This window comes from Centroberyx affinis, unplaced genomic scaffold (assembly GCF_046629955.1).
Source record: "Centroberyx affinis isolate AG114_WGS23_722 - 3 ecotype Tasmania unplaced genomic scaffold, CSIRO-AGI_Caff_v1 ptg000596l_1, whole genome shotgun sequence".
NCBI classification, from domain to species: Eukaryota; Metazoa; Chordata; class Actinopteri; order Beryciformes; family Berycidae; genus Centroberyx; species Centroberyx affinis.
Genome location: NW_027279234.1, coordinates 4,704 through 76,792, shown reverse-complemented (window position 1 = coordinate 76,792; position 72,089 = coordinate 4,704). Strand labels below are relative to the sequence as shown.

Here is a 72,089-nt window from a genome sequence, read left to right as displayed (position 1 = left end):
GCTTTGGGTTTTATACTCTCTGTATCATTTTAACATCAATAAATCACCACATTAATTTTGAGATATGACTGGCAGCCTCACTGCATTTTATACTTGCTTCCTTTATATGCAACAGAGTTGAGTTGTTAAGCAGCAAAGCAGGAACCAGATTTGGGTGAACACAAAACAAACTCATACTCTGATAAGGAGAAACCTGGTCACGATGTCTGGCTTCCATATTAAACTGGTTACTGTGGTATGGAAACGTCTGACTGCTTTCACTGTCTGGCAAACTGCATTATGGGTATTTGCAAGCATTACTTACTATTACTATTATCATCACGTCTTTCGCCTGTATTAGAAGTAATGCACTGCCCAGTCAAAGAGGGAGGAGGAATATTGTGTTCACTGGTTTATCCATGGCAACAGGGTATTAAAGCTTCATGTGAACAGGTTACCCTGAAAAAGACATTAACCGTATGAGTATGACCTGTTGCCAGATTACTGCCAAGAGAATGCCATCGGGTCGGATTTGCTGGGAAATTTGCTGGATTGCTGAATTTGCCCTAACACAAACCAGGAACTATTTGTACTTTACAAAATCCACAATTTTATTTCAGTTCCACTATTTTAACTATATTTTTTAAACTTGAATGCATATTGACTGTTATCAAGACTGTTATCGCCTCTTATCCTTCTTCTGGCTCTTCAAGACAAGCAGAGCGACACCAGAGGGGGACAAGCAGCAACATCCTGTTTCCAACAGGAAGTAACAGGGTTTATGGGAAAGATTTGCCTGGTGTCCCCAACACCAGGGACAAGGCCAAACCTCCTTATGACGAGCGCTACAGAGTGACAACAACTACCAAAATGGCAGTCGGCAAAAGAATTGGATGATAGCAAGCTAGATTTAGCGATGTTGTCCTTAAAAACCTTAGTAAAGTATTACGCAATTTTAATCAGGAAGACTACCTAAATCATTCATTCATGCTTCTCTTTACCCAATCAGAGTTGGTGAACACTCTCCCTCTTTTTTCCAGAGAACCAATCAGAGTTCACCACCCAGCATCCACCTATAGGCTCTGATTCAGGTCTCCCCCAGGGGGGAAGTTCCCTATTGTCACTCCCTGCTCTCTTAGGCTAGATAAACATCGAACAAAAAGTTCGGAACTTTGTGTTTGGTAGATTATTTCTCTGTTGTAACAGTGCTTTTTGGCAATACATTTTATACCGTTGGAAAGCCTGTTTATTTCCCTTTTAAATGGAGCCTCATTTGTAAGGAACATGCATTTGTGGGATGAGCAGCACAGCTGAGTATGTGGGTTGCGCTCATGAAAAAATTGCCAAATCTTCTCTGCCAATGCCAAACAGCTTATTCTGCTGTTGCTATTGACTCTTGTTTGGTGTTGTTTGGTGGATTGGATGATTGAAGTCTATCAGTAACAAGGAAGAAACAAGACATATTGGCAATTTTACAATTTATTCATTTAACAAACAGTCAGGAGCCTCAGTAGCGTGTGGAAGAACCATACACAGCCACAACAGCCTGGCACCTCCTCCTCATGCTGGTCACCAGCCTGGTCACACACTGCTGTGGGATGGCATTCCACTCCTCAACCAGGATTTGTCGCAAGTCAGCCGACGTGGTTGTGTCGGTCACTCTAGCACGAACGGCACGCCCAAGCTGATCCCATAAGTGTTCAATTGGGTTGAGGTCAGGACTGTTGGCAGGCCGTTCCATTCTCTCTACACCCAAATTCTGGAGGTAGTCTCTGATAAACCCCGCTCTGTGGGGGCGAGCGTTGTCATCTTGGAGGATGGAGTTCGGTCCCAGACTGTGGAGATATGGGATCGCCACCGGTTGCGGAATCTCATCTCGATATCTCTCTGCATTGAGATCGCCTCCGATGATGACGAGCCTCGTTTTTCCAGTGATGGAGATGCCGCCCCACACCATCACACCGCCTCCACCAAAAGGTGTTACTCTATCGGTGCAGCGATCAGCATAGCGTTCTCCCCGTCTTCTCCACACTTTGACCCTACGATCCAACTTCCGTGGGCAGAATCTGGACTCATCGCTGAACATAACATTCCTCCACATGTTCAGGTTCCGGTGCAGGTGTTGCCGACACCGGCGCAAACGGGCCTGACGGTGAAGGGCGGTCATGGCAGGCCTCCCGGCAGCCCCATGAGCCCGGAGATCGGCTGCGTGCGGTCTGTTCCGGATCGTCTGGGCCGAGTGCCGTGTGCCATATCGTCCTGCAAACCTTGACTGCAAATCTGTAGAAGACAGCCTACGGTTCCTAAGTGCTGAAAGGGTGAGGAACCGGTCTTCTTGGGGTGGGGTGGGGTACTATGGCTCACTCCAAATAATGCCGCAACTCGCTTTTGTGGAACACCGGCTTGAAGTCGCCCCATCGCACAGGCCTTATCGAGATCAGACAAACGTGGCATGCCGATTCTTGGAGCAGACACCGATTGACCACTGTAGCAGGGCCCATGCTCACAGGTGCTGCCAATCAGGTGCCAATCAGGTACCTGATTGTCAGCACCTGGGGTACCGGAAGCTCAAAACAAGAGTCTATAGCAACAGCAGAATAAGCTGTTTGGCATTGGCAGAGAAGATTTGGCAAATTTTTCATGAGCGCAACCCACATACTCAGCTGTGCTGCTCATCCCACAAATGCATGTTCCTTACAAATGAGGCACCATTTAAAAGGGAAATAAACAGGCTTTCCAACGGTATAAAATGTATTGTCAAGAAGCATTGTTACAACAGAGAAATAATCTACCAAACACAAATTTCCGAACTTTTTGTTCGATGTTTAGATAGGTGTACGCTCGTAGGGAGTGACAGGATCAGAGCCTATACGCCATACTAAACAAATACACTGTATTTGTATTTGTGTTCATTCTCAATAATTTGTTAATGTGAGTTGGCAGACTGAAACTGTTTTTCAGCTAATGACTCAGTTCAATCAACATTGAATTAATACTGTTGTCTTCTTGAATGTTTGTCTACGGCTTTTTATCAGCTATGATCCAGTTCATTCAGCATCGTATTAATACGGTTTGTCTTCAGCATTTTATCAGCTAATGTCTGTCCATTCGGCATTGAATTAACACTGTTTGTCGTCTGCCTTTCATCAACTAATGACGCAATGGCATTAATGCCATTGCGTCACCAGCCTTTCATCACCTAAAGGCCCAGTTCATCTGGCATTAAATCATACTCTGTTGTTACATGTCATCTTGAGATTCTGATTTAACTAATTTTAGTCCTATATTAATACTGTTATTTGCCCCACATCAGTAATGACTCAGTTAGTTTCGGTCTCGTTGTAATGCTATTTGTCAGTAACCCGACATCGGCTAATATCTCAGTTGATGACATTCCTGTGTTCCTCTTTCCATTTTCAAAAGTTTTATTCTCCTTTGATGAATAAAGTTTCATTTGAGCATTTAACATAGTCTCCTGATTGAAGTGAAGTATTACGCAATTTCAATCAGGAAGACTACCTAAATCATTCATTCATACATGCTTGTCTTTACCCAATCAGAGTTGACGAACACTCTCCCTCTTTTTTCCAGACAACCAATCAGAGTTAGCCGTCACTTCCCTCTCTTTCTCAGAGAGCCAATCGTCTAAGTGACAGGAGTATAAACACGTTACCTACTCTGCTATTGTGCTTCTCACAGATCTACACTGTATGCTGCTGTCACTGTGCTTACCTTCACCCCTCCTCCACCCCATCACCACCAATGTCCAGGCTCCAGAGGAACTCCCCAGGGGGGCTTCCTAATTCCTATGCCCATCCCAGATGTACTCCTAACTCCTAAGTTCCTCCATGGAGCTTATGCCAAAGTTTCCATCATGTTTCATGTCATGAATAAAGTTTCATTTGAGCATTCAACCTAGTCTCTCCTGATTGACATTGCATTGATGAATTAAAGCAGGAACAATCAGCAGTTTAAAAGCTCAGAAGTGAACGCCACAATGAATGTTGTTTCCAGATTACATCAATCTGCTTTGCTACTGTGATTGGTCAAACATTTTGATAACTGACAACTAACACCAACCAATCGGTTCGGGCGAGAAATTCCATCAGTGAATCAGTAGTGGATAGGTTTGACCACACCGTTATGAATCACCATGCAAATTCAAAAAGTGATAAAGACAGATTCATGGAGACAAGGGAAAGGTTATATTAAAGTGACGTCCTCAACACAAGACCTTTGTGTTTTTGGGCCAAAAACATTTCTGTTGTGTTAGAGTTCAGAATTTTTCGAGATTTAATGACATCCATTTTTCGAGTGCAGATGAGCACACTTGTAGTTTTGCAAATTGTGAGTGGTTGTTAGGCTTAAAGGAATAGCTGTGTATTTTGAACCCTGGGCCCAAATAACATGTTTTCCGTCATGATCCCTATTAGTAGAAACCATAACCGCCCGTCCGGTAACACCGGTCAGCCCCCTCCTACTACTACTTACTAAAAAATGTTTTAAAAACCGAGCTGTCAGCAGTTATTTTTGGATTCTTCTGGCTCTCTCGACGCTTACACCGGCTGAGAAGGTAGTGCGTCTTTGAGAAAAAATAGTTCCTATCCAAATAGAACACATCTTTTGACAGACAGCTCGGTTTTTAAAAAAGTTTTCGAGATAACATCCTGACACCGGTATGATTATACTGTGAGTGTTTTGCAAAACAACGTTTATCACAGTTTTCAAAGACTGTGATGAATGCCCCTAGGTTTCTATTGCAGTAGAGTGGGAGGGGGCCGCCCGGTGTTACCGTACGGGCGGAGCAGGCGGCTAGCCAAGTTACGGTTTCTACTAATAGGGATCATGACGAAAACATGTTATTTGGGCCCAGGGTTCAAAATACACAACTATTCCTTTAATAAGCATGTGGGTGTAGTGTAGCAGTGAAAATTGACACCATACTTATAGATAATTTTGGATAACTTTTGGAGTACTGATCTTAGCTACTGGAACTATTATAAAGTGTTTCTAGATCTTAGGAACACTTTGTAGCTTAAGACACTGTATGAAAATAAAATGAAATATACTACACAGCTACTCTGCACACACTTTTAACACCTGGCCACCAATGTTATCAGAGCCTGGGCTCTTCCTGACATTAAGGGTTATGATAACAGAGTCCTAGAGGACTGTTTGCAAAGAGTAAGAAATATTGATTGAAAGAACCTTTTAACTCATAAACCCTCTTCCTCAGGGGACTTCAACATTGTATGTGCTACCACCTTTTTCCTGGTTTCTCATGAAATTAAAAAGTGCGTCAAGAAGCACTGGCACATCCTATCCAGTGATCCCCATATAGGCCATGTTTTTAAGAATGCCCCTATTTTTGCCCACAAACGAGTTATGAACTTAAGGCATAGGTGTCATTTACACTGGGGACGCTGGGGACATGTCCCCACCACTTTTTGAAATGGCCAATTTTGTCCCCATCACTTTTTAAAAGCATAATTTGTTAAAAATGTTCTGAAAAATAGCTTGCACCAAGAAATGTTAACTAACAAATGAGAACGCTTTGTGGAGGAGATTGACAGAGGTGGTATTTGAGTTTAATTGTGTGAAATGTATGAATTAATTGTGTGGAATTTTAAAAGAATTAATAAAAAATCAAATCAATGATTTTGTCATGGTTGTGACTTTTGCCTTGTCTAGGTTTTGTATTTCTTTGTATGTTTCCCTGTCTAGTTCTTTTAGTTCTTCGTGTACCATGTTTCCTGTCTGCCCCAGCTGTGTCTAATTTGTAATCACCCCCATGTAGTCTTGTTCCCATGGGTGGATTACTGAACGGGCCTACCGGGCACAGGCCCAGGGGCCCAAGAGCTCAGGGGGCCCTTGAGCCAGAGCCTGATACATGATGATGCTGTCACTAACTTTACATTTACTGCCCTGCAGTCGAAGGGCTTAGTCATTTATTTATTTACCAAAGCCCCAAAATTCCCCCTATAACAACCTAAACATTAGTTTTGAAGGTGTCAACATGGTTCTGTCACAGTGAGAGGGGTGGGGTTTTTTTACAGCGAGGCAGGTTGTGACCAAAACCCCAAGACTGGGTGTTTTATGAACAGATAGCAGGTGACACAGGAAACCAAAAAACAAGAGCTCTACACAAAGTGACACAAGTTACTGTCTGTAACTTACAGCTAGACAGACAGTCTAGCTATAAGTTACAGACACAACAGTGAACTCTGTTTCTCTATGCAGCATCGAACCAAGGCAGTTTAACTTAATATCTAAAGATAACCCACTGAGCAAAAGACATGATTTCAACGTCGCCTAGACGGCTATGGGCCATTTAGACGTGTTTTAAACGTCTAATCAACGTAAGATTGTTCAGTGGGAAGGTTGATTAATATCTTTGACTAACGTTGTTAACGTTATTCCTTCAGTTGTTTCTACTTTGTCATATTTTAGGACAGTGATATTGGATAATGTTATCGCTGGGCTGACTGACATGCACTGGTGCTTTCTACAGTAGAAGTGATATTAGCATTGTTCGATTGACATGGAGTTGCAGCTGTGGATGTGATGCATATGGATGACTGTACTTGTGCGGTCGTCGTGCGTTTTATGCTGAGTATTTTCATATTGTCGACTCTGTAGTAGCCTGGGTTATGCCCTTTTGCTGCACCGTTATGCAATTTTTTTCTCGCCGTAATTATCTACTCTGACCTCATACCGATCCCCCCATTACATTGCCTAAAATCGTATATGTTGAAGACCGTTTAAAAAATGTTTTTTTCATCTGAGCCCTTATGTCCCCACCACTTTTCAACACAAAGTGACGCCCTTGACTTAAGGGATACACTAGTCAGAGCTGACTGTTACACACGTCCTCAACATTTCTTATCCAATTTGCCCAATGGTAATTTCCCATGTCATAATTGTGTTCAGTGTAACGCCATGATTAGAGGAGAGTCTTTTTTGCATCCACACTCTGGCAAAAAGTTCTTTATTAAGAGCAGGATTTCTTGCAGGACGAAGTATGTGGTGTACCTTTTGAAATGCCCTTGCGGGATGTGCTATGTCGGTAAAACTAAAAGAGAACTAAAAACCCGATATCTGAACATAAAAGTTGCATTAGGAATAGGGAATAGAAGTCCTCAGTAGCGAGACACTTTAATTCAGCAGGCCATGATGTGTGTTCCTTGAGGTTCCAAGGTATTGAAGAAGTCAGACCTTTAAAAAGAGGGGGGGGTAGAGAGAAGACACTTTTGCAGAGAGAGGCGTTTTGGATACACACATTACAAACTGAACACCCAAAAGGGCTGAATGAAGAACTATTATTAGGGTGTTTTCTCTGAAATTGTCTGAACTTGTATTTGTGAAATTAATATACATTTTTGGAATACATATTGTAAGTTTTTTCTTGTTGGTATAGTGTCATGTGCTGCACTCATGTCAGTCCTTCTACTTTGTTGTCGGACTCATATGTATGTGAAAATGTGGAGGGTGGCTAGGAAGTAGTGGCTCTACTCCCAACTTTTAGGTGAGCCGGGGCTGCTTGGGCAGATTGGCCTGCGGCAGCTGACTGCATGTTTTAGGACGTGCAGTGGTTTAGTTCCATATGGCGATTATTCTCTGCCTGTATAAGGGAATATTTAGCCTCCCTTCATTTCTATTTTCTATGTAGAGGATCTGTATTCTGAAATGAAAAATGTTGTGTGATATATGTGCAGAGACATTTAATTGTATTTTCTATTTTCTATTTTCTATTCTTATATTATATTTTTCTTGATACTTTATTTTCTGAAGTGTTTATACTATGGATTGCATTCCTGGTACCAATCCGTACTGAGTGGGGGAAGCGGGTACAGTGATTTCTTTTTGACAGTGATTTTTTCATATTGATTGAACAATTGATTGGACTGTATGCATTTCTATTTAAGTGTCACTTCCGCTTGGAGCAACACAATGCTGATGATAGCTTAGTGCTGAAACGCGTCTGTCGTTGGTGCTCTGTAGCTGCCCAGTGAATTAAAAAGATAAAGGACATTATGAGTGCTGGCTTTTCCTTCCTCATCTCTTCCTGACATTAACCTGCTGGAAGACAGACAAGTCCTGGTCCTTTCCTTTATATTATTAACTTCTGAAGTTAAATCATTAGTATCAAATCTTAGGTAAAAAGAATGTAACTCATCAGCAAGGTGTGCATCTGATTTAAAACCGTTAAGACTGACACCCCTGGGGTTCCTATCATGAGACCCTGTCACTGTTTTCATCCCCTGCACTTAGATGATTACCACCAAGTTCTGCCTCGGTCTTTCCCTTGTACCTTAACTTATCCTTTTTAATTCCAGACCTCACTTCTTTCTTAATTTCCCTCAATGCAACTTCCCTGAAGGCCATTTTCTTATTGTGCACAGGGTCCTTTAATCCTTTGGAGATCCATGGTTTGTTATTTGAAAAATCTCAATTTCCTTGGTGGGAATTACAGTCAGTGCAAAAAGAAACAGTCACAAACCACCTCAGTGAGTTCATCAAAACAATCAGTGACCTCTTGAAAAATGGACCAGTCTATACAATCAAAGCACGCCTGTAAGGCAAGAGAGCTGTCTTCGGTCCAAACCCTGAACTTTTCTTTTTTGCACCTTTAGCACAGATTCATACATGGGAAGAAGGTGCAGTGTGTTATGATCCGAGGATCCTAGCGATGGTGACATACTGATAGAAGCTGTTCAACAACTTCTTTAAAATACAGTTATTATAATCTCACAGAATCATAAATCTGCTCCTGACTAACAGATCAATAGGATTGTGACGGTCCCGTGGCTTGTTTTCACATTCTATGTCTCTTGTTTCTATAATGCAGCAGGTACCTGGAGGGCGGAGTGCTGATCATTCTAGTTAGAAGCACCTGGGCCCGGTGCTCTCATACTATAAGACCCCGCCTTTCTGGCCGAGAGGTCCTTCCCTTTCTTCCTCGATCACGCATTGTTGTTTTGTTTGCAGCCATCCAACATCTTTTCCTCACACAAGACATTGCATATTGAGATTCCCGGCATCAGAGGAGAGGAGAAGGTCATTGGTAACTCTGAGGAGGGCTGTTTTGGTGCTGTGTTTAGTTCGGAATCCGGATTGGAATGATTCATACAGGTTATTGGAAGATAGGTGGGCTTTGAGTTGTGAAGCAACTGCACGTTCCAGAATTTTAGACAGAAAGGGGAGGTTGGAGATTGGTCTGTAATTATTAGGGATGTCAGGATTGAGCCCAGGTCTTTTGAGGATGGGGGTGACAGCAGCAAGTTTGAGGGTGAGAGGGATGGAGCCAGTAGTCAGGGAGGAGTTTATCGTTGTGGTGATGAGTGGACATAAAGTGGGAAGACAGGCCTTGACAAGACTAGAGGGGATGGGGTCCACGGTGCAGGTGGCAGTTTTCATTCCCACCATAAGGTCAGAAAGGTCTGTAGGGGAGACTGGGGTGAACTGAGACAGGGACTGGCAAGTTAAAGGGGGACAAGTGAGAGAAGGGGGGACAGAGTGGGAGTGGCCAAGTTGTTATAGATGGTCTCTATTTTTGTTTGAAAGAATGACAGGAAGGAGTTGCATTTGTTGACTGTGAAAGATTGGGAAATGTTGTCCATAGGATTGAGGAGTTTGTTTATTGTTGAAAATAGGACTTTGGGGTTACCAGAGCCAGACTGTATGAGTTGAGAGTAGTAGGTGGAGCAGGCGTTGGAGAGGGCATCTTTATATTGTTGCAGGTGTTCTTTGTGAGCTGGGTTATGTACTGTGAGACCTGTTTTCCTACAAAGTCTTTCCAGTTGACGCCCACGGGTTTTCATCTGGCGAAGTTCGGGAGTGTACCAAGGAGCAGAGTGAGTGAAGGAGACTGTTTTGGTTATGATGGGTGCCAGCTGGTCGAGGCATGAGGAGAGTGTGCGGTTGTAGTAGTTGGTGAGGTCAGTGGGGGTATGGAGCTCAGGGGGAGGGGAGGTGGACATTTTTTCGATGAGGATGAGAAAGAGGAGGGACAAACGGAGTTGAACTTACGGAGGTTTATTGTGCGTTTTTGTTTTGGCATGGGGGTGGGGATGGGGATGTCGATGTCCATGGTGATGGCTAAGTGGTCGGAGATGGTGAGGTCAGAGCCAGAGAGTTGATGTATGCTGAGACCAGTGGAGCAAACCAGATCCAGGATGTGTCCGCGGTTGTGGGTGGGGAAATTGACATGTTGTGTGAAATTAAAACAGTTCAGTATTTCCATGAATTCAGTGGTTGTTGTGGAGTCCGTAGAGTCAATGTGTATGTTAAAGTCACCTTGAAGGAGGATGGAAGGTGAGAGAGAGCAAATTGAGTAAGGAAGTCGGAGAGAAAAGATGGGTTTGGTTTGGGGGAACGATAAACAACAGCCGGGACCAGAGGTGTGGGGCCGGAGAGTTTGAAAGCCAGATATTCAAACGAGGGTGGAGGTGGGATGGAGATGAGACTTGTCTTAATGTCCTACCGGTGTACCACAGCAATGCCACCACCTCGACCCTCGTGGTTTGTTGATGTATGTATATCCAGTAGGTGTAGTCAGGTTGAGCGAGAAGTTGTCCAGGGATTTTTGCCAGGTTTCGGTGAGGCAGAGAAAATCAAGTTTGGATGATGATGATCAGTATGAATTCGTTGAGAATATCACTTTTATTGTTGAGGGACCGGGTGTTGAACAAGACGAGTTTCATACAGTTTTGCATTCTGATTGGTTGAGAGTATCTGGCTAGGGGTGGCAGATTGGCTGTATTCACGTGCCTTGTGTTGTGATGACGTAGGGAGGAAGTGGGTGTGCGGCAACAGGACCACAGAGACGGGATGGAGGTGGCAGAAGCATAGTTGTAAATAAACTTACGACTGGAGCCTCTGTGGACAGGACAGAGTTGGCGCAATATCCCAGCTTCTTTTAGAATATCCATACAGTCCAGATATGAGTGGCTGTTGAGTTTGAAGAGATCTGCTGCGGAGTAAAACGGTGCCATGAAATCCAAAGGAAAATCCACAGGAAAAACGACCGCATAACAGCTTGTAGACTGTGGCAGGCCGGTGAAATTCTGGAGAACTCAGACTGACATTGAGGTACGCTCCAGAAACGACAGCATTAGACCAGGCAAGCTAACCTGGAGAGGAGTTCTTGTTGGGGTGTGCCTTGCAGCAGCGTCGTGGCAGGTGAGCAACAAAAAGGTAATAAATCCAATGAATGAATCTGATCGATCGGGACAGCGGTGCGGTTGGTAGCACGCAACCAAACTCAGATGACCAGGTTAAAAGTAAAGAGAGATCGGTTTAGAAGAAAATGACTGAAAATAACGAAAATTCAGGTAGTGAAGCGGCAGCCAAGTGCGCCAGCGTCCGCCATTACACAATCCCCGGGGGGACTTTTGTACACTGTGCCAATAGCCGCTTTTACAACGCCAACTGGTCTCTACTCCTACAATGTGATGCCCTTTGGGCTTCGGAATGCGCCAGCTACCTCCCAGCGTCTTATGAACCGCGTTATTGGTGATTTGCAAGGGTGTGCGGTTTATTTAGATGACGTAGTTGTTTATTCAGACACCTGGGAAACTCACCTGGAACATATCCGGGAAATATTCACCCGTTTGGCGGAGGCGAGGCTCACGGTTAACCTTGCCAAGTGAGTTTGCGAGGGCGGTTGGGCAAGGCCAAGTGCGTCCTGTCGGTGCAAAAGTTCAGGCTGTAGAGCAGTATCCAGTCCCAACAACAAAAAAAGAGCTGATGCATTTTCTCGGCCTCGTTGGTTATTATAGGAGTTTTTGAAGAAACTTTTCAACGGTTGTGGCCCCGCTCACTGATTTACTTAAGGGAAAGGCAAAATTTATCTGGTCCCTGGTCTGTCAAAAAGCTTTTGAACAGGTAAAAACGCTCCTTTGCTCCGCTCCTGTTCTGGTTGCCCCGTGCTTTGACAGGCCATTCAAACTTTATGTGGATGCCAGCTATGTAGGCGCGGGGTCCGTCCTCATGCAAGTTGATGACCTGGGGATAGACAAGCCTGTTAGCTTCCTCTCAAATAAATTTAACTCGTGTCAGTTAAATTATTCGGTTATTGAAAAAGAAGCGTTAGCGTTAATCTTGGCCTTAAAACATTTTGACGTGTATGTTGGTGGCAGTAGTACACCTCTAGTTGTCTATACTGACCATAACCCATTGACCTTTCTTAACTCCTTGCAGTGTCCCAATCAGAGACTAATTAGGTGGTCGCTGTTTTTGCAGTCATACTGTCTGGATGTTCCTTATGTGAAGGGGACTGAGAACGTGGTGGCGGACACGTTTTCTAGGGCTCCCCAGGAGTGATAACGGTAAATTGTGTTCTTTTCTTTGGTTCTCTTGTTGCCTCTTCCTAGCCTCTTAAATTGAGTCCTAGGTGCACCAGTTGCTGGGGTGGGAGCTTGCTGCAAGGGATGTTGGACCGCTGGAGCAGGCCACTGTTTCACCTCAGATAGTTGTGCCTTTCAGATAAAATATAGTTGTTTGTTTGTTTCTTTATTCTCACATATAAAAATTTAAAAGAAAAGGATACAATATATAATTTGCAAGTGAATGTGAAGGAGAATTGCCTAAAAACCCTCCAGGGGCTTGAAAAGTGGCATTCTCCAGACAGCATATTACAAAAAATAATTACAGCAATGTAAGATACACAATTTGAATGTATCTCTGAATAAGTTTAGACATAGTAAAAAACTGAGACATAGTTCAGCATAGTACTTGACAACAATGCATCCCATAACACCCATTTACTACACAAGTATAAAAAATCAGTCATAATCATAAGACACACACACACACACACACACACCAAGAATACTCATTCCTAATACAGGCAAGTATACACAACCACTATCATTAACAGACTAAGAGTAGACACTCATATGATATGGCTTAGAGTTTTCATAAGACAAGAAAGATAAAGAAAATATACACACAAATAATGTTATGACAAGGAAAATATTGGTTGGACTCAGCTTATATTGGCAGCCCATATGGAAAATATTGGTTAGTTAGGAGAAGTGATTTCAGGGCTCTTTTGAACTGCTGTGAAGACAAATTAAAAAAAATGTGATGGCAGAGAATTCCATATTTTGGACCCTCGGTAGAGTATACTAAACTGAGATTGGGAAGTACAGGAAAGGGGGGGTCTAAGGAGACAAGAACTACGTGTAGAATAATTATGGAATTGATAATTGTATGCAAATATGTCATGAAAAAACGAAGGAAGAGTTCTTTTTAAGGAACTCTGAACAAATAAACCAATCTGGAGATGGTTCACTTGATAAACGCTGAGGACACCTAAATGAAGGAATAGAGGCTGAGAGGAATGCCTTGAGTACTAGCCCAAGCTATATTACAGTAATTAATATACGGATAAACCATAGAATAATATAACATAGTGGCTACCTCACTGCTGATCAAGTGACGGGTTTTGACTAGTATACCAATACTCTTGGCCATTTTCGTAGTTATGGCCATGATATGAGGTTTCCAGGATAAGGATTCATCAAGCAGAACGCCAAGGAATCGTGTAGAACGCACATTAGTTATGGGGATGTTATCGATTACAATTTTAGACCAGGAGTTAAAAATCCCTGATGTAAGACCAAAAAAGATTAAGCTTGTTTACCAAATAGACAGCTTACTAAGTTCTTCATTTAACACCTTAATGATGGTGTCAGGATCTTTATGCGAATAGTAGACACTTGTGTCATCTGCAAATAAAATTTTAGACAATTTGTCTGATACATTTGGGAGGTCATTGATATATATCAAAAATAACAAGGGCCCAAGAATTGAGCCTTGTGGTACGCCACAGAGTATGGGAAGAAAAGGAGAATTGGTTCCATTATAGGATACAAACTGCTGTCTATCTTTAAGATAGCTCGTGAACCAGAGCAGTGCATTATTTTTTACTCCAAGATGTGAGAGCTTCTGAAGAAGAATATGGTGATTGACTGTGTCAAATGCCTTTGATAAGTCTAAAAAAATACCTATAGTGTTTCCCTTTCTATCTCTAGCTTTATATATTTCATTAATTAGATGTGTAAGTGCCATATATGTTGAATGTCTTTTTCTGAACCCATACTGATGTGTATATATAATATTGTACTTATTAAGATGTTCGATTAATCTTTGATAGACAAGCTTTTCAAGTATTTTTGATATAGCAGGCAGGATGGAGATGGGTCTACAATGACTGAAAACGGCTGGGTCATCATCTTTATAAATAGGAATAATCTTGGCTATTTTAAGTTCAAGCCAGAGTTGGACCAACTTCTGAGAAAAAGCTATTAAAATTATTAGCAATTAATTGTGGATCAGTGATAAGACCCCCATCAACCTTAAATTCATTAGGTAACTGCTTGTATTTGTTTTTTTTGTTGAGGATACAATTAATTGTTCTCCAAAGAAGGGTCATGTCATTTTTGTGTTTAAATAATTCTACATTATAGTAGTGTTTTTTAGCTCCTCTGATAATGTGGTTTAATTTATTTCTATAATTTTTAAATTGAGCAAGATTAAATGGAGTGGGACTGAGAAGATATTTTTTGTACAGTCTGTTTATTATTCAAGGATTTCATGATGGATGAAGTTATCCACAGTTTGGTCAGTTTATGATGAGGTTTGGGAGACACCAGTCCAAGAGGAAAGCACAGATCATAGGCCTGGGAGATACATTCTGAAAACAAAGTAAAAGCCTTTTTTGGATCTACAGACTGAAGGATATCTGTCCAAGGATACTCGCTGACCATTAATCTGAACTTTGCTATATTTGCTTCATTAATGGTTCTCTTATATTTGGGATGCAGTGTAAATATAGGCTTATCATGTTCTTTGAATGTTATTAGAAAGATTGGACAGTGATCAGCAATATTCATACACAGAACTCCTGATTTCATGTTCTTAACCAACACATTTGTAAAGATATTGTCTATCAGGGTGGCAGAAGTCTCTGTCACTCTGGTTGGTACTGAAATCATAGGATGAAAGTAATGAGAGTACATTGTGTCAATAAAGTCCTTAATTAAATTATAATTCTTGTAGTTTACAATATTGATATTTAGGTCACCCATAAAGTAGCAGTTTTCCCTTCTTTAGAAATAATATCAAGAACATTTGCTAAGTCAGTATTGAATGCAGACAAGCTAGAGCTAGGTGGTCTATAGATACATGCCATAATGGTCTGGCGGGTTTCAACAACCACAGCCTAAGCAGAAAGGGTGAAAACCTTTTCAAAGTCATGTCTTTCTTTATAGACCAGGTTAGGGTTGAGATATAAGGAGACACCCCCACCCATTTGGTCTTCTCTGCATCTATATATATGCTTATAGTTGTTGAATTCATACAGATCAGCATTGTCTTTAGTCAACCAAGTTTCAGTTAGCCCTATTACATTAAAAGAGAGGTCAAGGTTAGTCAGACAAAGGCATAAAGTATCATAGTTTTTTGGCAGGCTGCGAACATTGATATGAATAATGGAAAAGTCACTCTTCATTTTTTGGAAAACAGTTTGTGTCAGGGTCATTATTATATAAAATGTTTGATGTTGTGGAATCCCGAGATTCACTTTCTGATTGTTGAAAAGTATTGGGAAAGTAGTCTATCAAAGGTCCATTTGCTTGATCATATAGGTTAGTGTTAGCATGTAATAAGCCAGAGACTGATGTAGGGAAGTTTTGGTAAATGGTGTCAGATTGCTTGGGTGGAGAAGATGCCATGGTAGTTTGGTAGGGAGAAAAAACATGTTAAAAAGTAGTCACCATAGTATTGGGTCCTGTTGGCACAGATTCACTCATGCTGTGTGGTTTCTGTCATCTGTTGAGGCTTTCGTGGTTTAACTACCAGTCTGTCGTAGCTAATGGCAGCTAAATTTCCTCATTCCCTGGCCTGTTTCATTCAGTTGGTAATGTATATGAGTGTTCGGGTGATGTTTTAGCCAATTGTTGTTTTGGGGTTTATGATAAAAGGTGTTTTTTTGGGGGGGGTTATAGTCATGGTATCTTGGTGCCGGGATTCCTTTTAGGACCCCATTCTTGTGGGGGGGGGGGGGGGATGTGACAGTCCCCTGGCTTGTTTTCACATTCTATGTCTCTTGTTTCTATAATGCAGCAGGTACCTGGAGGGCGGAGTGCTGATCATTCTAGTTAGAAGCACCTGGGCCCGGTGCTCTCATACTATAAGACCCCGTCTTTCTGGCCGAGAGGTCCTTCCCTTTCTTCCTTGATCACACGTTGTTTTGTTTGCAGCTATCCAACATCTTTTCCTCACACGACACATTGCATACATGCACACACGCACCCTCACCACTGACTTTACTGACAATCACACCTCATCGTATCCTTAGTTTAGCTTGTGTTTACTGTTATACACTTTATTTAAATAAATTACTCATTATTTGGCTTTCAGCCTGCATCCCCCTCTCTTTTGTCATGGCTCCAGAGCCAAGTCGTGACAAGGATAAACAATCCACTGAATTATCCACTGGGATATCCAACGACTGGGTGATAACACTGCAATCCAAGAAGAAACACCAGGACAGCAGTGCCCGAATTTTCTCAAACTTTCTTGTCTGTATTTGATAAATAAACAATTTCCTCTGGAGGAAGTGAACAGGACCATCAGACCCCTGAAGTATGGGAAAACTTTAGCCGACTGTAAACAAGGCAACTTTATGGGCAATGTGATGGGCAACACTCACAGCAACAGGCAACACAGTGAACCACAGGGTCAAAAATCTCTTCAGCTATCAATAGCAACACTAAGGCAACTTTTTGGAACTGTTGCCCATCAGCGTTGCCCTATAAGTTGCTCTGTGTATCACAACTGCCGTTTATTGTGACCAGACAGTATCCACTAAAAAGCACTTTGGTCTCTGTGGGTGAAGATGTTTGATTGAAAATGGAAAGAAAACAGCGCCCCAGTGGCTCAGCGAGTGGAGCGTGTGCCACGTGAGGCTCGGTGCTTCCTGCAGCGACCCGGGTTCGAGTCCGGCCCGCGGTCATTTGCTGCATGTCCTCCCCTCTCTCTCTCTGTGCCTTCCTGTCTCTCTCTCACACTATCTCTCTGTCAATAAAGCATAAAATGCCTAAAAAATAAATCTTAAAAAGAAAATGGAAAGAAAACAGACAATGAAGATCTGATTTAATTTAGTATATTAATTAGTTTAATATTTTTCATTATTCAGTAGTAATCCTCTAAGAACATATTCACATCGAGGACAGATCTGAATCTCCAGTCTGAAACCCAGTGGGCTAAAGCCTGGACCGGTCAGACTTAACCAGGATCAGATTAAACCTGATCCTAGATCAGCACTGCTACACTCTTAATAAATACCAGCTTCACTGGCTGTTATTCAGCGGCTGACACTTTGAGCATCAAAAAGCAGAAATCATCACGCTGACTTGCCATGTTCTGTCCTGTTGTTTCCTGTCCTGTCCTGTCCTGTTGTTCCTGTCCTGTCCTGTTGTTTGTCCTGTTGTCCCTGTCCTGTCCTATTGTTTTTGTCCTGTCCTTATGTTTCTTGCCTTGTCCTGTTGTTTCTGTCCTGTTGTTTCCTGTCATGTCCTGTTGTTTCTGTCCTGTCCTGTTGTTTCTGTCCTGTTGTTTCCTGTCATGTCCTGTTGTTTCTGTCCTGTCCTGTTGTTTCCTGTCTTTTCCTGTTGTTTCTGTCCTGTCGTCTCCTGTCCTGTCCTGTTGTTTCCTGTCCTGTTGTTCCTGTCCTGTTGTCTCCCGTCCTGTCCTGTCATCTCCTGTCCTGTCCTGTCCTGTTGTCTCCTGTCCTGTTGTTCCTGTCCTGTTGTCTCCCGTCCTGTCCTGTCGTCTCCTGTCCTGTCCTGTTGTCTCCCGTCCTGTCCTGTTGTTTCTGTCCTGTTGTTCTTGTCCTGTCCTGCCGTCTCCTGTCCTGTTGTCTCCCATCCTGTCCTGTTGTTTCTGTCCTGTCCTGTTGTCTCCTGACCTGTCTTGTATTGTGTCAGTGGTCGGCTGGTCTTCTGCCTTCAAACTGTTGTCCATTGTCTCTTTAGCCAGACTAGCTAGCTTGGAGGAAGGCAGCTGACTCCACCCCCAGTCCCGCGCCTGGGAGAATCCAGGATGTCTGGTTGGCTTAAGAATGGCCTGGGACACATTGCCCCGCCCCCCGCCATCACCAACCCGCCTCCCCCACCCCCCCCCACCCCACTGTCCTCTTCTGTCCCAGCATGCATCATGCCTGATGCCGACAGTAGCTGGATGTCGGAGTGGGCATTGGCCACCGTGTGGCGCCGAACCCCCCCGGCCTTCTCCAGGTAGGCCTCGCCCTCCTGCTCCACCAGTGGCGCCAGAGAGGAGGAGTCAGAGGAGTGGTGATGCTGGGTGACGGTGATCTCCGGCTGGGACTGCTCGCCTAGCAACGCCCCCGACGACCGAAGATGACGGGACTCTGGATGGAAACACAGGACACTGTTATGAGTCTTTTCCCAGCCATTTAGGAGGAGTTCATGAGTAAAGTTTTGAAAAACTTCTAAGCATTTTTTGGGTTATTTTATGCCTGATGTGCTGGTTGGCATCCGGTGGCCAACACTCAGTGAACAGCAGAGACTCCAAATTCATCAACATGTATCTGTCTATGAACATGCATTCACATCAACTGCCTTCTAACATTCATTTCTAAACAAAGCAGTACTGGTGAATTCCTAGGCGGCCTCCTGCAGAGAGAGCATTACCGCCGGACTGTTTCAAGTCACTGGGATTAGGAATATAATCAAATAAGGCTTTGCCAGACTTGGCGATTTTAAACCTCTAGTCCTCCTGAGGCTCAGCAAAGGTTTGCTGTTTGTTTGCAGCTTCTTAGAGAGAAGGTCCCTATTGTTTACTAACTGAGGACAGTTTAGTTTTTCGACCGTTTTCAGGACACCAGCAGCCTCCTGTCAGTATCTGTTAGACATGCTAGTGCAAGTAAATGACAGTTTTTACTCTCAAAATGACATAAATGTCCTTTAAACTGCTACTACTACTTCTACTACTGCCATTAAAGGGGTCCTATTATAATAATTAATTTTTTTCTCAGTTTATAAACATATATAATAATATGTTTAATGAAGGCACTGTCAAAATTTGATTTTGTTTGATGGTTAAATTTAAAGTTATTACATTTTCAGTCCTCCATCCTTTTTCCCAGTTTCAGTCCAACTCCAGGAAACACATCACAGCTGGACTCGCTCCTGATTGGCTCCCTCACAAAAGAATGACTGAATTCCGTCTAACCAGGCAAAGCCGGGTTAGGGTTAGAAAGCCTCCACTCAGCAGGTTTACTTCATTTGAGTTAGAGGAGCCGCTGCTGTCGGCCAATTAGGAGCCAGTATTGTGACGACTCAGTCTTCACTTTCATTATATGCTTAACTAAACTACATTTATTTGCAAACTATCATGAAGAACATCTTTTTTATCCTGAGCCATAGTAGTGAAGAGCGTGGGACCTGTCAATCAAACTACAGAGTGACATCAGCCATGTCTTTCAAAGCGCTGACCTCAGACCAGCAGTTTCCCTCCTGACTGAGCAGCAGCAGAAGTTTCTACATCTTCTGATGGTCAACAGACTGTGAGCCAGTTAATTCCCTAACGACCAACTAGCTGACCTGCTGGAATAAAACCACAACAGCAGCTTAACAAGAGCTCACCTTCCTGCTAAGAGGATTTAAACAGCATGTTACTACAGGCCACACCCACTGACCTCTGACCTCTGACCTCAGGAGCACGCTCCCTGTCTGCTGTCGACCTCAGGCTTTTTCATAATGAATTCATGCAGCTGCTTTTAGACAAATTATTGGTCTGCCTTTTCTTTCCAATTTGAGTTTGCCTATTACGGCTTTATTCATCCCTAATAATTTATTACTGTTATAACTGTCATCACATCTTAATTTTTATTAGCATTTTTTATTATTTAGAATTATTATTAGTAGTAATAGCAATAGTAGTAATAGTTGTAACAGGAGCAGTAGTAGCAACAGTAGTAGTAGCAGTAGCATCAGTAATAGTAGTTGTAATAGTATAGGGTTAGTAGTAGCAGTAGTAGTAATAGTAGTAATAATATAGTAATAGTAGTAATAGTAATAGTATAGTAGTAGTATAGTACTAATAGCAGTGTAGTAGTATACTAACTATACTATCCCACCTGGGTCGCTGTTGGCACCGGGGGTATGTTCTCCCCATGCCTTCGGTGCCTAGTGCCCAGGTGGGTTATCTCGTGAAAAGGGGCCTTTCTGTGTGGAGTTTGCATGTTCTCCCCGTGCTCACTTGGGGGTATCCTCCATACGATAAGAACCCCCCACTAAAAACATGCATGAAGATCGTCGCCTGACCAGCGACGGCAAGAAAAAGTTGGTCCCCGGGCGCCGTGCTGCAGGCTGGACAAAGCCAAGATGGGATAAAAGCGGAGGACAAATTTCACGGCGCCATTCAAGCATGTGTGTGTGTGCTGCCGCCGAACACATGTGTGCATGCATTGTGTGGTTGTTTGTGACCAAATGAAGACGGGTTTGTCCGTCCCTGTTTTTAAGTTTTAATATATTTTAGTATAACAGTATTAGTACTGACCCAGGAGCAGCTGGTTGTTGCTGAGATACGGAGAAACGACGACTTCCACCAGACGCTCCAACTGGTAATACTCCATACTGGGAACACTGGAGTCATGGACACCCTGAGAGACAGACAGGCAGAGAGACAGACAGACAGACAGGCAGAGAGACAGACAGACAGACAGGCAGACAGGCAGAGAGACAGACAGACAGGCAGACAGACAGGCAGAGAGACAGACAGACAGACAGACAGACAGGTAGACAGAAAGACAGGCAGAGAGAGACACTGAACATTTGACAAAGTGTTTCCTGCCTGGATATCAGAAGATTGATCGATTTGTTGATATTTTTCAGAAAATAAAGCTGCCATATTGGTGGAGCCCGTGTGTGTGTGTGTGTGTGTGTGTGTGTGAGTGTGTGCGTGTATACCTGCAGGACCAGCAGCATCTGTGTGACAGCTGGAGGGACAGAGGCTGCAGTTCCCAGTGTTTCCTCCAGGTGGAGCTTCAGCAGAACCAGGTTCCTGAAGGCCAGCAGAGCCATCTGCCTGACCGTCAGCTCCTGACCCTATACACACACACAAAGACACACAGACACACACACACACAGACACACACACACACACACACACACACAGAGGGGTCAGGTTCCTCACAGTAGTTCATTTCATCTCTCCACCTCAAACGATCCCAGATGATGTTGGGATTTGAACCCACAACCCTCTGCCACTGCCTCACTTCTCTAACCTAACTGCTGTCCCATGATGCACCTGGTCACTATGTGGCTCCATAACACTGCTGAGGGGAAGGTTTTCAAGCCCATCCTAGTCTGGGACAGAACCAGTTCTAGAATGTTCTACTGCAGCAGAAGTTCTGTTACTTTACTGATATTTGACTTCAGTAGAAGTTAAAGTTATGGTGTAAAAATGTCCTTCAGTAAAGTAAAAAGTGTGTGATTTAAAATGTCCTCAGAGTAAAAGTTTCTGAGTTCCTCTTTAGAACAGAGAACGTTGTCAGCTGTGATCTTTTCCATGTGATTCTAAAAGGAGAGAGGACAGAGTTCACACTAGATTCTTTTCACTGGAAACATTAGAAATGACAAAATAAAGTGCAGAAACAAAGTAAAGTCAGATTCCTCTTCTCACTGTGAATGGATCCACAGTTTGTCAGTTTATGTTGATCCAATTTCTGTTGCTGATGGAGAGACACACAATCTGTTCTGTGATGGATTTAAAACGGAGCCAAGTATTATAAATACTTTGTAAAAACATACTTAAGTAAACACAAAAAATTATGTAATTAGTTCCTTCCACCAGTTAAACTGGGACAGAACCAGACTGACATGAACTGGACTAAAGAATAAGGTGTGTGTGCGTGTGTGTGTGTGTGTGTGTGTGTGTGTTACCTGGACAGGGTAGAAGATGGCCTGCAGGGTGGGCAGAGTCTCTGTGAAGAATCTGACCCACATGTCGGCCAGGATGAGAAGCTGGTCGTCGCCTAGGGAGACCAGGTGGGTACATTTACATTTACATTACATTACATTACATTACATCATGTCATTCAGCAGATGCTTTTGTCCAAAGCGACTTACAATAAGTGCATTTTACAGTAGTGAAACCAACTGTGTATCACAGTCTTCATCAGCTAAGACTTTTAATAGGAACTAGTGCAGTGCCCGTTCGCGCCGCTGCTGCAGAGAGCGCTGTTCGCTTGTTTATTCAAAGTTTATTAATATTGAACGTGTCAAGTGTCCAAATTGCACCAAATCCGACACTGCACGTCCTTGGGTCCCCAGCAATACAGCCGCCGAGTGTGAAGTCGATCGGACGAACAGTTCTCGAGATATGCGACGGACATACAGACAGACAGAGATTCCTTGCTGTATAAGTAGCATTTGTTGAATTTTTTTTTTTTTTTTTTTAAGAAGGGTAAGAAGATAGGTTAGTTCAAGAGGGGTCCAGGTGGAACCTGAAGAGATGTGTCTTTAGTCTCCGCTGAAAGATGGGCAGTGATTCCGCCATTCTGACAGAAGGGGGCGGAGCTTGTTCCACCATTGTGACGCCAGGGAGGAGAAGAGTCGACCAGGATGAGCGACTTCTGAGCCACGTAGAGATGGAGGGGCGAGGCGACCTGCAAGGGGGGAGGAGCTGAGGGAGGGAGGCGGAGTCTGAACCTGACCAGAGACTGCAGATAGGGAGGCAGTCTGATGTTCTGTTCTGTAGGAGAGGACCAGGGACTTGAATCTGATGCAGTAGAGATGGAAGCCAGTGAAGCAACCGGAAGAGGGGAGAGACATGAGAGAGTTTTGGTTGGTTGAACACCAGACGGGCTGCAGCGTTCTGATTGGCTGTAAAGGTCTGACGGCAGAGGGTCACCCGGCCAGAAGAGGCTGCAGGAGTCCAGGTGGTGTTATTTCTGGCCCAGTGAGAATTTTAGTCTTCTTTTTGGAAAGCAGCAATGGCATTTTAATTTCTGTGTCGCTACCGGTCATGGTTTTATCAACAATTGTGGCTATTTCTGGACCAGGAGGGATTTATACAACAGACAGACAATCTCCACCTTAATCACAAGGGAACAAGAGCACTTACCTCAAATATCATCCATCCTTGTTCCTATTAGATCCTGTGTTTTTAACTCTGAGTCTGCTAGTACTTTTCGTAATGCCTTTGTAGTCTCTTCTCATCCTTGTCCCTCTGAGCAGTATGTTAACATTGATGACATGATCAACAATTTTAACAGAGGTTCTCAGGATTGCGGTCTTTTATTTATTTATTTATGGTTTATTTGATAGGGACAGATACAATATACATAGACAAACTGAGAACAGCTATCCGATGCAAGTATCATAGTGTTTATAGCGGATGCTAATTTGCAACACCCATCCCTAGAAAGGCTTTTGTGAGATGTTTTTTTTTGGTTGCCCTGGATGACAGGGATATATTGGTAGCACATGGTGAGTGAGAAGGCAGGCCAAGAGAGTAAAATAAGAGTAGCTTATCTGTGTCCTTGCTCAGTGGACTCCTCGCACAGGTAGACTCAAAGGTCTTTACCCAATTAGGTCTTCAACTAACAATCAAGCAAAAGTTTTGTCTCTGAATAAATGAAAGTAATATTGTAAAAATTGCTTTGTGTGCCTGCTGTAACTGAGCAGTAATGACATTTTGCCACAAGGCCGTGCTATTTGGTTTGATTAGAAATCAACAAAATGGAATTATATGATTTGATGTGAAACAGAAGATTGTTATTCTGAAGTAACAGTTCTCAGAATGCCTTCGGTGAATCAGAATTGAGTATCCAACAAAGACGTGTAAAAGTGTATATGACACTATTTGCTTCTCTGCCCCTTGTCCCTGGGCTTGCCTCCTTCTTCCCTCCCCTCCCCAGAAGATGTCCTAACCCTTGTCAGGTCTAACCGAGCCTCCACCTGCCCCCTTGATCCTCTCCCTTCCACTCTTCTCCAAACCATCTCCACTGACATCACTCCCTTCCTCACTACCCTTATCAACTCCTCCCTGACCTCAGGCCTTGTTCCAACTGCTCTACAGACTGCCGGAGTCAAGACTCTTCTTAAGAAAGCCTCCCTTGGCCCTGCTACTATCCAGAACTACAGACCTGGATCTCTTCTCTCTTGAGCGAGCAGTTTCCAACCAACTCTCTATCTTTCCCAGAATTACCTCCTGGACCCTCTTCAATCCAGTTTCAAGGCTTCTCACTCTACTGAGACTGCTCTCCCTGCGGTCCCAGAGGCTTCATCCCTCTCCTCTGTCCTCGTCCTCCTTGACTTGTCTGCTGCTTTTGATACAGCTGACACCAAATCCTTCTCTCCATCCTCTCTGAACTGGGAATCACTGGATCTGCACGCTCCTGTTCTCATCCTATCTGTCTAACCGCTCATACCAGGTGTCATGGAGAGGATCTCTGTTAAGACCCTGCACATTTAGCACCGGTGACCCTCAGGGCTCAGTCCTGGGGCCCATGCTATTCTCTCTATACTAAATCCCTCTGCCATGTGATCTCCTCTCATGGCTTCTCCTATCATGACACTCAACTCTACCTCTCCTTCCCCTCAGATACACAAACTGATGGGAGCATCTCTGCATGTCTCAAAGACATCAGTGCTTGGATGTCTGTTCTCCACCTCAAGCTCAGTCTTGACAAAACAGAGCTACTCTTTCTCCCTGGGAAAGATTGCCCTCTCACAGACCTCCATCACCATGACAACACCACTGATTTCCCTCTGGCTTCCCTGACTGTCTGAGCCTGGTGTCATTCGTTCCAACATGAACAATAATGGTGTGGGCAGTTGGGTGATGGTCAGTGAGAACCGGGATGAGTTCAGCTAAATCCAGAATTTTTGCGCCAGATAAACAGTAAGTTGTTCCATTGGGTAATTCCACAAACCTGGTCAAGGAATCACCAACCAGTAGGAACTGAGGTTCATCCTCCACACAACCTCTGCTGTAGACGGCAAGGTTTGCCGGAGGACCACTGAGGCAGGGGACAGTGTCTTCGGTGACACCATCCGTGCTGTTGACCACAGTAGGGTCCGTGACAGGTGTAGACCTCAGAATAGGATGAGCAGTGGACTCTCTTTCGGCATGGACCGCTGAGTTTAATGATGTGGAGGCCGGGGGAAGGAACCGGGGACGCTTGCTTTCAGGTGAAGCAGGTCTGGGAGTAGTTGAGCCTGACGAGGAGTTGGAGCCAGGAACAGGGCGCTTCCTGACCCGTGGCGTAGCAGCCATGCTATCGGCTAGCTCAGCTAGCAGTTCAAAAGAGTTTGAGAGAGGCAAAAGATCCTCTATTCCACTCGGCTCGAAGAGGGGAAGGGAAGCCCTTCTATGTTTGCCTTTCACCACGGAGGCCCATGTGTTGACGGTGCCGATGGCCGAGCCTGAACCATCCGCATGGATACCGGTACAGGGGGGCTCCAAGGCGGCTAGGTGATCGTGGAGCTGTGATTGACGGTGGAGGAGATCAGTTATGAGACTCTCAATTGTTTGAAGTTCATTATTGAGAAGCCGGTGAGTTCAGTAGCTGGTGATTGTAGTTGGTGGCTGTGTAGACAGACAGCCGCAGCAGCTCCACATGTACCCAGTCAACGTTGGGTCAAAGCTGATGGTTTAGTGAAAACAAAAATCTCAGTTGTCATCATTAGTGATTGTCATGGGGGACATGAATATCCATCTTGACAAACCCCAAGCGACTGACTTCCTTTCACTTCTGTCCTAATTTGACCTCAAACAGGTCTCCACCGCTCCCACACACAAAGTGGGCAATACACTCGATCTGATTGTGACTAAACTGCTCCACGGCAAATCTGACTGTCACCCCTTTACATCTGTCAGACCACTTCTTTATTCAATTCACGGTTTCCTTACCGGAACATCCTCACGTTCCGCCGCAAATGGTCTTCTTCAGACGAAACCTCCGGTCCCTCACACTGGCTCGGCTCTCCGATGAGGTCTCGGCTACCGTGCCCCCTCATAATGAGTTCTCCTCACTCCATGTCAATGAGGCTACAGACACACTCTGCTCCTCGCTAGCCGCCTCTCTAAAAAATCTCTGCCCACTCTCATCCAAACCTGCTCGTAACACCCCCCCAGTCCATGGCTCACCGGCTCAGAGCAGCTGAGAGAAAATGGCGCAAATCCAGAGATCCCACTGACCTCAGTGACTATCAAGTTCTCTTATCGGCATTCTCCTCCCATCTACAAAGTGCCAAGACCACTTACTATCAGGAGAAAATCAGCAACCCTAACCCTAACCCAAAGACGCTCAGAAATTATTTTCAGCTTTTAACTCACTCCTCAACCCTCCATCACCTCCACCCTCAACTTTGCTCACTGCTGACCTCTTGGCCTCCTTTACTGATAAGGTTTCTACCATCAGTAATCAGTTCTCTGAGCCTGACCAACTCAGTATGCTGCCGCCAGCTAACAGGACCTCACTCCTTTCATTTCCCCATCTTACTGAGGAGCAAGTCTCTAAACTTCTGCTTGACTCTCATCCCACTACCTGTCCGTTGGACCCCATACCCTCCAACCTCCTGCAGGCCATCTCGCCCACACTTATCCCTGCAGTCACGCACATCATCAACTCCTCACTTACAACGGGTGTGTTCCCCACTGCTTTTAAGCAAGCCCGGGTTACCCCGCTGCTAAAGAAACCTACACTCAACCCATCTCAGGTTGAAAATTACAGGACGGTTTCACTACTCACCTTCCTTTCCAAGACTCTTGAGCGCACAGTCTTTAATCAAGTCTCTGAATTCCTTTCTGAGAACAACCTGTATGATCCTAACCAGTCTGGCTTCAAACGCGGACACTCTACAGAGACTGCACTCTCGTCTGTAGTGGAAACACTGCGATCAGCTAGAGCTGCCGGTCAGTCCTCTGTTCTAATGTCGCTCGACCTATCGGCTGCCTTTGACACAGTTAACCACCAAATCCTCCTCTCCACACTCGCTGAGCTCGGCTTCTCAGGATCTGCTCTCCACTGGTTAGGGTTAGGGTTAGAGTCCTGCCTCTCAGGGAGATCCTTCAGAGGGTCTTGGAGAGGGGAAGTGTCTAAATCCCAATGCTTGTCCACAGGGGAACCCCAAGGGGCAGTGCTTGGACCCCTTCTCTTTTCTATATACACCACCTCACTGGGTGCAGTGATCTGCTCACATGGCTTCTCGTACCATTCATATGCTGACAACACCAGCTCCTCCTATCGTTCCCACCGGACAACCCCACAGTCTCGGCATGGATATTGGCATGCCTCGCCGATATCTCGGCTTGGATGAAGGAACGCCACCTTCAGCTTCACCTGTCAAAGACTGAGCTCCTTGTCATCCCAGCCAGTCCCTCTGTATAACAACAGATCAGTATCCAGCTCCAATCAGCTCAGCTCATTCCCACAAAGTCTATCAGAACTTGGGTGTCATGATTGATGACCAACTAACCTTCAAGGAGCATGTGACTTCTGTTGCTCGGTCATGTGGATTTGTCCTGTACAACATCAGGAAGATCAGACCCTACCTGTCTGAACATGCCGACAACTCCTGGTTCAGGCTCTTGTAATATCAGCCTTGACTCCTGCAGCTCCTTCCTGGCAGGGCTCCCTGCATGTAGCTCAAACCTCTGCAGATGATCCAGAACGCGGTGGAGCGTCCAGTCTTCACCCGGCCCAAAAGGGCACATGTCACTCCGCTGTTCATCTCCTCTACTGGCTCCTAGTCGCCCGCATCAGGTTCAAGTCCTTGATGCTTGCCTACAAAGCGGTGACCGAAACGGCTCCAACCGACCTGAACTCCCTCATTCAGGTCTATGCTCCCTCCGCCCACTACGCTCTGCCAAGGAGTGGCGCCTGGTGCTGCCACCACAACAAGGCCCTAAGTCTCTATCCAGACTCTTCTTCTGTGGTTCCTCGGTGGTGGAACGAGTTACCAAACTCCATTCGATCCGCAGAGTCCCTCTCAATCTTTAAGAAAAGGCCCAGAAAGACCCAGCTCTTTAGCGAATACCTTCTCACCTGATGGACTGTGTAACCAAAAAAAAAAAAAAGCCGCCAACAGATTCTATTTCAACAGTTTCTATTTCAACAGTTTCTACTGCTGCAGGCCGCCATCAGTTTCTACTGCAACATTTTCTACTCCTGCAGGCCAACAGTTTCTACTCCGACAGTTTCTACTGCAACAGTTTCTACTGCAACCGACAGTTTCTACTGCAGGCTGACAGTTTCTACTGCTGCAGGCTGCCAACTCACATGTTTTCTGATCTGAAGCCAGAATGCACAGGACAGAATCAGTGGCACTAACCCACCCACAGGGGACAGGAGTCGCATTCACATGTGAATATTTGACAAATCGATGAAAAAACTCTGAATGAGGTGAAATGCCAAAATGGGAACACTGAAATACAACAGACAGTTTTTGCCCCCTCATTTTCCATTTCACAGGCATTTTATGAACTTCCAAGGGCATTTTTGCCCCGAGCCGCTGTTACTTTCTGCCCCCTGCAGGTTGACACTGGGGATCGAACCTGAGAGCATCCAGTTACAGGACGGTGTCACTAACCACTAATCAGCTGCCAGTCTCACCATGGTGCAGGAGGATCTGGTCCAGGACTTCAGACAGGCCACGGGTCAGCAGCTGGTTCTGAAATACAACACAGCACTGATTTAAAACACACAGGAAACACATGAACACACACACACATACACACACACACACATACAATACATACATCCATAGATGCATTCATACAGACATAATACATTAATTCATACATATACAGATTCACACATACATACAGTACATACATACATACATAGACACACAAACAATATAACAATCTGCTATTATAATGCTAAAAGTAAAAAAGATGTGGAAGCCAAACAGCCAAACATCTCAGCTGGCTTCATTATGACTGCAGATGTCTGCTGTGTGTCACAGCGACACATGAAGTTCACAACTTCTCTGTGAAATTCATCACAAATTCGGTGTCTGCAAACTAGGGATGTTCCTAACGACTAATTTCCCTGTCGATTAAACGAAAATGTAAATGTAGACTAGTCGACTAGTCTAAAAGTAAGAAAACACTCAGAAAACAGTCAAAAGTTAGCACAATTTAATCTATACGGTTAAAACGTTGTCTGAAAAAATATTGCATGTATTTAAGAGCCATTTGAAACCGTTAATAATATTCTATAACTGTGGCACTTTGCGCCGTTTATTATGAACGTTGTACATTACAAAACATGACAACTCACTAAATAAAAGTTAACAAATAACATTTAAAATAATAATAAAAAATATTTAAAAATAATAATAAAAAATATTTTAAAATAATAATAAAAAATATTTAAAAATAATAATCTGTCATCAGAAAAACCAATAATAGTAATAATACCAATAATAGGCCTACAAAAAAATAACAATTAGGCCTACTGATCGACGTGACATTAGATTATTAGGCTATTCAACAACGGCGTGCTGTTGGCAATCAGCTTCAAACAGCAGGTACACACACACACACACACACACACACAACATGGTAGGCCTACTTACTCGACTGACCAAACATTTTTGTTCAGCGAAATCAACATGTCAACATGTTGGGGTGAAAGGCGAGACCTCAGTCTATTAACAATAAGTCCAGCAGCTGAAAAAACTCTCAGCTGGAACAGACGTTGCACACAGAGATAGTGACTTGCAAGCCGGCATAGTTTTGGAAAGCGCCGCGTCTTCCCGCACCACCACACAAGTGGATCTTCGTTAGGTGGGATTCAGGTTTACAACCTTATTTTCCTTTTCTACATCAAAATACTGCCAAACCGTACTGGAGATGTCATCTCTGTTCGGTCCCACTTTCCACCTTTACATCCGGGCATGAACGCCTGCTGGGGCTGCAGCCCCGGCTAGTGGCAGGTGGCTGCGTAACATCTTAGACGCAACAGTTAAGCGGCGTACATTATTAATAATTAGTTTAACCGACTAGTATTTCTGGTGCCGATTAGTGAGGGTAGAAACGTTTAAACGACTAGTCGACTAATTGCGTACATCCCTACTGCAAACCCAGACGCTATGAGTCAGTATGTATTGAGCTACTCTGTTGGTCTGTTGGTCTGCATTCACACTGCCAGCAACTCGGGCGATGTGTCACTCGTTCTGACTAAGGTTGGGTACTGAAACCTGGAACCACTATGGCACCGGTTCCAATACAACCGGTATGGGAACCATACCAACCGCAGATTTTGGTGTCTCATTTCGGTGTCACTTCAGTTCCTGAGCTGCCGATTTAAATATTCGCCCTCTGGTCCGGCAACAGAATTTTACACTCGCTCTAGTGACAGCAGGTAGCCTACCATTAGCTAGTAGCTAACTTCAACTTGGTCAAAATGCCTAAAGTGAAACGGTCTAAAGTGTGTCTGTATTTTACATATTAAGGGGATGTGCAACAAATGTTTTAAAACAATTCTGTATAAACGGGGGAATGCATTCAATTTAATGAAGCATTTGTTGACTGACAGGATCCATTTGAAAGCAGAGGGATTCAATTGAATTCAATTGAATTCAATTCAATACTTATTAATACTTACTTATTGTCCCCGAAGGGAAATGTGTCTTGCAGCCAGGTTCACAAAGTTACAAGTACCACATACATACATATGTACATAAAAAAAACAATAAGAAGTGACAAAGATAAAAGACACAATAAATACATCTATACAAGCATATTGAAGTGAAGTATCACATCGGTTAACATTTGCAGCCGTTAAGCAGATTGATTGCCTTCGGTAATCAATAAAAAAATACCAAAAAAAACAGAAAAAACAAGTAAGAGCCTAGCGTGTGTCTTGGGACCTTCTAAGTGTGTATATAAAAAAAGAAGAGTGGGCTTGTGTGTGGCTTGATCCTCTTTTAGCCTTGTAAGCAAACTGTAAGGTCTAGTAGCTCAACTTGATCTAACAAACCGCGTTCGCCTACTTGAGAAGCCTGATGCCGAGCGCCTCGGCCGGCAGTCTGCGCGTTGCCCCCGACGATGTAGAGACAATTATTGATCCCGCCCCCGGCGACGCAGAGACGATTATTGATCCTGCCCCCGGTGATGCAGAGATGATTGATGATGATAGCAGCAGCGTTTCTTCAGATTAGTAATGCAACTTTGATTGCAAAACTTGAATTTATAAAATAATCATAAAATGATCAAATGATTTGTTAAATCATCAAATGATCAAATGATTTGTTAAATATTTCCTCCCAAGGCCACAGGACTGTGACCAATGGATTTTGGACCAATGGATTCTTTTTCTACTGTGGAATCTTTATGGTTTATCTTTATGGAAAATGATGTGAAAATAGTCCTTGTTACTAATTACTGTGTATAATACTAAGCTGTACATTAGTCACACACAAGCATGGTGGGGGCAGACGAGAGAAATAGCATTGTGGAGGAATTCCAGATAAATACTGAAGTTGTAGCTGCCACAATTAACCCTAACCCCAACACCAGCAGTATGGATGTTGCACCAAAGAATCTAATGTTTTTAAAGGTGGGGTGCTTCGCCCATACCCTAAACCTGGCAGCACAGAAGGTTTACAGCATCAGTGCCATAACAAAGTGGTGTGCCAGACTGAAGCAGCGACTCCTCAGTAAGTAGCGTAGCCATCTAAAACTCAAAAAGTTATGATCTTTGTTCTGATCTTCAGTAATGTAGATTGTAATTCAAAATGTGTATTTGTGTTTCAGATCTGCCAGAGCACAACATGATTCTAGATGTCAGTTTTTGGAGCAGCATCAATCGACCAACGGCTCAGGAAGCCAATGGAGAAAGACAGGTAATGGACAAGATCAGCTGTTAAACAATGATTAACAAGATATTCGTTTTTTATACATCTTCTCTTCATATCTTCTTTTTTTTCCAGACTCGAAAGGTTGACGGATGACAACGTCCGGAATCAGAGGAGTTTGGTGACATCATGAAGCTGTTGTACACCTCAACCCTCTGAATATCCAGTGAGAAGTCCCACATGTCGCAAAAGCCTGATCCTCATCCAACAAACTCAGTTTAATGTGACCTGATGTGTTTTAATGCCCGCTGCAAACCAAATTTCCTTCGGGATAATAATAAAGTTGAAGTTGAAGATCCTGGGGAAGCCGGAGGTGTGTTTTGGCTGCAGAGAAATACTCTGTTGGCTGTGAAAGAAAAACTCTGGGGAGATCTGGAAAAGCGACACCAGGTATTTTCCATTTCCATACAGAGCCTACTGCTGCTTACAAAGAAAGATTTCAAACCTTTTCAAACATATTTTTCACTGTTAGACACTAAACAGTTGAATATGTCACGTTTTAATTACAGGACAAGGAGATTCTCGCTTCAAAGGCAAACTTGGACGTGCTGCTGCTGATGGCTGGGACAGGTTGAAGAAAGCAGCAGTTGACAGTGCTGCAGAACAGGTATTTTATGCTCATTCTTGTTTCCCATGATGGGGTATTGCTCTTTATATAGGAAAAAGGATCGGACGACCATGACAAGAAGAAGAAGGCAGAGGTACATGGGTACAAGGAACATGTAAAGTCATAATCACGAACTGTCTAAAATCAATGCATTATCTTTTGAAACGTGTTTGTCTAAGCACCACTTTCATGTTTTAGCGTCCCAAGAAGGCAGCGCTAGAGAATCTGTTCGAGGACGAGGACCGAGAGATTCTTCAGGCAGCAGCAACCTGACGCTACTGAACGGGTCCAGAAAGAGATCAAGATCTAAAGAAGTCTACCTTCGATCCCATCAGGACGAGATCCTGTAGCCTGGTGGGGTGGTATGTGTGTGTGTGTGTGGGGGGGTGGGGGTCTATAGGCCTCATCACACCATGTGAGGGTTTTCTCCTGTGCAGGACATGCCATCAGTCAGGAGAGGAGTCGTATTTTGCTAGAGAAAGCAGACATGATCATATTTCTGCAAAATAATTGCTGAAGTAGAAGAGTTTGTAAAAAAGTATACGTTTAAGTTTGCACTTGGTATTTCTTTTGCTCTTATTTATTGTTAGTACTGTAACTGTTATTTAATGTTAAATTATTGTAGTTGGGTTAGGTTTTATTTATTATGGAAATGTGGTTATGGAAACATGTCAATATTGTTTTGTATTTATAAGTATAAGTATAATTTAATTTATAACAGTTAAGAGTTAATATATTCAATATGTTCAATTACTTTGCCTTTGCAATAAAAGAGAAGTTCTTTAATGTTGTCGTTTGCACTTTATTTTAAAGAAGGTATCGATTCAGGCTCCGTTGTAGCACCGGTTTTAAAAGTATTGTTTTGGCACCAGCATCAATAAAATCGAAACAATACCCAGCTTTGAATGGCTGGAATAAAATCCTTCTCCACTTTACACTTGCCAAGCAGAACTCTTGTTCATGAAACTAAATCACATCAGTAGGTGAACAAAGACACACAGAAATCTGATTGGCTGTTGGCGTCCATCTTTCCTGTTCCTCTGGAGGAAATGAATGAACTGACGGTGACTTGGTGATCGTGTGAAGCTGTTAGGAGTTTGTTGTACCAGGTATGTCAGTATTACTGTAGTATTATGGCAGTATTACTGTAGTACTATGTCAGAAGTACTACATCAGTATTACTGTAGTACTGTCAGTATTACTGTAGTACTATCTCAGTATTACTGTAGTACTATGTCCGTATTAGTGTAGTACTGTCAGTATTACTGTAGTACTATGTCAGTGTATACTGTCCTACTGTTAGTATGCACTGTACTACTGTTAGTATGTTGTGTACTACTGTGTTAGTATGTACTGTACTACTGTGTTAGTATGTACTGTACTACTGTTAGTATGCACTGTACTACTGGGGTAGTATATACTGTACTATTATGTGAGTTTGTACTGCAGTAATGTTAGTTGTCAGTGCGTTTCTGCACCAACGTCACCAACACATTCCTAGACATTAACTGAACCACAGAATCCAGAAACAAAAGAAGAGTTTTCCCGCCTCCGCAGTCTGTGATGTCACTGATGTAGAGCATGTGACCTTGAGGGAAGCCAAGGTCATATTCTGGTTCAAAGTTAAACAAACTTTCTAAGAGAACAGATAAAGTCTGATCTAAGAAAACCGTTCTATTAACGTAAGGAAAGAGATGTTCATATTCACAGATGGTAATAATAATAATAATAATAATAATTGATTACATTTATATAGCGCTTTTCTAGGTACTCAAAGCGCTTCACATATGATGGGGGGGGGTCTCAACTCATCCACTCAACTGTCCCAGGATGTGGAAATATAACAAATGTGAAGTGAAACGGCAGCAGTCCTACTTCTTTGTCTTCTGCTGCAGAGTTCAGTTTTCAGACTGGAGATTGACCAGAGGATTATAGACAGGAAGACTTCCCCTCCTCCAGTCTCTGTCCACCTCATCACCATCTGCCGGTCCAGAGCTGCTGAGGGACTTTTACACCTCGCTATCTGAAGCCTGGGCGGATTAATCAAAATATAAATCACTTGGCTGTTCCTTGACTACAGCTTCAGGGCAAAGGAGGCAGGGAGGTGTTCAGCAATCAGCTTAATTTAAGGACAACTGAATTACAGAGAGCTGGTCCAGTCTGACTAGACACTGCGTAACCGGTTTCATGTTCTGTCACATTACCATGATACCTGGACTGCTGTGTCACTGTGCGTCTACACAGAGTTAAATTTAATCTCAAATACAAGACTGCCAATTTGATGCTTGTGTCCTTGTGGAGAAAGATCTTCCCAAGTTGTCTTGGGGAGAACAAGCTTCTCAAGAAATTGAGAACAGAGAAACATCCTTACAGTTTGAGATAAATCAGCTGTTCATTTTCCCACCAGCTCTGTGCTGTAGACTGTTGCACTGTTTGGACGTGATGCATCTTTCTTGCGATGAAACTTGGGGCTTCTTATTCATTCTCGTCAGCCAAGTCTCCATCCAATGCTTCCTCAATCTTCTGGGATCCATCCTTGCATTCTTTTATTTTGGAATCGTAGCTATTAGATATCACGTAAAACGAGTCATGGAGGACACAAGGATGCAGAAAGACACAAATTGTGAAAGACACTGAGTGACTGTTCATACAGAGAAACTCTAGTCACACAGAAGATGCTAGCCGCGTGTTAGAGAGTGGAGCCAAGAGGCGTGAACTCAACACTTCAAATGATGGCTCAGTCGCCATGTGGCAGAGCGGGGGAGATGAGTCGCGACGTAAAGCAGGAGGGTACGAGGCTCTGGTTGGTTACCCCCCCCATGCTACTGACTGATGGTTTGAACTGGCTGACTGGCAGCAATAGTGCTGCAGAAACAGGCAGGACATAAAGCAATGCTAGTGCATGACTGACTGCTGATAGGTGAACACTAAAGTTCAGTTGTAGTCAAGTTTTCCACACCGATAACGAACCAAGGCGACCACGGTCGACATCAGCCAATTTTCCTGGTTGTAGAAAATGAACAGACTTCCAGAGACTCATTTCTGGTTTCTGAAGCTGCTGGCGACTCAGATACGATACCAGATTTTAATAAATTAAGAGAGAAAATTCAGTTGAATAAAAAATACCTGGAAGTAGTCGGTGATGAAGGAGCCCATTTCAGTCTTGAGGAGCCACCTGCAAGGACAAAGGAAAGGAAACATGATGGCTGTCAGTCTTCCTTCCTGAACTCATCTTCTCCAACACACACACACACACACACAAGCGTGTGCACAGCAAAGCAACCAGGAAACTCCACAAATCCTACTTTACACGCCACTAGAATGATCTAACAGCTGCAGTAGCCGGGTCATTTAAACAAAGATTTGGAAAATAAAATAAGAGATTAATTGATGAAAATGAAGTGTATTTGAACTTTGAAACAGCCAATTCTAAGAGAAGCCTTGGTTTAACTAATAGAGAGACCTTAATGCACTTAAGTAGAAACAGTGCTAACAACATTTTATTGAGCATTCATTCATTGATTATTGATCAATTCAGAATACTACTCTGTTCAAGTGCATCTACATTTATTCAAGTAATATATTTGTATGCTGCTTCTGTCAGAGATGTGTTAGAAAGAGAGATGAAGTTTGTTGGTTGCTGCCAAAGCTCACTGTCACCTGATGCTCTCGTTAAGTGTGTACAGCTCGTTAGCCTGCAGCCGTCCGCCCTGGAACACCTTGATCACAGCTGATTGGACGCTGAGGGACACACAACACAGCTCAGGTCAGAGGTCAACCAATCCCATATCATATCAGCTATGTTTCCATGCAGGGAGAATTCTGTTCTCAACCCGGCTACTCAGCTAACCTGGTTTTAGATCGATGCATGTAAATATCATAACTGGGTTTGAATAACTTTGTTAAGCTTATACTCTGATTGAGAAATCTGGTTAAGATGCCGGACTTTCTCTCATGTTAAACTGGTTACCATGGCATGGAAACATAACATTCTGTTAACTGGTTTACTCATGGAAACAGGAAGACTCCATCCCAGGGTATCAAAGGTTCATGGAAACAGCTGGACCTGAACAACACCTTAACCAGAGTATAACTGGACTATAGCTGGACTATAGCTGGACTGTAGCTGGACTGTAACTGGACTGTAACACTAGTATTTCAATTAACACGGTTTTCATTATTTCAAATATACAAATCACAAAATATATCTCAAACATCTTTTAGAATGGCTCTTCCATTCTGCACAACCAAATAATATGGAGCTTGTTTATGACTTCATATGGTTAATATGAGTTTGGTGAAATCAGTCACCAGCGGTTTACTCTGGTTGAAGTTTTGCTAGTCAGTGAGTTCAGCTGCTGTTCCGTCTGTCTGACTCAGCTGGCTGACAGGAAGTGAGCTGCCACCTCCACTTCCTGCTAACATCCTGCCGGACAGGGTTAAAGGTTAAAGGTTAGGCTGAATGCTCCGACACTTCCTGTAGAAACAGGAAACAGGAAACAGCCTGTAGTTTTACTGCGTAGCCGAAATGAGCGTAACGCACTGAAGGAGAAACAGAGCTGACGGCATTTTATTGATCAGTGAATCATGCTGAAATTGTTCTACGTAGAACCTTTTTGGTGCTACAAACAACACTTTAAAAACATATGAAATGCTCCAAAGCACCAACATTTAAAAGAACCTTTTAATAACCCTCTGCTTGATGGGGCGGCTGTGGCTCAGGAGGTAGAGCGGGTCGTCCACTAATCAGAAGGTTGGTGGTTCGATCCCGGCTCCTCCAGTCCGCATGTCGAAGTGTCCGTGGGCAAGATACTGAATCCCAAATTGCTCCTGATGGTTGCCCCAGCACCCTGCGTGGTACCTTGCCGCCATCGGTGTATGAATGTGTGTGTGAATGGGTGAATGTAGGCATATTGTAAAGCGCTGTATAAATGCAGTCTATTTGTGTTTTTTGAACTGAAGAAATTAGACGGTTCAGGCATTATGGTTCTATAAACTGTGACTTTACATTACGAGGCCTTTGGACAATAATGCAGTGCTTTACTGCTGAAGCACTGCAGATAAACTGAGGGGAACATTACTGTGACAGCGCCATGGTGACACCTTCAAAACAAATGTTTAGGTTATTATACAGGGATTTGGGGGCTTTGATGTTGATATAAATGATTAAGCTCTTCGTCTGGGCAGTGAATGTAAAGTTAGTGACAGCAACATCATGTATCAGGGTTAGGGGCCCCTGGGTTCTTGGGCCCCAGGGCCTGTGCCCAGTTGGCCTGTTCAATAGTCCATCAATAGTCCATCCTGCTGCTGTCTCACATCCACTCTGCTGCTGTCTCACATTCACACTCTGCTGTCTCACATTCACACTGCTGCTGTCTCACATTCACACTCTGCTGTCTCACATTCACACTCTGCTGTCTCACATCCACTCTGCTGCTGTCTAACATTCACACTCTGTCTCACATTCACACTCTGCTGTCTCACATTCACACTCTGCTGTCTAACATTCACACCCTGCTGTGTCACATTCACACTGCTGCTGTCTCACATTCACACTCTGCTCCTGTCTCACATTCACACTCTGCTGTCTCACATTCACACTCTGCTGTCTCACATTCACACTGCTGCTGTCTCACATTCACACTGCTGCTGTCTCACATTCACACTCTGCTGTGTCACATTCACACTCTGCTGTCTCACATTCACACTCTGCTGTCTCACATTCACACTGCTGCTGTCTCACATTCACACTGCTGCTGTCTCACATTCACACTGCTGCTGTCTCACATTCACACTGCTGCTGTCTCACATTCACACTCTGCTGTCTCACATTCACACTCTGCTCCTGTCTCACATTCACACTCTGCTGTCTCACATTCACACTCTGCTGTCTCACATTCACACTCTGCTCCTGTCTCACATTCACACTCTGCTGTCTCACATTCACACTGCTGCTGTCTCACATTCACACTCTGCTGTCTCACATTCACACTCTGCTCCTGTCTCACATTCACACTGCTGCTGTCTCACATTCACACTCTGCTGTCTCACATTCACACTCTGCTGCTGTCTCACATTCACACTCTGCTGCTGTCTCACATTCACACTCTGCTGTCTCACATTCACACTCTGCTGCTGTCTCACATTCACACTCTGCTGTCTCACATTCACACTCTGCTGTCTCACATTCACACTCTGCTGTCTCACATTCACACCCTGCTACAAGTTAACAGGAAATGGGTTTGTGTTAAGCAGGGTCGACGGCCAGGTTCACCTGCACACACACACACAGACACACACACACAAAGGTGTTGGTATACTCCTGAGGACATTCTACTGGTTAAATTTGTTGCCTAACCCAACTTTAGCCTTTAGCTCAACATTTAAACAATCTGATGTGATCTAATCTGAACCGGAGTTCAGACTCCTAACCTGAAACAGAACCCTGTTCCCTCTGAGGTCTGGAAAACACACGCAAGCACTCTTTCTTCTTTTTAAAACTGGTTGGGATGTTTGGACCCATAACATAGTAAACACACACACATGCACACACATGCACACACGTGCACACACGCACACACACACACAGCAACTTGTGTCCTAAATATAAGAAGATAGTATCTGTAGTTGCACAGTATCTGTGTTGTTATGGACACAGACACAGAAACGACTGGAATGCAGATCTACTTGGAGGCTTAGATGTTCTGCTAGGCGCTGGACTGAAATCATTTGTCTTTTTGAAACCTCTAACAGTTCAAACACTGAACCATGGGGGACATGGGATAGCAGCACTCCAAAAATCCAGACTTGGTCTCAGTTTACCATTTTTTTTTTTTTCGGCACAGAGCCTTCATCAGAGCACCAGTAACACTGGTACCAGCCTCTCTTTTTATACTGCAAACAGTGACTGCCCACAGGTGTGTGGGGGCTTTAGTGACTATATGCATACAGATACATAGGCCAATTACAATTTACAATTCAAATATATGATCTTATCTGACATAGTACCTTAACTTCAAACATTAATCCAGGTGTCAACTCACTGCAACTCAAGAAACAGCTAAACTGATGTGGGCTGTCTGTGATCTGTAACCCCGGCGCTGCTGTTTGTCTCCTAACCCATCTTTGTATTGGTTGCTTGCAATGTTGGTGCTCTACAAATTGAAGTTGAGTCTATTGTTGACCTCAGTGGATAGTAGAGTCACAGAAATGACAATGTGTGATGTGAGGAAACTGACAAAACCACGATACTGACAACTGCAGTCTTCAAATCCCAAGAGGTTTCCATATTTCCTCAGAGGGAAAGGCGATCCAGACAGCTTCCTAAACAAGGTGAATCCCTGAAAATAATAAAATCATTTAATTCAAACGAACCAAATTTAAAGGAAAAACCCCCTAAAACACAGCTAAAAACAGCTATTGGTGGTGCAAAACTCTCCCTCTGCTTTCACCATCACTCTCTCCACCTACACCTGTAACCCACAGCTGAAGCTTATGCCAGAAGGCATTCTGGGAAATGTAGGAAATCAAGTAGTCAAGGCAGGTCGAGGGAAAGTGGGTTCACAAAAAATGTAATTACAACACTTCATCACAAAATAACTCTGGAATGTATTGAACATCACAGACTGATGAGATCTGACAGGAAATTAAGCGTTTCTATCTCATTCTGCGTCACCGCCATTCTGTCATCACTTAAAAAACAACTGTGGTGAAAAAGCTGTTTGCATGAGTCACAATTCATCACAATGTAAGGAAAAAGAAATATTATTTTAGGAGTATTTTTGGTCAATATCACAGCCAACCTGTTCCAGACGCTGGCGTTGGAGATCTGCAGGGCCGGCGAGCTGGCGTGGAACCGCGTGAGGTCTGAGAGAACCGGAGAACTCATGAACCGAGGCCTGGGACGCCGGAAAGATCCCATCATGCACCCTGGCTGCTGGGGAAAGGAAATACATTGGCTGAAATGCACCACATCAAGCTCCACCTCAATGCACCACCTCAAGCTCAATCTTGACAAGACGGAGCTGCTCTTTCTCCCAGGGACAGATCGTCCTCTCACAGACCTCCATCACCATGACAACACCACTGAGTTTCCCTCTCAGACCGCCAAGAACCTCGGGCTGATCCTGGACCAGCAGCTGTCCTGCTCTGCCTATATTGCAGCGACGACCCGCTCCTGTAGGTTCTCCCTCTGTAACATCCGCAAAATTCACCCGTTCCTTACGAGGGAAGCGGCTCAGCTCCTGGTCCAGGTTCTGGTCCAGGTTCTGGTCCTCTCCCTCCTGGACTCCTGCAGCCTCTTCTGGCCGGGTGACCCTCTGCCATCAGACCTTTACAGCCAATCAGAACGCTGCAGCCCATCTGGTGTTCAACCAACCAACATTCTCTTATGTCTCCCCCCTCTTCCGGTTGCTTCACTGGCTTTCAAGTCCCTGGTCCTCTCCTACAGAACAGAACATCAGACTGCCTCCCTATCTGCAGTCTCTGGTCAGGTTCAGACTCCGCCTCCCTCCCTCAGCTCCTCCCCCCTCACAGGTCGCCTCGCCCCTCCATCTCTACGTGGCTCAGAAGTCGCTCATCCTGGTCGACTCTTCTCCTCCCTGGCGTCACAATGGTGGAACAAGCTCCGCCCCCTTCTGTCAGAACGGCGGAATCACTGCCCATCTTTCGGCGGAGACTAAAGACACATCTCTTCAGGTTCCACCTGGACCTCTCTTGAACTAACCCTCTTTTTCCCCTTCTTTAAAAAAAAAAAAATCAACGAATGCTACTTATTCCTATTAAAAGTCTTAGCTGATGAAGACTGTGATGTACAGTTGGTTTCACTACTGTTGACAAAATGTGCTATTGTAAGTCGCTTTGGACAAAAGCGTCTGCTAAATGACATGCAATGTAATGAAATGCGTTATCAGGACATTATAGACATAAATACACTATTCCCTTTCTAATGAGAAAACTACATTAATAATAAGATACTGGGAATCTGGTATCAGTTATCAGACTGTAGGATAGTCGTAGTAAAGCACTTAAAGGTATAGACTCAAAAAAAGCACCTGGTCCTGATGGTTTGGACACTTATCTTTTGAAATTGTCTGCTAATTTTGATTCCCTAAATTGACTTAATCTTAGCCTTGAATCAAATGTTATGCCCAGAGCGTGGAAGTCAGCTTTTGTTCTTCCTCTGTTAAAAGGAGGAAATCTCTCAAATATGAATATCTGCAGGTCTATTCACACTGGTGTGTGATCAGATCAAGGGTTTTTTTTAAAAGATAATAATATATTAGTTCAGTACCAGTCAGGCTTTAGAAAACAACATGGCACCACAACAGCAGCAATTAAAGTTATTAATATGTTATTAGTGCTTTGGATGATAAGCAGCATTGTGTCTCCCTCTTTATTGATCTGTCAAAGGCCTTTGACACAGTTGATCATGACATCATGATACAAAGACAAAGTCAATATAGGTTTATCTGAGAAGGCAGTCGGTTGGTTCAGAAATTACCTGTCAGATAGAACACAATGTGTCCAGTTTGATGGTTTGATCTGATATTTTAACTATCCACAAGGGGGTGCCACAGGGCTCAGTCCTTGGACCTCTTCTTTTCACAATTTCTATATATAATATTGGCAAAGGTATAGAAAATGCTAGTTTTCATATATATGCAGGTGACACAGTCGTTTATTCTTGTGCAGATTCATTAAAAAATACTTTTGAGGAACTTCAATCTGTTTTTAATCCTGTACAAGTGCAGCTGTGTCAGCTGAAGCTCATTCTGAATGTTGACAAGACCAAGCTGATGGTATTTACCAGGTCAAAGAAAGAGCCCCAGTCTTTACCTCGCATTACTACAATGCAGGTGAAAAGACTTAGACTCAAGCAGGCTTTTTATTTTAGAAATAAATCCTGTTTTTCTTTTAAGGTGAGAAAAAGTCTCAGCTACTTTTCTACCTGCAGTAGATTATGGAGACATTTTCTACATGTATGCACCTGTGGCTTCGTTGCATCTGCTGGACACTGTGTATCGTGGGGCCTTGAGGTTCGTTACAAACTGTAAATCTTTAACTCATCATGTATTCTCTATCGGAAAGTGGGTCGGCCGTCCCTGGCATTACATAGGCTGAGTCACTGGTATATTTTTATTTATAAAGCTATACTGAAACAACTCCCATTGTATTTATGTACTTTTACTGAATGTAAAAAAGACTCATACAGAGTTTGGTAAAAAAAAGCCGTTTCAGTTCCAGAAGGAGCTGAAACTACAGCAGCTGGTCTCACTGAATGATTCTAAAGCAATGGCTAAAGGTAGGGAGGAAAGTGAAAATGTATTGTTTTTTCCCATACTTTAAATTGCTTTCATAATGAAATATTGAATGTTTGATAATGTATAATGTATGTATAATGCTGTAATGTAATGAAATTAAATGTTTGGTGTAGCGTCTGTAACTTTGTGCTGCTTTTCTTGGCCAGGTGCCTCTTCAACAAGAGATTCTTAATCTCAGTGAGGCTAACCTGGATAAATACAGTTTAGATAAATAAATAAAATAAAGTACAATATATTATCACAATATATTATATTCTGATTAGAATGATCATGTAGGATGTAATGGATTATGTACAACAAGCCAGTCATGTGAATTATGCTGCTTATTACACAGCGACTTACTAAAGACAATCATCTGACAGTAAATACTGATTTAAAATGTTTTTCTTACAAGCTAAAGTAATTTACAAACTTCTGCCTGCATATGGGCTACACTGTAGCAGAACTGTAACCATAGAAACGTCTGTAGCTAGCATCCATGCTACACTGTAGCAGAACTGTAACCATAGAAACGTCTGTAGCTAGCATCCATGCTACACTGTAGCAGAACTGTAACCATAGAAACAACTACAGCTAGCATCCATGCTACACTGTAGCAGAACTGTAACCATAGAAACGTCTGTAGCTAGCATCCACGCTACACTGTAGCAGAACTGTAACCATAGAAACAACTACAGCTAGCATCCATGCTACACTGTAGCAGAACTGTAACCATAGAAGCGCAGACAAATCAAGACAGATTTCTGTTCAGCCTCTGAATAAATGAAAGTAATCTTATAAAAATCTTGTTAGCTGAGTGTTTGTCTGCAGTAACGACTTTCTGCCACAAGGTGGAGACACTTCAACTGATTAGAAATCAGCTAAATAGACTGGACTTGTTGGACTTGTTGACTGCAGAGTGATATTGGATGTGAAACAGCGCCTCAGTATGTGTTCACTGGTCAATAAATATTCAACACAGCTGTGTAAAAACTGTATAATGTCTTTATAAAATGCTTATGGTGTCTCATGACCAGTTCAGTGTCACCAGAAAAACAAAGATGGAAACATCTGAGCAGAATCACAATCACTTTAATCAGCAAATAAACATGGAGAAGCTGAGCCGAGAAGACAGACAGAGAATCACAAGGCTGTTTCAGTGGGAGGTAGATAGACAGACAGGTAGACAGGCAGACAGACAGGCAGACAGACAGGCAGACAGGCAGACAGACAGGCAGACAGGCAGACAGACAGACAGGCAGGCAGACAGACAGGCAGACAGGCAGACAGACAGGCAGACAGACAGGCAGACAGGCAGACAGGCAGACAGACAGGCAGACAGACAGACAGGCAGGCAGACAGACAGGCAGACAGGCAGACAGGCAGACAGACAGGCAGACAGACAGACAGGCAGGTAGACATACAGCCAGCCAGCCCGCCCGCCCCTGACAGGAGGTGCAGGTTACCTCCTGCAGCTTCTCACTCTTTTAGAAACATCAACTTCCTCCCAACCACAGCTTCCTGTTTACTGCACAAACTGCTGAGCCGCGATGAGACATCTCACTCTGCCTGCGTTTCCTGGAACCACAGACAGGCCGGAGTCTGCTCTCAATGTACTGGGGTTAAAGCAGTGAGATGTTAATGTTAAAGTGAGATATTAATGTTAAAGCAGTGAGATAATGTTAAAGTGAGATATTAATGTTAAAGCAGTTAGATATTCATGTTAAAGTGAGACATGAATGCGAAATGAGACAACGAAGTTAGGGTTAGTGAGTTATGGTCTTCTGTTACAGATTAGGGCAACTAACGATTATTTTCATTATTTTACATTTTTACATTATTTTCATTACATTATTATAATGTATTCATTATTTTTTTGAATATTCAATTACCAATTAGTCGATAAAATGTCAAGAATAATGACAAATGCCAATCACAGTTCCCAGAGTCCAAAGTGATTCTTCAGATTTCTTATATTAATTCTTATATTAATGTTAGTAGTGAGATATGGTCTTCTGTTACAGATTTCTTTACAAGGTGACAGGTGTCACACTCTAAATAATGCAATATTTCTGTACGTGTTGCCATATTTCTGTACATGTTGCCATATTTCTGTAATGTTGCCATATTTCTGTACATGTTGCCATATTTCTGTAATGTTGCCATATTTCTGTACATGTTGCCATATTTCTGTAATATTGCCATATTTCTGTAATTTTGCCATATTTCTGTAATGTTGCCATATTTCTGTAAATGTATGTAATACCACTAAATGTTGTGAACGCTACATGTGGTCGACTGCACACACATGGTCTTATTCCCACACACAATCTGTTTCTGGCATGGTCTGAACCCACACACACACAGACACACACACACACACACAGACAGAGACAGTAAAAAGCATCTGATTCAGTCTCACCCTCCTACACTCATCTGGGTGCTGAGCCTGCTACTACTACTGCTACTGCTGCTACTGCTACTACTGCTGCTACTACTGCTACTGCTACTACTACTACTACTACTACTGCTGCTACTGCTACTACTGCTGCTACTACTGCTACTGCTACTACTACTACTACTACTACTGCTGCTACTGCTACTACTGCTGCTACTACTGCTACTGCTACTACTACTACTACTACTACTGCTGCTACTGCTACTGCTGCTACTACTGCCACTACTACTACTAATAATAATAATTTTTATTTATTTAGCACCTAAAGGTCCATATCATGTAAAACAGGATCCACCATGTGCTATCTAAACATGGTGAAAGTATCAAAACGCACGGTCGCCAACTAAATCCACACAATCCATATTAGAAAAGCGAGCCTCTAAACAAGCCGTTTGGACTTTCACTCTGGAAACGGTTAGCCGATTGGAACAGAGGGTCGTTAATATTAATGAGCCTTAAAGACACGGAGACAGAAACAGCCTGTTCTTGGTAAGGCTCAGAGAGATGCTGGAAAATGAACATGGAAAAATGGATCGAGTGTGTTTTTGGTTCATGACACCACACACACAGCTTGAATGGACAGAAAGACACAAAATAAAACTCTGGAGAATATGGAGCTTTAACAAAGTTACAAAGTGCTGAACACCAAAGGATTAAAACACGGAAACATTTCGTGCAAGGAACCTGATTGTATTTGTTCTTCTTCTTCTCTTCTTTTATATTTCATCTCCATCTGTCTGGCTTCTGCCTGTACTGCACTTTGTATTCAGGTTTGATTCTTGTTTGAATTATTCTTTGTACATCATCATGTCAGAGACAGAGACAGAGAGAGAGAGAGACAGAGAGAAAAATACTAATTAATGATAAATCATTCACAAAGTGAACAGTGCCTTATGTATCATTGAATCAATGACAATAAATACAACTGTTCAGATGTCAGTGTTGTAAAGAAGAGAACTACACCAATTACAAACCAGCATAATAAATACAAGAGAAAGAGAGAGAAAGAGAGAAAGAGAGAGACAGAGACACAGAGAGAGAGAGAGAGACAGAGAGAGAGAGAGAGAGACAGAGAGAGAGAGAAAGAGACACAGACAGAGCGAGAGAGAGAGAGAGAGACACAGAGACACAGAGACAGAGCGAGAGAGAGAGAGACACAGAGACAGAGCGAGAGAGAGAGAGAGACAGAGACAGAGCGAGAGAGAGAGAGAAAGACAGAGACAGAGCGAGAGAGAGAGAGAGAGACAGAGACAGAGCGAGAGAGAGAGAGAGAGACACAGAGCGAGAGAGAGACGGCAACAGCACATGAAGCGTTCCTCCTCCTCGCTGCGGGTTGCCAGGCGAGAGAGAAATCAGTATTTATCGACCTCCTCTCGCTTTGGCAGGACGCAGTGAAACAAACAATAGCTTGTTTGTGTTGGCGCTCAGCACGAGGCTTCCCATTGGCTGTGATCTGACGAGACAGCACAGCAAGGGCTTGTGGGGTGCACACTGGGCTGTGGAGATCCCATCAGCCACCTGGGCATCCTGGACCGCGAGCCAGCTCAGTGGATCTGAGCAGCCTGGCCAGTTAGATGACAGTAGAGATGCACCGATTGCAATTTTCTTGGCCGATTCTGATTTCCGATTTTTTAAAAGTCTGACCTGCCGATTCCGATTTTGGCCGATTGCGATTTTCTTTCTAAGAACTATAGTTGACAGCACACACAAACATTTTTGTAACTTTTCTTTAATGGAAAATTAAAATTCAATTGTATGTTCATAATAAAACATTGACTATTAATAACTTACATTTTCTCCAAAACTGCACCAGGTTACAGGACCTTCATTCACTCTCACTCAAACAAATCTCAAAATAAAAAAGTGCTCCAGGTTACTGGACAGAGCTTTTTTGTACAAATAAAATCCAACTGAAAATGAATTGCAGTATATCCCACTGTATCTAACATGTTTTACTTTCCCAAAAGAAAACAGGTGCAACACACCTAATGTCATTTATTTACATCAAAAGGTTATCAATGGAGCCCAGCCCAATGTAATGGAGATTTAAAGAGTCATAGTGCCATCTTGTGGTGAAAAAAAATGACTTTGTTTTGACTCCGCTGAGATCGGGAGGTAGCTCGTTTCTGCCACACAGTAAGCAGGCTGACCGATATCATGCATGTGATAAACTGAAGCTTGAAAAGTAAAATCTATACAATTACATCATATCGCCGTTTATTTCCACCTGACAGCCGTCTGTTCTGTCGGCGGAGAGAGAGACACACAGTATGGTGGTTTCGGCGCATCGGCCGACGCTTCTGGAGTTTCCCGTGTTTGTTCCCGGTGATCCGTCTGAGATTTCGGCGGGGGTCCCAACGCATCCCGCCGGGTTTTTCGGCAGGATCGGGAGGATCGATGCGACCCGTGAACGCGGTGGAAAGGAGAGCGGCGGAGAGAGGAGATGGGACGCTGGAACGGAGATCAGTATAGATGTATGGACTATTACAGCGGAGTTTTTACCGTTGTCTTAAATCTGACCGGCACAGAATCAGATATATGAGACTGATCTGCCAGTCACCGGTCATGGCCGATCAGCTGAAAACCGGACGATTCCGGTCACCGGCCGATCGATCGGTGCATCTCTAGATGACAGGGGGGAGGGGGAGATGGGGGTGGGGGGTGACGGGGGGTAACAGAACATGAATAGATAGAACCGTTTTTTCCATTCAAATCAACATTCTGGATGGTCGGAGCGGCAACCATTTTTATGTGAACCATTGCCAAACCGACTTTCGGCAAGTTGCTGAGGTGAGAGGTTTTACACCAAGAACCAAAGCAGTGGAAAGTTTCACTCTGCCTCCACTAGGTGGCGCTGCTCAGCTGCTGCTGTCTTTTTAAGTCGGTCAAAAGGTTTGACATCTGTGCAGTTAGTTAGTGGTTATTCAGCCGATGTCCATTAGCTGTGTTAAGTTGCTAACTTTTCTTCTCCACTAAAAGCAGGCTAAGCTATGTTAGTTTATATCATTTAAGGGGCTATACTATATATATGAGGCTTAAGTTAAGTTGATGATGCTTACCAGCTGGTTTGCCAATATTCTGATTTTGACGAGAAGAGCTAGGGAGAGAAGTACAGTCTTTGACAATGCTATGTTAACCTTGTCGCTAACGTTAGCTTTCCATTGAATTTGCTAACAGACTGATCTGCACAGTTCTCAAGCGGTGTGACACACTTTACGGCCTGAATGCCCGGACTAACCCTTAAAAATGCTGTTGTCACCATTTTATAGAGTACCAGCCAAATTACCACAGCAAACAGTGGAAGGACTGTTCTATCCATTCAAGTTCTGTGGGGGCAGCAAATGAAAAAAACTACATCCGTGTTAATTCCCAACTACACTGCACCAAACCACACGCAGTGCCAAAACAGATCACTTTAGCCAACTGACCATACAGCACAACAAATGAAAAGGTAGACAGCAGCACATCAAACCCAGGCTGCAGAATTCAATACAGTTCAATGCAGCACAAAGTAGCCTAATTAAAGCTGGGATAGGCAACTCTCTTTTTGAATTATTTGGTGAAAATTTCATAACAGCATTACCCTCAGCTCAAAATATTGGTCTGAATGTGAGAGACTTTCATTGAGTCCCAGCCAAAAAGAAGCAGTCTAGTTTGCCTAACGTCTTTTCAGTGAAGATGGAAGTAGTCAGAAGTTAGAACTATCTATCGCTTTGCTTGTATCGGCCTCTGACTCCATCAGAGCTTCAGCTGATTAAAAAATGGAGATGAAATCACATGCCTGTCAAACTGGACAGCCTCATTTTCAATGATCAGATTCAGCCAGTGACTGCATACAATAATACATAGATATAGTATATTGCTGTTGAACTTGAAAAAAACCAAGGAGATGGTGGTGGATTTCAGGAGGACTAAGACACCAGTCACCCCTGTTTCCATCGGGGGGGGAGGATGTAGACCTGGTGCAGTCCTACAGGTACCTAGGAGTGCACCTGGACAGCAAGCTCCACTGGAGCGGGAACACCGAGGCCATATACAAGAAGGGCCAGAGCCGACTCCACTTCCTGAGGAGGCTCAGGTCCTTTGATGTATGTGAACCATGCTGAACGTGTTCTATCAGTCGGTGGTGGCAAGTGCCCTTTTCTTTGCGTTTGTGTGCTGGGGCAGCAGCATAAAAGCTGCAGACACCAACAGGATAGACCGACTGCTGAGGAAGGCGGGGTCTGTCCTGGGGGCCGGCCTGGACCCAGTGAGTGCTGAGGAAGGCGGGGTCTGTCCTGGGGACCGGCCTGGACCCAGTGAGTGCGGTGGCTGAGAGGAGAATGTTGGACAAACTGCTGGCCATCATGGACAACGCCTCTCATCCACTTCATGAGACACTGACCAGGCAGAGGAGCACGTTCAGCAACAGACTCATTCTGCCTCGGTGTACCACGGAGCGGCACAGGAGGTCCTTCTTGCCCACCGCCATGAGACTTTATAACTCCTCTCTGGACTAACCCCCCCCCCCCCCACACACAGACAAACACTGCATGCCCGGGCTTTCTGCTCTTCTTGCTCTTTTTGCTCCATTGTTATAGTTATAGTGTCATAGTTATAGTGTCATCTAAATGGATCTCTAATGCTCCTGATGTCACATGACTTCATGTCTAAATGACAGACATGAAGTCATGTGACACAGAGTCTCCTGCTGTGAGACTAAAGTGAAACTTAAAACTACAATTTGCTCGAAACTCACATGTGTTAGAGCCTGTGTTACAGACTGGTACTACAGACTGGTACTACTGGTACTACAGACTGATACCACAGATGGTGGTACTACAGACTGGTACTACAGACTGGTACTACTGGTACTACAAACTGCGGTACTACAGTCTGGTACCACAGACTGGTACTACAATTTACAATTTACAATTTCACATTTGGCAGACGCTTTTATCCAAAGCGACTTACACATGAGATTTGCATACAACACAAGCAAGTTTCTAGATAGGAGAGAACAACGGGAGTAAGTGCTATAGAACTAAGTTCTGGTCCAACAGGACAAAGGTGCTACGAGACAGTGCAACAAGCTAAGTTCTGGTCCAACAGGACATAGGTGCTACGAGGGAGTGCTACAAGGTAGTGCTATGAGGTAATGCGTAGAGTGCATCAAAGTTTTTTTTTATTTTTTTTATTTTTTTTTTATTATTTATGAAAGGAGGTATTCGCTAAAGAGCTGGGTCTTTAGCCTTTTCTTAAGGATAGAGAGGGATTCTGCGGATCGAATGGAGTTTGGCAACTCGTTCCACCACCGGGGAACCACAGAAGAGAAGAGTCTGGCTAGAGACTTAGGGCCTTGCTGAGGTGGCAGCACCAGGCGCCGCTCCATGGCAGAGCGTAGTGAGCGGGAGGGAGCGTAGACCTGAATGAGGGAGTTCAGGTAGGTCGGAGCCGTTTTGGTTATTGTTTTGTAGGCGAGCATCAAGGACTTGAACTTGATGCGGGCAGCAACTGGGAGCCAGTGGAGGGAGATGAATAGCGGAGTGACATGTGCTCTTTTGGGCTGGTTGAAGACCAGACGCGCCGCCGCGTTCTGGATCATCTGCAGAGGTTTGAAAGTACAGGCCGGGAGCCCTGCCAGTAAGGAGTTGCAGTAGTCAAGGCGTGATATTACAAGAGCCTGTACCAGGAGTTGTGCTGCATGCTCAGACAGGTAGGGTCTGATCTTCCTGATATTGTATAGAGCAAATCGGCATGACCGAGTAACAGAAGTCACATGCTCCTTGAAGGTTAGCTGGTCATCAATCATGACACCCAAGTTCCTGGCAGACTTTGTGGGTATGAGCTCAGTTGATTCGAGCTGGATGCTGATTTGTTGTTGTATAGAGGGACTGGCTGGGATGACAAGGAGCTCAGTCTTTGACAAGTTAAGCTGAAGGTGGCGTTCCTTCATCCAAGCCGAGATATCGGCGAGGCATGCCGATGTCCGCGCCGAGACTGTGGGGTCGTCTGGCGGGAACGACAGGAGGAGCTGGGTATCGTCAGCATATGAATGATAAGAGAAGCCATGTGAGCGGATCACTGCACCCAATGAGGTGGTGTATAATGAAAAGAGAAGGGGTCCAACCACTGACCCTTGAGGTACCCCTGTGGACAAGTAGTGGGATTTAGACACTTCCCCTCTCCAAGACACTCTGAAGGATCTCCCTGAGAGGTAGGACTCAAACCAGCAGAGGGTAGATCCTGAGAAGCCGAGCTCAGCGAGTGTGGAGAGGAGGATTTGGTGGTTCACCGTGTCAAAGGCGGCCGATAGGTCAAGTAGCAGTAGGACAGAGGACTGACCGGCAGCTCTAGCTGATCGCAGTGTTTCTACTACAGACAAGAGCGCAGTCTCGGTAGAGTGTCCGCGTTTGAAGCCAGATTGGTTGGGATCATACAGGTTGTTCTCAAAAAGGAATTCAGAGACTTGATTAAAGACCGCCCGCTCAAGTGTTTTGGAAAGAAAGGTGAGTAGTGAGACCGGCCTGTAATTATCAACCTGAGATGGGTTGAGTGTAGGTTTCTTTAGTAGCGGGGTAACCCGGGCTTGCTTAAAAGCAGTGGGGAACACACCCGCTGAGAGTGAGGAGTTGATGATGTGCGTGACTGCAGGGATAAGTGTGGGAGAGATGGCCTGCAGGAGGTTGGAGGGTATGGGGTCCAACGGACAGGTAGTGGGACGAGAGTCAAGTAGTAGTTTGGAGACTTGCTCTTCAGTGAGATGGGAAAAGGACAGGAGTGAGGTCCTGTTAGCTGGTGGCAGCAGACTGAGTTGGTCAGGCTCAGAGAACTGATTACTGATGGTAGAAACCTTATCAGTAAAGAAGGATGCAAAGAGGTCAGCCGTGAGCAAACTTGAGGGTGGAGGTGGTGGAGGTTTGAGGAGTGAGTTAAAAGCTGAAAATAATTTGCGAGCGTCCTTGGCGCTGCTGATTTTCTCCTGATAGTAAGTGGTCTTGGCATTTTTTAGATGGGAGGAGAATGCCGACAAGAGAGTTTGATAGTCAGTGAGGTCAGTGGGATCACTGGATTTGCGCCATTTTCTCTCCGCTGCTCTGAGCCCCGCCCGTTGCTCTTTGATGACACCGGTGAGCCATGGGCTAGTGGGGGTTTTACGAGCAGGTTTAGATGAGAGTGGGCAGAGATTGTCTAGAGAGACAGCTAGTGAGGAGCAGAGTGTGTCTGTAGCCTCATTGACATGGAGTGAGGAGAACTTATTATGAGGGGGCATGGTAGCCGTGACCTCATCGGAGAGCCGAGCCGGTGTGAGGGACCGGAGGTTCCGTCTGAAGGAGACCATTTGCGGCGGAACGTGAGGATATTCCGGCAAGGAAACCATGAATTGAACAAAGAAGTGGTCTGACAGATGTAGGGGAGTGACAGTCAGATTTGCCGTGGAACAGTTCCGAGTCAAAATCAGATCAAGTGTATTGCCCGCTTTGTGTGTGGGAGCGGTGGAGACCAGTTTGAGGTCAAATGAGGACAGTAGTGTAAGGATTAGGTACTACTGGTACTACTGGTACTACAGACTGATACCACAGACTGTGGTACTACAGACTGGTACTACAGACTGTAGTACTACAGACTGGTACTACAGACTGGTACTACAGACTGATACCACAGACTGTGGTACTACAGACTGGTACTACAGACTGTAGTACTACAGACTGGTACTACAGACTGGTACTACAGACTGGTACCACAGACTGCTACTACAGACTGTGGTACTACAGACTGGTACTACAGACTGGTACCACAGACTGGTACTACAGACTGGTACTACAGACTGTGGTACTACAGACTGGTACTACAGACTGGTACCACAGACTGGTACTACTGGTACTACAGACTGATACCACAGACTGGTACTACTGGTACTACAGACTGATACCACAGACTGTGGTACTACAGACTGGTACAACTGGAACTACAGACTGCTACTACAGACTGGTACTACAGACTGGTACTACAGACTGTGGTACTAATCAATTAGTGTTTGCATTAGTGTATGTGAGCGTGTTAGTGTGTGTGTGTTGTTAATGTGTGTTAGCGTGTGTTGGTGTGTGTTAAGCTGGGCTCAGATTCCTATGTCTGAGCTTGTTCGGATCTATGTCCTAGATCCGAACAAGCTCGGATATAGGACATAGGAAACAGCAGTCGGTCAGTAAGAGTTTAGAATCTTTGTTTCTGGGTTAGATTTGGACTTAGGATGTTGTCAGGCTTTGTTGTGGCTGAGCACTTCCTGGTTTCACTCTCTGAGTTTCGATAGGTGGGTCAGCTGACGCGGGTCACGCCCTCTATCTGTTGCTTGTTGTTGAAATCTGAAAGGGGCGGGTTCAGCCCTGCTAACGAGCCGTGAATGGGCACAGCTGTGGTATTTCCTGGTATTTAAACAAGTAAGCTGCGCTGTAGCGTCAGCGGAAGCGTCAGCCCTTGTATGGCAGCCCTTCTTATGTGAAGACCTAATTGGGTAAAGACCTCCGAGTCTACCTGTGCGAGACCTAATTGGGTAAAGACCTCCGAGTCTACCTGTGCGAGACCTAATTGGGTAAAGACCTCCGAGTCACCCAGTGCGAGACCTAATTGGGTAAAGACCGCCGAGTCTACCTGTGCGAGACCTAATTGGGTAAAGACCTCCGAGTCTACCTGTGCGAGTCCACTGAGCAAGGACACAGATAAGCTACTCTTATTTTACTCTCTTGGCCTCCCTTCGCACTCACCATGTGCTATCAATATATCCCTGTCATCCACGGCAACCGAAAAAAACGCATCAGTCATAAAAGTCAGCGCAATCCTGAGAACCACTACTCTCTCAGAAAAGCCTCAGCTACTTCCTCCGCTTTTTCCTTTGGCTTATGGAATTGTCAGTCCGCTGTAAATAAAATAGAATTTATCCAAGCACTTGCAAACATATCTGACATTCAGGTACTAGCCCTGACCGAAACCTGGATCTGTCCAGAGAACACAGCCACACCAGCTGCGCTTTCAGCTGACTCTACTTTCTCCCACACACCTCGTTCCGTTGGGCGTGGAGGTGGCACAGGGGCCCTTATTTCCAAAGACTGGAAATTCACTAAGCTTTCTCCTCTAAGCAATAACTCATCCTTTGAATACCAGGCAATCATGGTTACCGCTCCTGTCAAACTATTTGTGGTTATCATATATCGCCCACCAGGGCTACTGGGGAAGTTTGTTGTTGAACTGGACATGCTACTCTCAGCCATTCCTGAAGATGGCACCCCACTGATTGTCATGGGGGACATGAATATCCATCTGGACAAACCCCGAGCGGCTGATTCCTTTCATTTCTGTCCTCATTTGACCTCAAACTGGTCTCCACCGCTCCCACACACAAAGCGGGCAATACACTTGATCTGATTGTGACTCGAAACTGTTCCACGGCAAATCTGACTGTCACTCCCTTACATCTGTCAGACCACTTCTTTGTTCAATTCACGGTTTCCTTGCCGGAACATCCTCACGTTCCGCAGCAAATGGTCTCCTTCAGACGGAACCTCCGGTCCCTCACACCGGCTCGGCTCTCCGACGAGGTCTCGGCTACCATGCCCCCTCATAAAGAGTTCTCCTCACTCCATGTCAATGAGGCTACAGACACACTCTGCTCCTCACTAGCGTTGTTAGTGTGTGATAATGTGTTAGTGTGTGTTAGTGTGTGATAATGTCTTAGTGTGTGTTGTTAGTGTGTGATAATGTGTGTTAGTGTGTGGTTCAGTGTGTGTTGTTAGTCTGTGATAATGTGTTAGTGTGTGTTAGTGTGTGATAATGTGTTAGTGTGTATTGTTAGTGTGTGATAATGTGTGTTAGCGTGTGTGTTAGTGTGTGATAATGTGTGTTAGCGTGTGTGTTAGTGTGTGATAATGTGTGTTAGCGTGTGTGTTAGTGTGTTCAAGTTTCAAGTTTATTTGCCATTTACATAAAAATGCATTGGAATTCATGATAACGAGCCTCACGTCATTCAGCAAAAAAAAAAGAACACATGAGAACCATGGTAGAAAAAGGACAGAGACACATAAGAAACAAAATAAAAGCATGATAAAACATAAAACATATGCAGCATGCATTGTCGGCAAAGTGCAATAGTTGCTGTAGTTAGTAAAGTGCAGTAGTGCTATTCATTTAAAAACCAGACCGCCTCTGGGTGAAAACTGTTTAAAGTCTATTTGTACGAACTCCTTGCTTTGCTCTTCTGTCTGGGCAGCGCTCCCTGCGGTAGCCTCTACCTGAGTGATAAGGCCACTGCCTGGGTGGCTGGGGTCAGGGACTATTTTCTGGGCCCTATCACGCCACCTCTCAACATAAATATCTCTCAGAGATGGCAAATCTGTTCCAATAATTTTCTGTGCTGTTCTTACAACCTTGTCAATAAGCTTACGGTCCTCCTCAGAGCAACTTCCATACCAAACAGTTACACATCCTGTGAGGAGGCTTTCAACGGTAGCTCTGTAAAAATTAACTAATGTCTTGGTGGTTACACCAGACTTCTTCAGACATCTCAAAACAGGGGTGCCCCCAGTGGCTCACCGCGTACCATAAGGCTTCAGTCTTTCCCGCAGTGACCCGGGTTCGAATCCTGCATGTCCTCCCCTCTCTCTCTCCCATGCCTTCCTGTCTCTCTCTCACTAAAGACATCTCAAAACATAGAGCTGCTGCTGAGCCTTCTTGGCAACAGCAGCACAGTTAAGTGACCATCTGAGCTCTCTGGATATCTGTAACCCTAAGAATCTGAAGCAATCCACTATTTCTACATCCACACCGTTGATGTTACTAGGAGTGCAGCACTCCCCCATTTGTCCTGAAATCAACAATTATTTCCTTTGTCTTGGTGACATTTGAATCAAGGTTATTGTCAGTGCACCACTCTATCAGTCTCATAACCTCCTGTCTGTAGAAGGATTCGTTGTTATTCTGTATTCTTCCTATCACAGTTGTATCATCTGCAAATTTGATAATGCAATTCATATCATGTTTTGCAGTGCAGTCACAGGTGAAGAGTGAGTATAGAAGTGGACTGAGTACGCACACCCTGGGGTGTAGGGCTGAACGATTTTGAAAAAATATCTAATTGCAATTATTTTGACTGATATTGCAATTGCGATATGATTTGCGATATTAGAGGGAATGATCATTTTTACATCATTATTCTCATTTTCATTGAAAAACGTATTAAAATGATTATAGTGTGATTTTTGCGGGGATCTGTACCAAACAAAGATGTTTTCTTAAGTCTGTAGAATATGATGTGTAGGCCAGGACATCTCTGCAGCACCACAATATTTACTTTAAAATGCTATTTTGACACATTTCACCTTTAACAAATATTGTGCCTCCTGAGATTTGAAAATTGCAGTAGGCCATATTGCGATTTCGATAAAATTTTGATTAATTGTTCAGCCCTACTGGGGGGTGCACCTGTGTTTGTGACCACCGTAGATGAAGTGAAGCTGCCTATTCTCACTACTTGTTCCCTCCCTGTTAGGAAGTCTAAAATCCAATCACAAATGGAGGCTCTTAACTCGACAACTAGTTTGCTTGGTACATTTGTATTGAATGCAGAACTATAGTCAATAAATAACACTCTATAATAGACATTGCATCTGTCTGTCGATGTTCCAGCACAATATGCAGTGCAAGTGAAATCTTCAACAGACCTGTGTGAGCAGTAAGCAAACTGATAAGAGTCCACTGACTGAGGAATTACAGATTTAATGTACCAACATTAAATCAAAACATTTCATAACTACAGATGTCAGAGCCACTAATCATTCAAACAGCTGATCTTGGGTTAGGGTTAGGTACCCTAGTGTGTGTGTTAGTGTGTGTGTGTTGTTAGCATGTGTTAGTGTGTGTTAGTGTGTGTGTGTTGTTAGCATATGTTAGTGTGTGTGTGTTAGTGTGTGTGTGTTGTTAGCATGTGTTATTGTGTGTGTTAGTGTGTGTGTGTTGTTAGCATGTGTTAGTGTGTGTGTTAGTGTGTGTGTGTGTGTGTGTTGTTAGCATGTGTTAGTGTGTGTGTTAGTGTGTGTGTGTGTGTGTTGTTAGCATGTGTTAGTGTGTGTGTTAGTGTGTGTGTGTGTTGTTAGCATGTGTTAGTGTGTGTTAGTGTGTGTGTTTGTGTGTGTGTGTGTGTTGTTAGCATGTGTTAGTGTGTGTTAGTGTGTGCGTTAGTGTGTGTGTGTGTGTTGTTAGCATGTGTTAGTGTGTTTTTTTGTGTGTCAGTGTGTGTTATTAGCATGTGTTAGTGTGTGTGTTAGTGTGTGTGTTAGTGTGTGTGTTAGTGTGTGTTATTAGCATGTGTTAGTGTGTGTGTGTGTGTGTGTGTGTGTGTGTGTTAGTGTGTGTTGTTTGTGTGTGTGTGTTAGTGTGTGTGTGTGTGTGTGTGTGTGTGTGTTAGTGTGTGTTGTTTGTGTGTGTGTTAGTGTGTGTGTTAGTGTGTGTGTTAGTGTGTGTTATTAGCATGTGTTAGTGTGTGTTAGTGTGTGCGTTAGTGTGTGTGTGTGTGTTGTTAGCATGTGTTAGTGTGTTTTTTTGTGTGTCAGTGTGTGTTATTAGCATGTGTTAGTGTGTGTTATTATCATGTGTTAGTGTGTGTGTTAGTGTGTGTGTTAGTGTGTGTGTTAGTGTGTGTTATTAGTATGTGTTAGTGTGTGTGTGTGTGTGTGTGTGTGTGTGTGTTAGTGTGTGTTGTTTGTGTGTGTGTGTTAGTGTGTGTGTGTGTGTGTGTGTGTGTTAGTGTGTGTTGTTTGTGTGTGTGTTAGTGTGTGTGTTAGTGTGTGTGTTAGTGTGTGTTATTAGCATGTGTTAGTGTGTGTTAGTGTGTGTGTTAGTGTGTGTTATTAGCCTGTGTTAGTGTGTGTTAGTGTGTGTGTTAGTGTGTGTTATTAGCCTGTGTTAGTGTGTGTTAGTGTGTGTGTGTGTGTGTTAGTGTGTGTTATTAGCATGTATTAGTGTGTGTTAGTGTGTGTGTGTGTGTGTGTGTGTTAGTGTGTGTTGTTAGTGTGGGTGTTAGTGTGTGTGTTAGTGTGTGTGTTAGTGTGTGTTATTAGCATGTGTTAGTGTGTGTTAGTGTGTGTGTTAGTGTGTGTTATTAGCCTGTGTTAGTGTGTGTTAGTGTGTGTGTTAGTGTGTGTTATTAGCCTGTGTTAGTGTGTGTTAGTGTGTGTGTGTGTGTGTTAGTGTGTGTTATTAGCATGTATTAGTGTGTGTTAGTGTGTGTGTGTGTGTGTGTGTGTTAGTGTGTGTTGTTAGTGTGGGTGTTAGTGTGTGTGTTAGTGTGTGTGTTAGTGTGTGTTATTAGCATGTGTTAGTGTGTGTTAGTGTGTGTGTTAGTGTGTGTTATTAGCCTGTGTTAGTGTGTGTTAGTGTGTGTGTTAGTGTGTGTTATTAGCCTGTGTTAGTGTGTGTTAGTGTGTGTGTGTGTGTGTTAGTGTGTGTTGTTTGTGTGTGTGTTAGTGTGTGTGTTAGTGTGTGTTATTAGCATGTATTAGTGTGTGTTAGTGTGGGTGTTAGTGTGTGTGCTGTTAGTGTGTGTGTGTGTGTGTTAATCCTATAACAGAAGCCTCCTGTCATGAGAAAGTACTCAGAGTCTAATGCAATTATTGACTGGGGGCGAGAGAGAGAGAGAGAGAGAGAGAGAATATGAACAATAATCAAATATATTTTTAGAAAAGCTTTCCTTCATTTGTTGAAACTTCCACGTTTGAAGCTCCTTCCTACGATGTTTACTGTGAAACTTCCTCATGAAGATGAACGAGGCCAAAAAGCTGTTAGCAGCTTTTTAGGCCTCGTTCATCTTCATGAGGAAGTTTCTAACTGTTCTGCAGTTAAACAGACGTGAGTTGGCTCCCTTGGTTTGGGTTTGGGTTTGGGTTTAGGGTTTAGGGTTTAGGGTTTACCCTGCAGGGTTAGGGTTCAAACCCTGAAGGCTTTCAAACCTGATCACTAATCATCTCACTGTGCTGATGATGGAGGGTTGGAGAGATGAGACAGCATGGGTTTGGGGCGAAAAGTAAACATATTGTGAACATATATGTTTTTGTTTCTGTAATGATGTGTACCAACTTTTCCTTTAAATTAAAAAAAAGTTGATCACAACAAAAACGAATCATCTTACTGTGCTGTGGAAGCATGAACTGTGTTGGTTTTTGTTTGGTTGTGTTTCCCCTGCAGTTAAAACAATAATAGACCGTTAGGTAGATAATGTAATGTCATGTAATGTTAATGTAAAGTAATGTAATGTAAACTGTGCTCTGTGTAAACTGACTTGTCAGTTTCTGACATTTCATGACATTAAAGTTATTGAACTGAAACCTGAAGCTGAATTCAGTTTGTTTTCACCTGCATCCATCTGGCCGTCTGTCAGCAGGATTTCTCTAAATGTTGGGAAGGGTTAGAAAACCCTTAGAAACCCTTAGAAAAATAAGTCAAAATTCTCTTATTCCAGCTTCTTAAATGTGAATATTTTCTGGCTTCTTTACTCCTCTATGACAGTAAACTAAATATCTTTGGGTATGGACAAAATAAGACATTTGAGGACATCATCTTGGGAATATATATTTATATATATACCACGTTTCCCAGAATTCCTTTCAACAACCATGGGAGAAAGGGGGTGAACTTGTTGCATTGAGCTGTGAGTTAAAGGTGTAGGTGGAGAGAGAGACTGGCTACGTTTACATGCACAACAATAATCCAATTATAAACAAGGCAGTAATGCCAGTAAGGTGGAGCATGTAAACACCACACTGATTATGTTAATGCCATTCTGCTCACAGTCCATAATCTCAGTCAGATATGTGCAGTACTGTGATTTTAATCGCATTATAAAGGCATGTTACACCCTCTCTGACCAATTGTGTCAATAAACACGTTAAACCAGGTGGCAAGGCAGGCAACCCGCGTTCTGATCAGCTGATCAACTGATCAGAACCGGCTCACAGCGTGAGCCGGTTAGCTTTGTAATGTTACAAGACATTTGTTAAATTAATAAAATGTGAAATATAAAGCGATTAAACCAATCGGTCCAAAGATCCTGGAGGAGCGAATGGGAAACAGTTCATTCTAATCCATCAAATTCTGTTTAACATGTAACATGTGAAAAGTATATGAAAAGTAATTAAGGACAAATAGGCCTAGGTTTAGTTCATAAAAAAAATAGCAAATGATGATGATGTCGGGACAGTCGTATTAATGGTTTTATTTCTGCTGAAGAACAGGAAGAGTAGAAGTCTAGAACTTTGCACTTGGTATTTATATTGCTGCTTAATATTAGTATTGTAACTGTTATTTACTGTTAAATTATTGTACTTGACTTAGGTTTTATTAATTATGTAAATTTGTATTCATTTCTAAACATAATTTAAACAGTTAAGAGTTAATATATAGTTCAATTTCTTTGCCTTTGCAATAAAAAAGCCTGTAGATCTATCTACAGACACTGAACCAGCTATAGGTCTATCTACAGACACTGAACCACCTGAAGGTCTATCTACAGACACTGAACCAGCTATAGGTTTATCTACAGAGATTGAACCAGCTGTAGGTCTATCTACAGACACTGAACCAGCTGTAGGTCTATCTACAGACACTGAACCAGCTATAGGTCTATCTACAAACACTGAACCACCTGAAGGTCTATCTACAGACATTGAACCACCTGTAGGTCTATCTACAAGGACTCTAGTAGTTTTAGTGGTGTCCATAGGTTTTTATATTCCAGGTGTTATTGTTCAGTTATTGTCTGTGTATTGAAATGTGCAAAACAAATTTCCTCATGGACAATAATAGTTTCTATTCAATTCTAAACCGCCTGTAGTTTAAACTAAAGGAGCTGCTGTGTTTCTGTAACGAGCCGTGCTACATCCTGCAGAGTGACACATCTCATATCTTTATATCTTTATATCTGTATATATCATATATTTATATATTTATATCTCACATCTCATATCTTCACAGGATATGAGCTTCACAGTGTGTGAACTTCAACTCACGTCAAACTCTGCTGCTCCTCCGCTGATGAACACAACCGTCCGAGTCCTTCAGGAGAGGAAACCTGTAGAACTGCAGCTTATTTCCAGCGGCTCGTCATCGGTTCTCATAGTGAACAAAGAGAAAAATAAAGAGAAAAACAATAAAATCCACGGACTGGTTCACGGATCATTTCCTCTGTCCGCTCAGACAGAAACACATTTTATTCCTCTTTACTGTAACTGCGACCAACTGCCGCTTCAGCGCCTGTTCAACAGGCTGCTGTCAAGCTAGACACCGTAACCAAATACGACTTCCTGTCACGACTTTTCAAACTAAAAGTCTTGTTGCGACACACGCAACGTTTTCTCAGGAAAGTAGGTTACTAAAGCGAAAATTAAGAATATATTTATGGACAAATTTGTAGTAAATGAAAATACAGTTATTGTTTTTTTCCACACGGTATGTTCATCCCTATAGTGGACTGTGCAAGCAATAAACGATATGTATCGCTGACTCAGTTTATTTTAACCCTCAGTTAGTCTGAACGGGCCTGGGCTGATTATATGGAGATCTCTTCTTGTTTGAAAACTACAATTTTGTTTCTTTTTTTTTTTTACTTATAGGATTACAGGGTATTTTTTGGGTTGAGAAAATGCTCCGACCCCTTGGACTTATAAAACCCTTTCAGACCTGCTGGATCAACTAAAAAAAACAACAAGCTAAAAATGAAGCTGTTTTCCTTCCTTCTTCTTCCTGAAAAGTAGTTTGGGAGATTTTTTGGTTTTCTCCTGACAGCAACATTATACTGTCAAAACATATATACATATACTGTACATTAGACTGTCAAAAATGTACAAGAAGACTCAAAGACTAAAGACCAGACAACTGTAGGGACGGCTGATTTGAGTTCAAATTGGCTTTTGTTTTTTTAGGTAGCAGATGGGTGTCCAAGCTGTGTTTGATGCTTTGTGTTTTTTATTAACAGATAGTAAATATAAGACAGTAAATGCTCGGGCGGCAGCACCAGGAGATAAAACTCCTGTTTCAGTGTTTAGGAACTTTGGGTTAAACAGACATTTTGGGTTTTGAATCTGCTGCATATTTTGTGTTTGAGTCTTTGTGTAATTTTGTCCTTTATACAGTAAATTACAGGCTTCTCTGGTTGAACTGGCACTCCTTTCTACAACCTTCAGGACCAGCCAGCCTGCTGTGGGATTAAATTCACTTTCTTTAGTTTGTAAACATCCTTCTAAGTTTCATGGTTTGATTTGTGTTCGGTCATCGCATATTAATGTTTAGCAGTAAATGTACAAAATCCATAAGCCTAGTCCAGTTTATTTATATCAGTCAAGTCCCAAAGGCCTTTACATGTCAATATGTAACTGTCATACACCATATATACATACTACATATATACACATCATATATCCTATACTATGTCATATATTCCATATACATCACATACTACATCATACACAATACTACACACAAACACTCTGACCTGCTGCTCTTTCACAGGGAAACAAGCTGCAGCATGAAATTCAATCTTTTAGCATCTATTTAGCAGACACATACACACGCACACACACACACACACACACACACACCCTCCTCTGACCCCTGACAAAATGTTTAGACTACTTTTGTTTTGAAGGCAAATCGCCTAACTTCCGGTATTGTTCTGTTTGACTCTCAGCTTGATGCAGCGGAGGCTTCAGGCCCCGCCCCCTGCAAGGTGATTGGGTCAGAATACTTCTTCGAATGAATATTCATGAGCTGGTCGCTATGGAGAGAACAGTTAGAACAATAAATAATAACAATAATAATAGTAATAATAATAAGGATCATAATCATAAATCATATAAGGTTTTTCCACTAATATCAAGTTGTTTATGATTTCTGTGGAAAAACTCTTTGATAATAAAATATGTTACTATACACTTTATTAATGTGTTATAAATACAGATAATCTGTCATCCTTATTTGAAAACATGCCCATAATATAAATATATATTCATTTTATTATACCTGCTGCTTAAGTTTTTATGGACAAACACAAATTTTAAACAAAGATTGGTGTTTTTTCTGATAGAATTATTCCACATCATCTAATGGCTGAAAATCAGTGGAGATTCTGTTAATAAATAATAAATTAAATTACTGACAGCAAATAAACTGTTTGACTCCAGATGTTATAGAATTAGGAATTCAGCCAAATATCAAATATCATCACAACCTCATGAGAAACATGAAAGAATGAGAAAGGAGAAAAGTTTTTTACTGATTAGTGTGATGCAGCTGGAGTGGCTTCTCTCTGTCTGCCTGTCTACCTGTCTGCCTGTCTGCCCGTCTGCCTGTCTGCCCGTCTGCCTGTTATAACATGTTGTCAGGACAAAAAGAGAAAATAATGAGACGAGATGAAAAATTGTAAAGGATAGTTTGTATCTTTTATTATCTGCATGCAAGTCTACAATGCATAAGAACTTAATGACAAAATTCAGTCGCAATGGAATCAAAAATAATTTGTAACAAAAGTTCCCATTCCTTTGCAAACTGTTTTCATTAATTAATTCAAGGATCCTTTTAAAAATGAAGGTTCATAAGAGTAGCTGGTCCAGCAGTTGGTCCATGCTGGTAGACCAGTGGGAGTCAGCACTGTCACTCACATCACTGACCCCATCACCTTCACCGTGGGAGCAGTTCACAAGGAGAGCCTTCCTGAAGACAGTGTCAGACCGAGGCCCCCAATTCACGTCACGAGTATGGAAGGCGTTTATGGAGAAGCTGGGGGTCACGGTGAGGCTCAGTTCTGGTTACCACCCTCAAGCTAACCCTAACCCTAACCCTGGGCAAGTGAAGAGGATGAATCGGGAGCTCGGGAGATTCCTCCAAAGTTGCTGTCAGGACCGGCAGGGTGGAGTATGCCCAGAACGCCCTCCGCCACTCCTCTGGCCTGACTCCTTTCCAGTGTGTCGTTGGATATCAGCCACCCTTGTTTCCATGGAATCCAAGCCAGACTGACGCTCCTGTAATGGATGACTGGTTTCGTTGCTCCAAACAGGTTTGGAATGCAGCCCATATTCAGCTACGGCAGGCCATCTGGCGTCAGAAGGAGCAGGCGGACCGTCATCGTAGTGAGGCCCCCATATACAAGCCAGGTGACCGAGTCTGGCTCTCCACCAAGAACATCAATCTCCTGCTTTGTAGTAAACTGAGCCCCCGGATTATGGGTCCCTTCAAGGTCCTCCAGAGGATCAACAAAGTAACATATAAACTTGCACTGCCCAGTCATTACCAGCTTTCACCCTCTTTTCATGTGTCCCTGCTCAGGCCAGTGGCTCCTGGTCCCCTGGCTGATGCGGTTCCCCGCGATGCTCCTCCACCTCCACTGGATATACATGGTTCTCCAGCTTACGCGGTCAGGACCCTCCTGAATTCCCGACGTCACGGGGGCTGTCTTCAGTACCTGGTGGACTGGGAGGGGTATGGCCCTGAGGAACGCTGTTGGGTCCCTGCATATGACATCCTGGACTCCAGGCTGATTCGGGACTTCCACCTGCGCCGCCCAGATCGGCCTGCTCCACGCCCTCGGGGACATCCCTCAGGACATGTCGGGGGGAGGGTACTGTCACGCCCTCATCTCCACTGCCTCCCACTACAACCTATCAGCACTCAGCTTCACCGGTCTACTAATCATCCACACCTGTTTCTCATCATCAAGGACTGATTGAACCCCTTTATATTTCCCATTTGTCTCAGCTTCTCTTTGGGTAGCCTTGCATTTGGTTCTGTTGTGTTGTTGCTGTACCTCTTTTCTCATATCAATTCTCATTTAAGCTTTAAGCTAACTTTGAACCAAGCATGATTCAGTTGTCATTAGTCTACCTGCACTTGCATCCTGACTATGGAGAGTTCTTTACAGTTATATATTCTTCAAACAGAAGTAGCCTAGGTTTGAAATGTTAGCTGAATATTTGTTAATTGTTACGTTAAATGTCCACATACTGACAGATCTGTTGTAGTTGTAGGATGTCAAACTTTTCCCAAATAGGCATCAGTAAATGATCTTAAGTCCTTTGTATGTGATTATAGGGACAGAGGAGGAGACACGCCAGCTGATAACCCAGCACATAGAGAGGATGAGTATGGAGTTATTTTATAGGATTTATCATGAATATGAATGACATTCCTTGATCTAATAGGCCTGAATGAAATCCATTCATAATTACACAGACATAGCCTGTAAATGCACACGTGACTTTTACCATGCGCGTCTCTTTCTAATAGGACCTCAAGTCAGCAGCGCTGGGCTCTGCGACTGAGGATGGGGAGCAAATGGCTGCAGCTGGCCCCGGTTCTCCCTCATGCATGAGACTACCGGCAGGAGGCCATCGCACTCCCTCCCGCCCCATCCAGCCCCAATCCCAGTCCCCATCCAGCCCCGATCCCAGTCCCCCTGATGAGCAACCGGGGCCATCGGATGCTGCTGTCCGCTCCCATGTGTGACCTCTGACCTCCGTGGCTTCCTCGGGTCCCCCGGCAGCCAAGAGGCAAAGAGGAGAGGGAGCTGCTGGGGTTTCTCCAGGAAGAGACCGAGGATGCACGGGCTGAGCAGCAGACGGATCGATTTTTAACTATTAGAAAGAATGGCAGACAAGTTGTGACACCCCCCCTTTTTTTTTTTACATTTTTAAAATTTATTTAAAAAAATAAAAATTAATTTTTCTCTGCCATTTAGGCGTAGCCTACCTCTGTTTCCATTCCCACCATATTCATAACCTTGGTCACGGTGTGTGATGACTGTTGCCATGACAGGACATAATTTCATCATAAAGGCCGGTATGTTTGTCTTTTGCTGGAATCACTTCTGTGTCTTCTCTGGATCACCAGTTGGTTTGCTGCGTTTGTTTGACGTGTCTCTCATTCTGTATTCATCATTCTTATGAATTGTGTTTGTGTGTGTTGCCATGGAATTTCTCTTTGGGAGAATAAATTCTTACTAAACCTCATTAATAGCATTTCATCACTTAATCGCACATTATGCTCTTACAGTCAGATCTATGGTTATTTGGGAATTTATTCATTTCTGTAGGAATAAAAAGAAATCACTTTGGGTTCATTGCCAGTGAGATTTCAATAGAATAGACTGCCTTATTGAGAGGGGGGGGGCTTAAATAGACTACCATATACCCGGGGGGGGTGTAAATTGACTGATTTATGGGGGGGGGGAGGGCTTGATGAGTAGTGTGTATCTGCAGCACGACTTCTGCCTGAACTAGCTTTGCAGGCTTTGCTTCATTCAACAAATCCATTTCTTTTATTAAACAGTTCAATACGAGCATGAGTTCAATTTCATGTAAGTCAAATACAGCCTCTGCTGGCACCAATGTCTTTCTATAAAAATGGGTATAACATTTACTGTAGCCTGAATTATCCTATAAAATATCCTGATAATACATTTTTGCAAATTATGCCATGCAGCAGAGACATAAATGTTTGTCATTGTCTTTCCGTCTCTCTCTGTTCGGGAACGGTAAGCAGTCAGGAGGAAGAGCTGCCTGCCAGATGAACAACAGGGATAAAGTTTCTTTATGTTTTGACGACAGAGAGCTGCAACAGAGGCTTAGGGTTTAGGGTTTAGAATTATATACAAGGTTCGGTGATGAATATCTGAGTCCTCTTCTCTTAATCTTTCTCGTTTAGGCCCTTTGGGTATTTTGTTCCAAGGCGGTGTATCCAGATGTGTTCGGCCCGTCGTCTGGCCCGAGTGGACCAGTTGGCATTGTGTTCCAGACATCTTAGCCGGAAGTTGTGGGTGCCATGTTTTTCGAAGTGTTGTACCAGGTAGGTGTTCTTGGATCCTGTTCAGATGTTGTGTAGGTGGGAGCTGCGACGTTCACCAAGGGAGTTCCTGGTTTTTGGCTCGTACCAGTAGGTCCTTAAGGTTGGGGGTTTTTTTGTAGGCAGAGATGACCTTGAAGTGGCGGCCAGTTTCTGTGTTGGAGAGGAATATTTTGAAGTTCTCTTTCAGGTTCTTATTGGCCTGCGTTGCATATTTGGAGTGAATTGTGACCAGGTGGCTTTGGTTGTATCAGTTGGTGGTTGATGGGTGTGGACTTGGGTCCGAAGACTTCTTTCCGTGCTTTCCTCAGTTGACTTCTGGAATATCCTCTCTTTCGGAGTGCTCTAAAGAGTGTTTGTGTGGCTAGGTTCCTGTCCTCCTTCCTGGTGCAAATTCTATCAAACCGCAAGAGTTGGGATTTCAGGATCCCTCGGAATGTGTGTCGGGGGTGGAAGCTCCTGCGGTGTAGGAGGGCATGGGTATCCGTGGACTTGAAGTATACCTTAGTATCCAGGGTGGAGGTTTCTTGAAAGGATGGTCCTTTGAAGGTGGTGGTGTCCAAGAAATTGAGCTCTGAGTCATGGACCACAGACTTGAGGTTGATGGATGGGTGGTGGTTGTTGAGGGTGTTGAGAAAGTCCTGGAAGTCTTGAGGTGAATAGGGCCAAATCCCCCAGATGTCATCCAGGTAGCGATAGTAGTGGGATGGTAGGAGTGCGCATTTGGGGAAGACCGTTTCTTCCCAGTCAGCCATATAGATGTCCACGTATGAGGGAGCGAAACGTTTCGCCATGGCTGTTCCCTTTATTTGTAGGTAAGTTGATCCGTTGAACTGGAAGTCATTTCGGGATAGGCTAATTTGGAGTAGTTCCAGGAGTTCAGCATCGTGTTACGTGGGGGCAGAGGTGAGGACCCAAATGCAGACAGAGGCAGAGAGCTTAGCTGAAACTGGCAGCTTTAATAAAGAACTAAAGCAAAACAACTAAAGCAAAACAACCTGGCTGGCAACAAACAAGGCATGGAACACAGGAACAAAGCGGGAACAGGAACAGAACAGGAACAGAGCCGGTAACAGGACAGGTAACAAAACAGGACAGAACAGGAAGCAAAACAGAACAGACAAACTGACAGAGTGGATGAAAACCCGGGGTAAATATACTGTGGCGATGGATGATTAGTAATGAGGTTCAGGTGGGTAGGTGAAGCAGGAGCTGGGGGAGAGAGGGTTAGGGTTAGGGTTAGGACTTAGTTATATATCACGTGACTCTCCCCAGGGTTAGGGTTAGGGTTAGGGTTAGGTATATGGATAATGACCACGATCGCACGTCGTGCGATCCTCTAGTTTTTGAATAACTCACAAACCGTAAGTGCTAGAAACACCAAACTTGGTGTGCGTGATCGTATTATCCCACTGCACCTGTGTATTAAGTTTGGAACCCCTAGTGTCTTTCTTTGGTATAGCTGCCATAGACTCCCCATTCAAAAAAAGTTCCCAAAAATTGACTAAGTGCCACGCCCAAAAAAGTTCCCCCAGAAAGTGTCTAGGAGCACGTTTCAGGCCATTTGGAGTCGATTGGACACTACTTGTAGTGAACTTTTTTCGGAACTTTTCATAGGGTTAGGGGGAGAAAACTGAACCCGTCCCCGAAACGGGGCGGGAGGTGCACGGGCCATCCCCCAGCGGTCTCGCCCCCCTGTGGGTGGACGGCGTTGGCGTCTTCCGCCGTATCCCACCACCGTCCATCCCTCCTCAAAACGCCCCATGATTGGCGCTCAGTTCGCCTTTGTTATCCCTTATTTTGGTTTTTAGTTGGTTGTTATAGATAATAGTGTAAATATACCTTTAATTCTATTTATTTATAGTGATATAATATAATAATAATAATAATATATAGTATTATATATCAATACCTAGTGTACCTTTTATTGTATATAACTTATTGGTAATTCTCTAAACAGGTATTATAAATCAACTTATATTAGTGTATATATCTCTATTAAATAAAACAATAAAAAAATAAAAGTCAAATAAAATAAATCAAGCTAATTCCCAATATCAAAGAAACTCGTGTGCCCACGCGACGTTTCGACCTGAAATAGGTCTTCTTCAGGCTATGGCACACAAATTATAAACCCACAATTTCTATCGAGAGACAGAAGTGCAATGTTCGGCTTTCCAACTGCTCTCCACGAAGGTCTGAGCAAGAATGAGCTCTGAGCAGCTCTGCTCCTTTTATAACCTCTCCTTCGTGAAAAGATTCGTGTTTTCCTTTTTGGTCACTCCCCCTTGGTTTAAACCACTTTTAATGTTTCCAATGTTTTTAGAAATATACAATGATGTAGATATTTTAATGCTGTAATGTTTTTTTAGGGTTAGGGTTAGGGTTAGGGTTAGGGTTAGGGTTAGGTCTTAGTTATATATCACGTGACTCTCCCCACATTGTCCAACGACTCTGCAGTTGATGGAGAGCCACTCGCAAGGCACTGGCCGGCGCATGTCACTCAGATGTCCCATCTGGGTGGGACTCCATTTATCAACGTTAAGATCCGACCGTATTAGGGAGGGTTTGGGTGACAGGGTTTCTGTCTGGATGTGTTGCGGTTGGATGAAAGTCCAATCACGGGGAGTCGGGTGTTGGTTCAGAGTATGTGCTGTTGGACTAATCGGAGCAGGCTGGGTTTTGATAGGGGGTTGTCTGTGGTTGGGTTTAGGGTAAGGTGTGGGGTAGGGTTAGGGTTAGGGTTAGGGTTAGGGTTAGGGTTAGGGTTAGGGTTAGGGTTAGGGTTAGGGTTAGGGTTAGGGTTAGGGTTAGGGTTAGGGTTAGGGTTAGGGTTAGGGGGTTAGGGTTAGGGTTAGGGTTAGGGTTAGGGTTAGGGTTAGGGTTAGGGTTAGGGTTAGGGTTAGGGTTAGGGTTAGGGTTAGGGTTAGGGTTAGGGTGGGTTAGGGTTAGGGTTAGGGTTAGGGTTAGGGTTAGGGTTAGGGTTAGGGTTAGGGTTAGGGTTAGGGTTAGGGTTAGGGTTAGGGTTAGGGTTAGGTATAAGGGATATAACCGCGATCGCACGTCGTGCGATCCTCTAGTTTTTGAATAACTCACAAACCGTAAGTGCTAGAAACACCAAACTTGGTGTGCGTGATCGTATTATCCCACTGCACCTGTGTATTAAGTTTGGAACCCCTAGTGTCTTCCTTTGGTATAGCTGCCATAGACTCCCCATTCAAAAAAAGTTCTCAAAAATTGACTAAGTGCCAAGTCCAAAAAAGTTAGGTCTTAGTTATATATCACGTGACTCTCCCCACATTGTCCAACGACTCTGCAGTTGATGGAGAGCCACTCGCAAGGCACTGGCCGGCGCATATCACTCAGATGCCCCATCTGGGTGGGACTCCATTTATCAGCGTTAAGATTTGACCGTTTTAGGGGAGGGTTTGGGTGACAGGGTCTCGGTTGGATGAAAGTCCAATCACGGGGAGTCGGGTGTTGGTTCAGAGTATGCGCTGTTGGACTAATCGGAACCGGCTGGGTTTTGAAAGGGGGTTGTCCGTGGTTGGGTTTAGGGTAAGGTGCGGGGTAGGGTAGTCCTGTTAGTGTCATAGAGAGTAATTTTGGTTTGGGTTTGGTTTAGGGAGGGGTCTATGGTTGGGGTTAGAGTAAGATGTTGGTTAGGGTAGTACCATTTGTATTAGGGACAGGGTTAGGGTTAGGGTTAGGGTTAGGGTTAGGGTTAGGGTTAGGGTTAGGGTTAGGGTTAGGGTTAGGGTTAGGGTTAGGGTTAGGGTTAGGGTTAGGGTTAGGGTTAGGGTTAGGGTTAGGGTTAGGGTTAGGGTTAGGGTTAGGTATATGGATAATGACCACGATCGCACGTCGTGCGATCCTCTAGTTTTTGAATAACTCACAAACCGTAAGTGCTAGAAACACCAAACTTGGTGTGCGTGATCGTATTATCCCACTGCACCTGTGTATTAAGTTTGGAACCCCTAGTGTCTTTCTTTGGTATAGCTGCCATAGACTCCCCATTCAAAAAAAGTTCCCAAAAATTGACTAAGTGCCACGCCCAAAAAAGTTCCCCCAGAAAGTGTCTAGGAGCACGTTTCAGGCCATTTGGAGTCGATTGGACACTACTTGTAGTGAACTTTTTTCGGAACTTTTCATAGGGTTAGGGGGAGAAAACTGAACCCGTCCCCGAAACGGGGCGGGAGGTGCACGGGCCATCCCCCAGCGGTCTCGCCCCCCTGTGGGTGGACGGCGTTGGCGTCTTCCGCCGTATCCCACCACCGTCCATCCCTCCTCAAAACGCCCCATGATTGGCGCTCAGTTCGCCTTTGTTATCCCTTATTTTGGTTTTTAGTTGGTTGTTATAGATAATAGTGTAAATATACCTTTAATTCTATTTATTTATAGTGATATAATATAATAATAATAATAATATATAGTATTATATATCAATACCTAGTGTACCTTTTATTGTATATAACTTATTGGTAATTCTCTAAACAGGTATTATAAATCAACTTATATTAGTGTATATATCTCTATTAAATAAAACAATAAAAAAATAAAAGTCAAATAAAATAAATCAAGCTAATTCCCAATATCAAAGAAACTCGTGTGCCCACGCGACGTTTCGACCTGAAATAGGTCTTCTTCAGGCTATGGCACACAAATTATAAACCCACAATTTCTATCGAGAGACAGAAGTGCAATGTTCGGCTTTCCAACTGCTCTCCACGAAGGTCTGAGCAAGAATGAGCTCTGAGCAGCTCTGCTCCTTTTATAACCTCTCCTTCGTGAAAAGATTCGTGTTTTCCTTTTTGGTCACTCCCCCTTGGTTTAAACCACTTTTAATGTTTCCAATGTTTTTAGAAATATACAATGATGTAGATATTTTAATGCTGTAATGTTTTTTTAGGGTTAGGGTTAGGGTTAGGGTTAGGGTTAGGGTTAGGTCTTAGTTATATATCACGTGACTCTCCCCACATTGTCCA

The 72,089-nt window shown here is 43.6% G+C and overlaps 2 protein-coding genes and 1 pseudogene across 2 annotated transcripts; 1 reads left to right on the top strand and 2 right to left on the bottom strand.

Annotated features, from left to right (window-relative positions):
* Positions 1-17,179: 17,179 nt before the first annotated feature.
* prr5l (proline rich 5 like) lies at positions 17,180-61,524 on the bottom strand. The gene is made up of 9 exons (XM_071518545.1): positions 61,284-61,524; positions 40,299-40,429; positions 36,157-36,237; positions 35,623-35,671; positions 28,637-28,694; positions 21,957-22,048; positions 20,982-21,119; positions 20,572-20,674; positions 17,180-18,418 (listed from the first exon to the last, which is right to left on the bottom strand). Exons 2-9 carry the CDS (start codon positions 40,418-40,420, stop codon positions 18,033-18,035), a joined length of 1,029 nt encoding a protein of 342 aa, XP_071374646.1. The 5' UTR covers positions 40,421-40,429; positions 61,284-61,524; the 3' UTR covers positions 17,180-18,032.
* Positions 24,366-28,016, top strand: LOC139643405 (uncharacterized; annotated as a pseudogene).
* On the bottom strand, positions 50,462-51,214 carry LOC139643404 (uncharacterized; the record flags this gene model as incomplete). The annotated part of the gene is made up of 1 exon (XM_071518544.1): positions 50,462-51,214. A coding segment is annotated over one exon (753 nt), but the record flags the coding sequence as incomplete, so codon positions are not given.
* Positions 61,525-72,089: the final 10,565 nt, after the last annotated feature.

Bases quoted from the DNA above. Each gene is read 5' to 3' on its own strand.
- prr5l (XM_071518545.1), bottom strand. From the start codon at position 40,420: ATGATGGGATCTTTCCGGCGTCCCAGGCCTCGGTTCATGAGTTCTCCG. The intron at 35,672-36,156 runs GTGACAGTGAGC...TTGTCCTTGCAG, and splicing joins ACACTTAACGAGAGCATCAG to GTGGCTCCTCAAGACTGAAA. The intron at 22,049-28,636 runs GTGAGACTGGCA...TGGTCTCCCTAG, and splicing joins CCAGATCCTCCTGCACCATG to GCGACGACCAGCTTCTCATC.